The following is a 72,089-nucleotide window of genomic DNA, read 5'->3' as shown; positions in this document are numbered from 1 at the left end:
AACAACACAGTTTGTTACAAGGATTAAATGAAATCACATGTACAAAACTCATATCACTATGCTGTATACATAGCAAGGAATCCTTAAAATAAATATATTAACTATGATATAAGTAATTGCTTTCAGACAAGAAATGTTATAAATGCAATGCCTTTTTTGTTTTCTTTCATTACCATCACCCATATTCTGTTATTCCTTTAGTCAATTACTATAAATAGTCTCCTATCTAGTTTCTCTGTCTCATTCTTCCCCCAAGATACACAAAGATCTCTACAATAGCAATATCCCAATATTTTTCCTTCCCAAGATTTCTCTTTATGCTTCCACTCATTTTCTCAATATCTTCCTTGTTCCTCTATTACCCACAGATGAAGGGTAAACTTAACTTTATATTCATGACTTTTACATCTATCTTCTGCCTACATTTCCAGAGTCATCTGAAAATATTTATACTTTGCACTACTTTGAAATTAAGTTACTATTCCTCAGTGAACACAGATGATATACTGCCCTCTGTGTTTACAAAATTTCTTCATAATTATACTCTTACCAGAATTTCAACTGTGAGGATGTTTTAGTACGCTTCAAGAATTCATAAGATTTATTTCCATCTAAAGAAAAACTCATAAGGACCAACAAATCAATACAATACTGATATTTATTATTTCTTATAATTGGAAAGCTTAATAAATTCAAAGTTGCATTAATAAAAATAGTTTTTTCAGGTAATGTAACTAAGAGCCACCTGAAATTCATGGAGAATGGAAACAATGTGACAGAATTTGTTCTACTGGGACTTACAGAGAATCTAAAAATGCAGAAAATCTTATCTGTTGTGTTGCTTGTCATCTACATCACCACTGTGGTAGGAAACATAGTCATTGTGGTCACCATTATTGCCAGTCCATCGTTGGGATACCCCATGTATTTTTTCCTGGCCTCTCTCTCCTTTATAGATGCTGGCTACTCCTCTGTCAATACTCCAAAGCTGATCATAGATTCACTCCATGAAAATAAGACCATCTCATTCAATGGATGTATGACCCAAGTCTTTGGGGTACATTTCTTTGGAGGTGCTGAGGTCATCTTGCTTACTGTGATGGTCTATGACCGCTATGTGGCCATATGCAAGCCCTTGCACTATAAAACCATCATGAACCAGCAGTTGTGTGGGTTGCTTGTGGGAGTGTCATGGGTGGGAGGTTTTCTTCATGCAGCCATCCAGATCCTCTTCATATTCCAATTACCTTTCTGCAGCCCTAACATCATAGATCACTTCATGTGTGATCTGAATCCTTTGCTCAATCTTGCCTGCACTGACACCCACACTCTAGGGCTTTTTGTAGCTGCTAACAGTGGGTTCCTCTGCCTATTAAACTTCACCCTCTTGCTTGTCTCCTATGTGGTCATCCTGTGCTCCCTAAGGAACCACAGCTTGGAGGGAAGGCACAAAGCCCTGTATCTCCCACATCACAGTGGTCATCTTATACTTTGTGCCTTGCATATTTGTGTACATGAGACCTGCAGCTACTCTATCCATTGATAAAGCAGTTGCTGTATTCTATACTGTAATAACTCCCTTGTTAAATCCCTTAATTTATACCTTAAGAAATGGCCAGATGAAAAATGCTGTTAGGAAACTGTGCAGTAGGAAATCTATTTCAGGTTACAAATAAATGTATCTGGAGCTCAACAAATTTCATCTAAGGAAAGGGTCAAAAAGGTATTTGGGATTATCTCCACAAGGAATGCTTACTGAAGAAAGAAAGAAAAAAAAAACAATACTAATCACTACAGTTCATACTTTCTTCATTGAAGGAAGAAAAATCAGTGCAAGAAACTGGAGAAAACCCAGCTGAGGATCATTTTTTTTTTTGGCACTTTTGGAAAATTCTGCCAAATTGAAGCAAACCTTTATTTGCTTCTTCCATGTTTATGACTTCATAGACTCTTCTTGCAATAAAAATAAAAATTAACAAAATACATTGGTATTTGAAAAAAAATCTCTATAATAATCTGAAGAGTTAGTCGCTGTTATCATTTTGTGTGTGTGTTTGGGGGGGGGGTGCTGATTGAAAGGGGACCATACAAAACTGTTGTGTTTTCTGACTGATTTCACAGCTACTCTCTTAACAGCTATGAGACACTACCAGTCAATGATGATGGAAAGGTCAAATAATTATAATAGCAATAATATAGTAAGCCAGACACTGTGCTAAGCATATTGTATATATCATTTCATTCTCTATAGATATAAATCTAATAATTTTTCAGTAATAACTGCTTATTTTCATATAAGAAAATTCATGGTTATTTGTTGCCTGCAGCAGCATGGTATCTAAATGCAATTCAGGGCTATACAAGCGATAAGCTTTTAGTCTCTGATTTGTAGGTAATAAAAATTATCCCATGTGGGCTTCAGAAACAACTTGTATTTCTCATGTAACCTGTATTAAATTATAACCCAGAAGATACAATCTAATCAAATAATATTTGAAAATTAGGCAAAAATAGGTATTTGTTAAATATGCAGGCATACTACATAAATACTTGTCAACAAGATGTAATTATTTTGACAAAGTAGCATAATAGGTGGTACACAATAATTACTGAATGAATGTAGAAGAGTATAAGTCAGACACAAACACTGGATAAATGTAAGCCAAAATAAATAATGTTGCATGCTAGTGAATTGTTGCTTACTTTGATTCAGATTCTATGGAGAAATCCCACTAGCTCTCATGGAGGAATCACAATATTATTTACTCTTGCTTAAACTTGGGAATGAGAAATAAATTAAAACAAGGATTCACAGTGAATGAGCAAATAGTTTACTTTGGTATTCTCCTTGCTGTCAGCATGGTTTCATTATTTTATTAATGTGGGTTTTTGTATATTTTATTTCTCTGTTACTCAGTTTACTTTTTGGTAACACTGCAGATTAGACGCTGCTTTGTAAAAAATGTATGGCTCAGCCTACACAAAATTAATTTTAGGTTAATTTATTCCATTACTTCCTATTTTCCTTTATTCATTAACTAACAAATGTTTTTGAGCCCAATAAACGTACAAGGTACTGTGACAATTTCTAGGTTTCAGTGACTAATAAAAAGAGACTCAGATCTTGATATACTGCAATGTTTCAGAGAAGTTATGATCCATAACCATAAGAGGGCATAAATTACAACATGCTGGGTGCTTTGTTAAAGCACATGGGAGGAAAACCCAGCACAGGCCAGGAAAGTTTCAGGAAATGTCTCCACCATGAAAGACATAAAAATGAGTCCTGAAGGATGGAAAGGATTTCATGGGTAAATAGGCATAAGAATTGGAGTGAAAGGATTCCTAGGAGTGGGAATATATTACAAACCTCATGAGGTCAAAAAGAGTATTACATAATGAGTAAATGTGAACAAATCAGTAGAGTTGTAGCTACCAATACATGCACTCTTTCCACAACTACATTTGGACCCCCATTGTATGCAAGGCACTGTGCTGGTCACTGAGAGGGTAACAGTATAAATAGCAAGATATGAGGCTGGAGGGACATGAGCATGGAAGATCAAAAACAGTTTTATAGTCCTGTTAAGGACTGATGCTAAGGACAATGAGGGAAATGCTGAGAGGTCTTTAAACTAGTGAGTGAAACAGGGAGATGTCAGTTTTATGATGATAACTCTAGCTAACTTGTGAGAACAAGACTGGAATCAGAAGAATAGTTAAGACATTATCCTAATGATTTAGATATGAAAGAATGAAAACATGAACTCTCTTGGTGCCAGTGAGGAACAGACTGTGATGGTCACTGCTGTGTCCAGCACAAATCTCCTCCACCAGATCAGGGCACCATGCCCCAGCTGCTTTTAGCCTGGATTGCTAAATTTACATGGCCCCATTTTCTCTGCATATTTGTGCCAGATGTATTGAGAGCTGCCTCACCTTGGTGGTTATTCCCATTATTCCAGGGTCCACAAGTGCTCACTGACTGAATACCACAAAGATAAAAAAGCTAGACTACTTTGTGTAAATTTAAACCAACTCTTTTATGCAATATATATTCCTATGTTCTTCTTTTTCCCTGCTGAAACTGCCTAAAATTGTTATTTAAATTTTTGGAATCATTCTACATGCAAAACATGGATGGTTAAATTATAATAGCACAACAATATGTGAATACTATATACTTTTACATGATAAAAATATATATTACATAAAATCAGAGATTAAATTGGGTAAAAAGTGTACTAATTTTTCATCTTTAAGTTTGAGAAAGTAATAAATTATGTACAAATTTTAGAAATGAAGGAAAGGAGCATAGAGGACTGACATCAGCTTGATGGTAGAGTAAGAAGCTATGAACATTCTGTTATATCTAAAGACACATTGAAAAACAAGCAATAATTGGCAAAATGAAAATTCTCAGAACTCTTGAACTCTTGAGAATATTTAAAGGGTTACACTAACAAAGCAAATTATGAATCAAGAAAAAGACAACTTTAAATGGTAGGATAACCTCAAGGCTCCCTTACTCTCCATGCCATGTGGCACCCATCCATGCTCCCAGTATGCTCCCTTTCCTGGGTTCCTGAGGATGGAGTGACCTTTATTTACATATTGGCATGAATGCATAGCCACACCACTTCATCTCTGGGCAGTGAAGGCCTAATGTAAGACACTTGTGACTCCCTCACCTGTCCCAGAAGTTACTCTCCAAATACCAGTGGGTGACAGGGTCATTAAAAATCTATGGGATAATTATTGAAACATGGCTGCATGGGGAAAGACAGGGAAAGGTGGATCATACAAAAGAACAAAATAAAGCAAAAGAAGCCATCAATGAGGAAACCTAGACATTGTACAGACCAGACAGAGAATTTAAAATAGCAGCATTAAATGTGCTCTAAGATCTAAAGCAAATATGGGCAAAGAAACAAAGGAAAGCAGGAAAATGATATATGAAGACAGTGAGAATATCAATTTAAGTGACAGTAAGCACAAAAAGGAATCAAGCAGGAATATTGGAGTGAAAAATATAGTGACTGATATAAATAATTCCTAGAGATGTTCAAAGCAGATTTATATTGGCAGGAAAAAAAAATTAGTGATCTTAAAGATAGGACTATTGAAAGTTTCCATTCTGGAAAGCATAAAGAAAAAAATAAAGGAGAAAAGGGACAGAGATGAGGGGACCTATGGGATACATCAGTACAATAATAGTGGAAGTTTAAGAAGAGAATAGAGAAAAGGGAAGAAGGAACATTTGGAATATTAGTGGCTGAAAATTCCCAAATTGATAAAAGACATTGTATTAGTTAGAGTTCTCAAGGGAAACAGAACCAAGAGACATCTATAAGTATAAGATTTTAAAAAAGTGTCTCACACAACTGTGGGGATGCTTGAGTCCAAATTCTGTAGGGCAGGATGCACAAGTCTGAATTCATTAGGGCAGAATGCATGAGTCCAAATTCCATAGGGAAGACAACAAACTGGCAAATCTGATGAATGTGTTCCATGAATTCCTCAGGAGATGCTGGCTAGCCAAAGAAGATTTGAAAGTTCTTTCCCTTTCTCCCTTAAAAATCTTCAACTGATTGGATTAAACACAGCTGATTGAATTTGAAGACACATCTTTCATTGATGTAACCAGTCACAGGTGCAGTCAATTGACTGATGATGTAATAAACCAGTCTTCTGTTTTACTAAGCAGCACAAACGTCCTTGCAGTAATGTTTAGGCCAGTGCTTGCTTGACAAGATACCTGGACACCATCACCTGACCAAGTTGACACATGAACCTAACCATCACAGTCCACCCCTTGTCAACTTGGCAGTTATACGCTTCACCTCAAATCATACTTCAATTCTAAATACAGCACAATAACAAACATAAGTTTCACCTAAAATACTCAGCTGTCCTGTGTACAAGCAGAAATGCAGTAAACCTTTCCAGAATATGGTGCAAGTCCTTGGGTAACATTGATTCTTAAACTTGATTTCCTATAACTTAAATACTGCAAAATGAACAATACAGCTTATGTCATATGATAATGGGATAATACAAAGAAGACAAAGATATTTGCTTTACAGACAAATGCAAACATACTCATAGTAAAACAATGAGGAAATACAGTCCTTGTTTCTGTAACTGGTCATATGGTTTTGGTTCAAATTTATCACTACCTTCTTCCACTACCCATTCCATGCTCCCTTTACACTCAGCAAGCACTTCAGTTGGCCATGGTTTTTTACCTGGTGGGGTGACCCAAACCTTCATTTCTAAAGTTTCTGGGCCATTGGTGGTCCTGCCTGGATTGGGTTGTTGCAGTTTTCCATTGACTTTAATCAAAGGGCATGGTAGTATTAAGAGAAACCCTAGGGGATCTCCTGTATTCTAAGAAAACTCTTCTTTACCACCATTGTGTAGCTGCAGTGCTATTTCCCCTTGAAAGCCAGGATGACTCACTCCAGCTTGTACAATTATGCCATTCCTTGCCTATTGATTCAGAGGCATGAGAAGCTCAAAGTGGCCAGGTGGCAGTCTTAACTTCCAGTTCAATGAAATTATTGTTATGTCTTCTGGTGGAAACACTCTTTCTATTGGAACTAAGACTTGTAGACCATCAGAGCTTAAGGTTGGAGGGACAGGAAGCAAAAATTTTCATAGTGGATAACTTGGAGTGATAGTGAGTGGTGTCACTCCTGTTTTCACCCCTTGATTTCTAGACAAATGAATCCTGGCTATGGGAGAAACAGCACCATAGAGTGGATGCTGATTCAGAGCATTCACTAACTTCCTGGAGAACACTGTCCCAGCCCTGCAAGTCATTGCCACCTAGTTGACATCATAATTGAGTCTTCAAAAGGCAATTCCATGGTTCTATCAGTCCAGCTGCCTCTGGATGATGGAAAACATGGTAAGGCCAGAGAATTCCATGGGCATGTGCCCATTCTCTCACTTCATTTGCTGTGAAGTGGGTTCCTTAATCAGAAGCAATGCTGTGTAGTATAGCATGATGGTGAATAAGGCATTCTGTACATTCTCAGATGGTGGTTTTGGCAGAAGCATTGTGTGCAGGGAAGGCAAACCCATATCCAGAGTATGTGTTTATTCCAGTAAGAATAAATCACTGATCCTTTCATGATGGAAGTGGTCCAATGTAATCAGCCTGTCACCAGGTAGCAGGCTGATCACCTTGGGAAATGGTACATTATTGGGGAATGTGTGTGGGTCTCTGCTGCTGGCATACTGGGTACTAAGCAGTGGCTGAGGCCAGGTTGGGCTTGGAAACTAGATGTCCTTGTAGCTGAGCCATGCATAACCTCCATCCCTACCAACATGATCACTTTGTTCATGAGCCATTGGGCAATGACAAGGGTGGCTGGGAAAGAGGTCATCTTATCCACTTGATTATTAAAATCTTTCTCTATTGAAGTCACCCTCTGGTGAACATTCACATTGGATACAAATATCTTCATGTATTTTACCAACTTAGATAAATCCATATAACTCTTCCCCTAGATTTCTTTGTTATCAATTTTCCAATCATGCCCTTCCAAGTGCTTGACTATCCAGCCAAACCATTAGCAACAACCCTTGAACCAGTATACAGACTCAACTCTGGCCAGGTCTCCTTCCAAACAAAATGAACAACTAGCTGCACTGCTCAAAGTTCTGTCAGTGGGAGGATTTCCCATAACATCTGTCTTTTAGGGACAGGCCTGAGAGGGACTGTAATGCAGCAGCTGTCCACTTTCAGGTGGTACCTGCATTCATGCAAAATCATCTATAAACCAGGCCTGAGTTTTCTCTTCCTCAGTCAATTGATTGTAAGGAACTGCCCAAGAGGCCATAGCTATAGACTGGGAAAGAGAATGTAATGTGGCAGGAGTTGGGAAACATGGGCATTTGGGCCACTTCCTCATGTAAATTACTTGTGCCTTCAGGACCCACTCAATCCCTATCTCATATATACCATTTCCATTTTATGATGGAGTGCTGCTGTGTGCACCTAATGTTATGGCTTGGTGGGTTGGACAATACCCAGCTCATGATAGGTAACAGGTTCTCACAGTAACTTGTTGGCCCATGGTTAAGTATTCTCTCTCAACTAAGATCCAACAGTAGGTCAAAAGTCGTTTCTCAAAAGGAGATTAGTTATCTGAAGGGGATTGTAAGGCTTTACTCCAAATTCCTAAGGGTCTGCATTGTGATTCTCCTGCAGGAGCCTGAGAAAGTCTCCAAAGGGCATCTTCATTTGTCACTGACAATTACAGTACCATTGGATAAGCTGTTTAATATGGTCCAAGTGGCAGAGCAGCTTGCACAGAACCTGGACCTGTCTCTTGGTCCATTCCCCACTCAAAACTAAGAGGTTTTCTGTTTACTCAGTAAATGGGCTGGAGTAGCACACCCAAAAGAGGAATGACATTGTCTCCAAAATCCAAAGAGGCCAGCTAGGCATTGTGCCTCTTTATTGGTCATAGAAGGGGCAGATGCAATACCTTAGAAAGGATATCTTGACATGCCTCCCACCACTGGACACCTAGAAATTTTACTGAGGTGGAAGTCCCCTGTATTTTTGTTGGATTTATCTCCCATCCTCTAACACACAAATGTCTTACCAACAAATCTTAAGTAGTTGTTACTTCTTGCTCACTAGGTCCAATCAACATTATATGATCAATATAATTGACCAATGTGACATCTTGTGAGAGGGAGGAATGACAGAGTTCTTCACAGACAATACTATGACATAAGACTTGAGAGTTTATATACCCCTGAGGTAGGACAGTGAAGGTATACTTCTTGCCTTTCCAGCTGAATGCAAACTGTTTCTGGTGCTCTTTGCTAATAGCTATTGAGATAAAGCATTTGCCAGATCAATAGCTGCATACCAGGTTCCAGGGGATTTGTTGATTTGCTCAAGCAATGATGCCACATCTGGAACAACAGCTGCAATTGGAATCATTACCTGGTTAAGTTTACAATAATCCACTGTTATCCTCCAAGACCCATCCATTTTTTGCACAGGCCAAATAGGAAAGTTGAATGGGGATGTGGTGGTATTCATCACTCCTGTGTCCTTCAAGTCCTTAAGGGTGGCATTAGTCTCTACAGTCCTTCCAAGAAACTGGTGTTGCTTCTGGTTTACTACTTTGCTAGACAGGGCCAGTTCTAGTGGCTTCCACTTGGTCTTTCCTATGATAATAGCCCTCACTTCATGCCAGTTGCTGAGTATGTCTTTTCCAATTATGCATTCTGGAATTGGGGAAATAACCAGAGTGGGTCCATGGACAAACTTGGCCCTCTTTGACACAGAACTGAGCTAAAACTCCATTGGTCAACAGACCTTCATAAGCCCATAATCTGACTGGTGGACCACAGTGATATTTTGGGTCTCCTGTAGTTAATGTCACTTGTGAGTCAGTGTCTAATTATCCCCCAAATATCTGATGATTTCCTTTTCCAGAATGAAGAGTTACCCTGGTAAAAGGCCAAAGGTCCCCTTGGGGAAGGCTGGGAGGAAGATTAACAGTATACATTTTGGGCAGTTTATCAGTGTCCTTCCCCAAGTTTACCTGGCCTCCTCATTCAAAGGGCTCAGGATCTGTAAACTACCTGAAGTCTGGGAATTGATTAATGTGCTATGGCTCTCTGTTTTGTAGTTCAAGTTAGATTTTTGTTCACTTGACCTGAATTCTTCTGCCTATACACTTCAAACAAGAATTTAGTAGACTATCCATCTATTTTACTTCTAGATACTCCATGATCTACTAGCTGATATCATGAGTCAGATTACTTTGCTTCTTTGAGACTGTTTTCCACATGGTAGCCACACCCACCTTGTTTTTGGTGATTAACTGTTGCCAGGTGGCTTCTGCCAACTCAGAATCTGATTATCCCCCTTTGTGCTTAAGGATTTCAGCTCAGTGACAGCAGTTCCCACAGTAATATCTGACCTACAGAGAAGGGTGACTACAGAGTACTTTAGGGATAATAGAGGTAGTCTCACAAATTTCTTCTTCACAGTCCTGGTAAAAGGTGTGTTCTCTGGACATTCCAGGGGTGTGTGAACAGGTCTTCCATGATAAATCCACCCTAACATTCCAATCTCTCTAAGCGTTTGCATCCCCACCTCTACATTATAACAGAGCATTTCTGGCATTTTGACCTCAGGTAATGTCAGCCACTTTTTGATCCATATTTAATCCAATCACCCACACAAACTGTTAATGCCCTTTCTAACCCCTCAGGCTAAACCACTGAATGCAGAATCTCTGCTTAGTGGACCCATATCAATAAATGCAGCCTGATCCAACCTTATATTCCTTCCACTATTATCCCACACCCTTAATATCCATTCCCACACATATTCCCCTTATTTCTGTCTATATAAATTGGAAAACTCATGCAGTTCTTTTGGGGTATAACACACTTCCTTACTGGTCACACTTTGTACCTCACACTTCAGGGTCTGTTGGGACTTTAGTTATAAGTTTGGTGTTGGGGGCAGGTCATGACAAGAATTAGGAGTATCTACCAATCCAATTGCCTCAGGATATTCCATTGAAGTTTCTTCTTGTAAAATAGGATTAATCTTTCCAAACAGAAGACTGAGGGCTTCTTCTTCCAGGGTGATTCCAGGTTTAGCATGCCTTGAAGTGTTAATCTCTTTAGGTGGAGGTTGGATGGAAGGCTTCTCAGGGCATACTGGAAGTCAGGAAACCTTTTCCTTAAAGAAGGCTGGAGTTTGGGTAGCTGTCTACTCAGGGCCGACTGGAGGTGGGGTCTCTTTCCTCAGGGCAGACCACTACAGGCATATCTAGCAAAGACTAAGCTGAATCCAGGTTTCCAATGTCCTCATTGCCATTATTGTCAATCCATATGTCCCCATCACATATTTCAGGAACCCATTCTCTTCCAATCAATGCCTTGACTTTAACAGCAGACACCCTGCAAAGTTGAGATTTTAGTTTACATTTAAACCTGTCACTCACAGAATGAGAGTCTGAATCTGGTTTTCAGATATCTCAATTCTGTGGCCACAGGAAATAAGATTTGCTTTCAAGGCACACATAGAAAAGTTTACATATGTAATATGGCATTTAAGTTTCAAATTTGAAGACTTTAGCTCATCACTTTCTCTTACAACTTTATCCAGCATACCCAAGAAAAACCAGCCAACATCATTATACCTCTTAACTCCACAAAACCCTATTATGGTGTCATAAACACTGTCACCCAGAGCCTTATTTCACACAACAGTATGACTAGAAGAATCAAATGGTGATATTTTGCATCTCTCCATTGTCAACTCATGACATGGACTGTCAGTGCCATCTTAGTTATTGGAAATGGAATCATTAGTGCCTTTGAATCTAATGAGAGTAGAAAATCAAATGTAAAAACCCATTTTAAGACTCTGTTTCTCAAGAACCACTCCCAGTACCAAGTTGTATTAGGTAGTGCTCTCTAGGGAAACAGAACCAACAAGAGATATTTGTAAATACAAGATTTTATAAAAGTGTCTCTTACAACTGTGGGGATGCATCTGTCCAAATTCCACAGGGCAGACAGAGAACTTGCAACTCTGATGAATTTGTTGAACTCCTCAGGAGATGCTGGCTAGCTGAAGAAGAAGTGAATGTTCTCTCTCTTTCTCCCTTAAAAGTCTTCAACTGATTGGATTAAATCTAGCTGATTGACTTTGAAGACATGCCTTTCATTGATTTAATCAGTCATAGGTGCAGTCAATTGACTAATGATTTCATAAACCAGACTCCTGATTTATTAGCTAGCCACAAATGTCCTTGCAGTAATGGTTTGCCAGTGCTTACTTGATCAGACACCTGGACACCATCACCTGGCCAAATTGACACATGAACATAACCATCACAGATGTGAAAATATATATCCAAGATACTCAACAAATCTAAATATTTAAACTCAAAGAGACCAACTCCATGGCAACTAATAATGAAATAGTTGTCAACAAAAGATAGAAAGAGAATACTGAATGGAGCAAAAGAGAAGCAACAAGTCATGTACCAGGGATCTGTAATAAGATTGTCACTTTCTCAACATATGCAATGGAAGTAGGAAAACACTGGGTTATATATTTGAAGTGCTGAAAGAAAAATTACCAATCAATAATTGCTAAATGGATTTACTCAGAGGCAAGGGAAAGTTGATTATAGGGGAATGAAGCAGCATTAAAAAAAATCACATATAGGAAGGGCAACCATATGGGTAAATATACATACCAGTGATATTGCATTGTATTTTTGGGTATGTATATCCACTTTTTAAATTCTTGCAGGTTCTAAACTGCAAATGTATAAGAAGAAATGCTAAATATATGGATATGGACATGCTATATATATATGCCAGTTTGTATATATTATGTTCCCCAGAAATAGCCATATTCTTTAATGCAATCTTGTGGGGGCAGATATATTAATTTTTCTGATTAGGTTGTGATCTTTTGATTGAGTTTCCATGAAGATGTGATTCAATCAACTGAGGGCTACAACTTTGATTAAATTATCTCCATGCTTATATGGGCCCTGCCTATTCAGGGTGGGTCTTATTTAAATCACTGGAGTTCTATAAGAGAGGGACATTTTGATGAGCAGCTGAGAGACACATTTTGGAGAAGGCTGTTGAAAGCTGATGCTGGGAGATATGGACAGAAGGCTGTTTGGAGATGCTAAGCTAAGAGATGTTAGTCCAGAGTTTTCTCTGGCAAAATTAAGAGAGGACCCCCAGATGGTTAGATGTACAGGAGCTGAAAAGGCTAAGAGAGACAAGCCCAGAGACATTTTGGAAAAAGCCATTTTGAAATGCAACCCAGGAATATCAGATGCCAGTCACATGCCTTCTGAGCTGACAGCGGTATTCTGGATGCCATCAGCCATTCTTCAGTGAAGGTATCTTCTGGTTGATAGCTTAGTTTGGACATTTTTTGTGGCCTACAGACTGTAAATTTGTAACCAAATAAACCCCCTTCAAAAACCCTTCCATTTCTGGTATTTTGCATAATGGCAGCATTAGCAAACTGGAAAAGATTTTGGGACCATCTGTGCATCCATCACCACAATTTTTTTTTCAATTTTTAGAACAGTTGCATTACTCCAGAAAAGAAATAAAGACCAAAAAGGAAACTCAAATCCTCCGATACCCCTAACCACCCCCCCCTCCAATAGTGATTCATAGTTTTGGTGTAGTATATGTGTTACTGTTGATGAAAGAATGGTAAAATACTACTAATGGTACTATATACTTTGTAACAGGTATATTTTTTCTATATGTCCCTCTATTATTAACTTCTAGTTGTAGTGTCATATATTTGTTCTAGTTCATGAGAGAGATTTCTAATATTTGTACAATCATGGACATTGTCCACTGCAAGATTCACTATTTTATGCATTCCCATCTTTTAACCTCCAACTTTCCTTCTGGTGACATATGTGACTCTGAGCTTACCATTTCTACTACATACAAAGACCATTCAGCACTGTTCTCACAATGTTCTACCATCACCTCTGTCCATTTCCAAACATTTATTTCACTCTAGTTGAACATTCTGCTTATGATAAGCAACCATTTCCCATTCTTTAGCTTCATTCTATACCTGGTAACTTACATTTCATGTCTATGATTTTACATATTAAAATTAGTTTATATCAGTGAGACCCTGCAATATTTTTCCTTATGTGTTTGTCTTATTTCACCAATATAGTGCACTCAAGATTTCTCATCAACCCATTTATTTAAGATAGCTTTTTTTACACACCATATATTCTATCCTAAGTAAACAATTGCTGGTTCCCTGTATAGTCATGTATTTATGTATTCAGCACCATCACCACTGTCTATATAAGGGTATCTCCATTTCTTCCACAAAGAAGGAGAAAGAGACAAAGAAGGTAGAGGGACAAAAGACAAAGAAAAAAAGAAATAGAGAGAAAAAAACTCAGCTAGAAAGCAATAAAAGGAAAGATAGCATTAAATGAAAGTAGAATAAAGAGTCAGACAATATCACCAATACCAGCAGTCTCATACCCTTCCCCTCCCCCTCCCCCCACAGGTATTTAGCTTTGGTATATTGCCTTTGCTATGTTAAAGAAAACATAATACAATGTTTCTCTTAACTATAGTCTATAGTTTGCATCAATTGTATTTTCCCCCAATCCTACCCTATTTTTAACACCATGCAATGTTAACATTCATTTGTTCTACCTCATGTAAAAACATACTCATACCTTTTATCACAATTATTGAACACCCTAGGTTTCTCTGAGTTATACAGTCTCTTTATCTTTCATCTTTCATTCTGGTTTCCCACACGGTCCTAGCCTTCCTCTTTCAACCAAGCTCACAGTCATGTTTGTTCAGTGTACTTACATTTCTGTGCTACTATTTCCCAAATTTGTTTTCCAAATAACTCACTCCTGTCTTTTCCTTTCTGACTGCAGTTCCTCCTTTAGTGTTTCCTGTAGAGCAGGTATCTTGTTCACAAACTCTGTCATTGTCTGCTTGTCAGAGAATATTTTAAGTTCTCCCTCATATTTGAAGGACAATTTTGGCAGATATAGGATTCTTGGTTGGTGGTTTTTCTCTTTCAGTATCTTAAATATATCACCCCACTTCCTTCTTGCCTCCATTGTTTCTATTGAAAAATCCTCACATAGTGTTATCAGTCTTCCTGTGTATGTGATGGATAGCTTTTCTTTTGCTGTTTTCAGGATTCTCTCTGTATCCTTGACATTTGATAATCAGATTATTTAGTGTCTTGGCATAGGCCTATTTAGATCTATTCTGTTTGGGGTACATTGTGCTTCTTGGAGCTGTAATTTTATGTCTTTCATATGAGATGGGAACTTTTCATTGATTATTTCCTCTTTTATTGCTTCTGCCCTTTTTCCCTTCTCTTCTCTGTCTGGGGCACCAATGACACATACATTCCTGCATTTCATTTTTCTGTTAAGTTCCCAGAGATGTTGCTCATATTTTTCCATTCTTTTCTTTTCTGTTCTTTTGTGTGTACACTTTCAGGAGCCTTGTTCTTCAGTTCCTGAGTGCTTTCTCCTGCCTCTTTAGATCTGCTGTTGTATGTTTCCATTGTTTCTTTCATCTCTTGTGTTGTGCCTTTCATTTTCATAGATTCTGACAGTTTTTTTTTTAACTTTTGATTTCTACCTTATGTATACAGTGTTTTCATTATACATTTCACCTCTTTTGCCATATCTTCCTTAAACTTTTTATTTTATTTAGTATTAGTGTTTTAAATTCTTTATCTCAGTTGAAGTGTAAGTCTGTTCCTTTGACTTGGCCATAGCTTTGTTTTTCTTAGTGTAGGTTGTAGTTTTCTGTTGTCTAGGCATCTGGTTTCCTTCACTACCCCAATCAGGTATTCCCAGACCACAATGGGTTCAGGTCTTCAAAGGAGGGAATAGTATCCTGTTTCCCTAAGGGTGTCTTGGAAGATTGGTACATCCAATGAGGCCTAAAATCACTGTGATTTTCCACCTTGCAGTTGGTGCCTGTCAGCCTGTAGCTCCAGACTGGTGTAAGGAGGTGCAGCTAGTGGCTGTTTTCCCCCAGACTCTGGGGTCTGGTTCTGAATGGAAAGCAGGTAATAGAGCTTGGCAACACCTTCTTCCTCTTAGGGAAGATACACCGCCTAGGAAGAAGTCATTTAAATCTGAATAGTCTCTCTGCCTGTGCTATCTCCACCCTTGTCTGGGTCAGAGAGCTGGGATCTGAAAATGGCTTTTTTCCACTGAGCTGGAAAAGGTACAGAAAGCCCCTTTCAGGGCCAGCCTGTGTTCATCCTCTAGCTCAAGGTCAGTCATCAGCAAAAGCTTTTGTCTGCTTGTTGGTGATTCATGTCTTGTATTGAGCAGTCCACATTTGACAACTGAAACCCTAGTTGGAGTTCAGCTGAGCCATATTCATTCTCTTGGAGAGTGCTGCTCTCTAGCACTGTGAGGCTTTGCACTTTGGGCTGTGGTTGAAGGGGGCTTCCAGCTTGGATCTGCAGTTTTTACTTACAGGTTTCATGCTGCAATCTCAGGCATTCCTCCCAATTCAGATTGGTGTATGATGAGTGGACAGTCACATTTGTACCCCCACAGTTATTCCAGGTTATTTACTTGTTGTCTCTGGTTGTTTATTATTAGTTGTCCAGGAGGACAAACTAGCTTCCACTCTTCTCTATGCTGCCATCTTCTTCCATCAGTTGACAGATTTTTGATAAGCCCCCAAAATCCACTGAACTGGGACATAACATCCTCTACAACAAATGGTGCTGGGACAACTGGGTATCTATATACAAAATATTGAAAAAGAACCCATACCTTATACCCTATACAAAAATTAGCTCAACATGTATCAAAGATCTCAATATAAGAGACAGTGTTGTAAAACTTCTAGAAGATAATGTAGGGAAACATCTTCAAGACCTAGTATTAGGAGGCTGCTTCTTAGACCTGACACCTAAAGCACAAGCATGAAAGGAGATAAACAGGAACTACTTAGAATTAAAACTTCTGAACCTCAAAGGAATTAGTGAAAAAAGTAAAGAAGCAGCCAACTCAATGGGAGAAAATATTTGGAAACCATGTATCTGATAGGAGACTGATATATTGTATATATAAAGAAATCTTACAACTTAACAACAATAGTACCAACAGTCCAATTATAAAATAGGCAAAAGATATGAAAAGACATTTCTCCAAAGAGGAAATATAAATTGCTTAAAAAAAACACATTAAAAAATGTTCATCTTTGCTATCAGTTAGGGAGATGCAAATCAGGTATCATCTTACAACACTAACAATAGCTGCCATTAAACAAACAGGGAACTACAAATGCTGGAAAGGATGTGCAGAAACTGGAAATTTTATCACTGCTGGTGGGATTGTATAATGGTTTAGGCACTCTGGGAGACAGTTTGGCAGTTCCTCAGAAAACTAGATATTAAGTTACCCTATGAACAAGCAATTTCACTTCTTGGTATTTACTCAGAGGATCTGAAAGCAGTGAGACAACCAGATATTTGTACACCAATGTTCATAGCAGCATTGTTCATAATTGCTAAGAGAAGGAAACAACCTAAATTCCCTTTGTTAGATGAACGGTTAAAAAAATGTGATATATACACATGATGGAATACTACACAGCAGTAAGAAGGAATGAGGTCATGACAACATGGATGAATCCTGAAGACATAATGCTGAGTAAAATAAGCCAGACACAAAAGGAGAGATATTGTATGTTACCACTAATGTGAACTCTGTGGAAAATGTATAATAAGTGTCTTATATTGTAGAATATAGGGAATCTAGAGATCAACAGCAGCTAGGGAAAGGGAACAATAATCTAATAAGAATAGACAAGATATTGAGTGTTATATTAATGATATGGGAACACTCAAGTGTGATTACAGTTCATTTATTTTCTTTTGGTATGTTTGCAGTATACTGGAAGGAATGAAATTATCTCAGGATGTTGGTTTTTCCTGTCACTTTGCTTTATTTTGTTTGGAAATGATTTTTTTTAATCTGATAAAGTATTTTTTTTTTTTTGAAAAGAAAAGAAAATAGAGAAAAATATTCCTTTTGAATAAAATTACAGAAACCCTCAACAAAATACTGGGAAGCCAAGCATCATATTTAAGCATTATATACCATGACCAAGTGGGATTTATCACAAGAATGAAAGAATGGTTGAAATTTGAAAATCAGTCAGTGTAATTAGTAAACCACATTAATTGAATGTAGGAAAAGTAACTGCATGATCAGTTCAATTTATTAGGAAAAGGATTTGTCAAAATCAAAACACTTTCATGATTAAAAAGAGAAAAAATAATCCCAAGAAACTAATAAAGAGGGGAACTACAAGCTGATAAAAGGAATCTATGAAAAACTCACAGCTAGCAACATGCTTGATGGTGAAAGACTGAACACTTTACTCATAAAATCAGGAACAATATAAGATATATGTTCTCACCATTATTATTCAGCATTGTACTGGAAAGGCTAACCAAAGACATTAGAAAAAGAAAATAAAGGCACCCAAATTAGGAAAGGAAGCAATAGTATATCTCTATGCATAGAAGATATCATCATACATACATATATATATATATATATATATATAATATATTAAGAAATCTATACATGCACACAAACTATAAGAAATAATAAGCAAGTTTAGAAATGTTACAGGATATAAGACCAACATACAAATATCAGTTGTATTTCTATAATTATCAATGAGCAAACTAAAAATGAAAATAAGAAAATAATTCCATTTACAAGACCATGAAAAAAGATTAAAATTCTTAGGAATAAATGTATCCAATGAGGTGCACTGCTTGTATACTGAAATCTACAAAACATTACTGGTAAATACTAAACAGGATATAAATGAACAATAACATGTCCTGTGATCATGCATCAGAAGACAACATAATTAAAATGACAATATCCTCTAAAGTGATATGTAAATTCAATGCAATCCCTATCAAGATCCCACTGCTGTATTTGAAGAGATGGAAAAGCTGATCTTCTAATACATACGGAATTTAGGTAATTTTGAATATGCATAATAATCTTGAAAAAGAAGAACAAAGTTGGAGGAGTCATTCCACCTGATCTCAAAACTTACTACAAATCTAAGATATGAAAGTAATGTGGTGCTGGCACAAATACAGAGAAATACCTTGTCGGAATAGAAATGACATTATAGAAATAAACCCATATATGTATTGTCCTGGTATTTACATGGGTAGCAATTCAATAGGTAATAAATAATCTCCTCAACTAATACTTCTGGGACAACTGGATATCCACTACAAGAAAAACATGGAAAGCTACCTTGACCCATACAAAAAATTAATAAAATATAGGTCAACATAAATATAAGAACTAAAACCATAAGACATCTTGAAGAAAACACAGGGAAAATTTTCAGTACCTTGCATTTGGCAACAGATTATAAAATTTGACACCAAAAGCACAGGTAACAAAAGACAAAGTGGTAAGAAAAAATGAACACCAATGCTACACAAACTATTTCAGAAAATAGAGGAGGGGCATTACAGAACTCATTTTATGAGATCAGACTTACTTAAATATTAAATCCCATTGAAGAAATAGAAAGAAAGAAAAAGAAAGATCAATTATGAAAATATACACAAAGATATTCAACAAAATATTAGGTAATGAAATCCAACAACATATATATATATTTTGAAAATTCATCCTTAAAACTTTTATTCCACTTGCATCAACTTCCATATATGTGTAACAATTGTGCTTGCATTATTCATGAAAATTTCATAAGATGATAAACAAAAGTAGCCATCATCAAGCTATTCCCGTTAACTATTTTTATAACACATGTATGTTAGGTAAGTATCAAAAAAATCACAAAAGTGAAAAAAAACTAAAAAAAGTTAAAGGATTTTTTTTTTGTTGCTGTTTTACTGATGGGCCTGATATACATGAAGTAATGGATACCAAGCAACTTATTTTTACCGAATCTTTACTGTACATTTGTTCTTAGGTTGCCTCAAATATTTAAATACAAATAAAATGAGTGCAGCAAAATTAATGAAGGCAAACAGCAGATACCTTTATAAATAATGGAATGTTAACTATTTTTGTCCTTCACCAAAGTAAACTGGGTCACAGCTTTGTCTAAAAGAACATGTCTGCTGCTGTAATCAAAGGTGTGCACATTGAGATTGCATATTACATAGATACCCATGGTTCAACATGTAATATCCATGACATACCTATTTTAACCAAAGCCTTGAAAGTGCTCCAAACTTTTAAGTACCTATAATAACTACACTTGGGATTGGAAACAATTATTCCTTTTATTCCCCACCAGGACAAATCAATATGTAGACAGTTTTCTTTGCTTAGACATAGAAACAGTTTTAACATTGGCCCTTGTGAAGTCACAATGTAACAAGAATATTATGCCAAATATTTATAACTTGTATAAAAATTCAGCATCCCCATATTGTCCTCCTCAAGATGAAAACAGAAAACTCTCTAAATGCTAATTGGCTGTACTCTCTTAATATTAAACATAAAAAACAGATGGAAGTACAGAAATTTATGTAGCTCATAAAAAAATCATAAGAAACTATTTGTAAATCATAAACAAATACTATTTACCATAAATTATAAACAAAAAATCTATTTATGGGACAGCACAGATGACAGTCTACTGTGTAAATTTTAGGACGAGGAAGACCAAAGTTGGAAGGCTGGTTAATTTTTCCCTCCTTCCTCTGTTTCAGCTTCATCTCCTTGGGTATCTGATATCCACAATATCAAATTGTCTCTCAGTAAATACATGATTAGCATGCTATCTTTGTATGACTCTTGACTTAATGTATCAAGTTCAGCAATGGCTTCATCAAAAGCTGTCTTTGCAAGAGAGCAGGCTTTCTCCAGGGAGAAATAGAACACAGAAAAGTTAAAGCTAGACCCAATCTGATGGTATGCATAGGTTGAATGTCCTTTTCGATGATTTCCAACGCTTCTTAGTATATTTGTTGTGACTGATCTACAATCCTTTTCTGGGCATACCAGTAGCACCTTCCATCAAGCAACAGTTGTAGTTTCCTTTCATTTTCGAACAGAAAACTTTCCTTTCTGCTATGAGGCATTGGGGATCAAGAACTTTTCCAAAACAGATAGCATATTACTGCAGATATTTCTTAGCTCATTCTCAAATTTCTCTCTGCATCCTCAACCTGTTTTTTTTTTTCCTCAGCACCTTCTGTGTTTTGCCCAATATTTCAGATGAACTTCCAAGATGACCTACAAGCTCCTACAACATTTTATAAGCAATTGAGAGAAGACTCCTCTCTTCCTTGAATAATTCAAGTCCTTGCTCAATTACAGACTTTTTGTTTCAAAAAGGGAGAATCTTTTAATAATTTTACACAAAGTCAAATTGTATAAACTTAGTATATTTCAGAAAATATTGCTTTAAACACTTACACCATGATCAAAATTCCTTTAGTAGCTTTTAATCAAAATGAAATATGCTGTTGTGTAAAATGTATAGTAGTACTTTTCAGTTATAACAAAAGTATCTTTTTCATAGCTACCATACTAACATCACTACTGAAATTTCATTTTGCAGTTCAACCTCACTTTATATATATACACAACATGAAACCAGTTACCAACAACATCCTTTTAATCTTTTGACAAAATAACCTCTGCTTCTGTTTAAATCTCCTATAAATTTTTTGCAGTGGTATAGCACATAGAACAATTACAGTCCCTGTGCATGGCTGTAAAAACAAAATCAAACTTTATTATAGCAATAATACAAATAGTGTAATTAAAAAAAAAAAAAATCAGACCGCAGTTACCCTATTGCAAAAAACAGGGACTGCTAGACTCAATCTTAGAATGAATGGTAAATACAAATACACTAATCCCCCCAAAACCCTTAAACAGTAAATGCACAAATAACTCTGCTAAAATAAACACACTGATGGTTTACTATATTAAACACATCAGACATACAATGTCCTCTTGGCACATCTAAGAAGTTTCACTTAGAAACCTGATTTATAAAAAAATCAGCCATCAAACTTTAAAATTATTTGAAAATAAATCAAACAATAGATGCCAGTATTTGGATTGCATAATTGATTAGCCAGTTTTTAAAACTGAGTGTTTCTTCCCAATATTCACCAATTAAGTGTTCTTACTTTCAATCTATCTGTTCAACTAAGATATCTGGTATTCAGGAATACTTAAGTAATCTTGACAGCTTAAGAATGCAGCATTTAGAGTGCTTAAAATTGTGCATTCATGGTCACCTGCAAAAAAAAAAAAAAAAGCACCAAACCAAACCTTCCATGTTTGTCACAAGGACAAGACCTTATAAAGCTACTTCTTTTAACCAAGATCTTCTTGTCCAATCTCAAAATTATTTTGCACAGAGCAGCAGAAAAAATTTAAATGCCTAAAAGAACAAGAGAACTTAAGGGAAAAAAGATACATATGCCATTTGAAAATTCTCAACCCTTGTAAAATCCAAGAATCATTTCCTTTCCTTTTAAGCCAAGAGTATCTGCAGCTAGTTCAATCACAAAAAGGCTTGATACAGATGTGTTTCCTTGCTCTGAAGATACATTCTAGTGTTCTACTAAAAGAATATAGTCTGCTGACTTCATTATGCTATGTAGTGGTACTGATTCAGATTGCCTTTATCTCTCTCCATATAATCTCTGTCTATAAGAGATTCAATTCTCTTTTTTAATTCTCCAGGCTTTACTGGAAGTTTCAGCTGATTATATCATTCAGTGACTAGAAGATTATGGCCAAGAGACTTTCTCATTTTCATTGTTCTTACTAGAGCAGCATCCATCTGATATTGTCCATCCTGAAACACTTTCAGTGGTGCTAACTTGTTTGCCAACATTTTCTTTCATCTGAATTTGATGGATCTTTATTCTAAACAACTTGTGCTTGAACTCTCCATTAAAAATGAATTTATCTCCATCTTCAAACATCCTTTCCTTTTGGACTTTTAATCAGCACACGTGCTTTATCACAAGCCAGTGACTGTAATGTTCTTCCCAATTCACTATCCTTTATACCAGTAGCCATTTTTATTTCTTCAAAACTGAATTCATCTCCTTCCTTAAACATGAGAAGCATTAATGTTTGGAAAAGAGACACCTGGAACTTCTTCTTTTCTTCCTTAAACTCGGCTTTTAAAACAGCATGTCCCAAAGTAGTTTGCCACTGAAGTTTTCAACCACTGTGCTTTCTGAGATAAAATGTTTCAAATACTTCCTGAAGTTTAATCATTTCTGGAGTTAAAAATACTTCCATAGCTGTGTAGGTTGGCCAGTATCCCATTGTCAGCATATTTACTGTTAGGTCTATAAATCCTGAATAACTTTGATTCCGCATATACTGCTTAAAATGAACTATGAAGTCTTTTAAAAGTTCCATGTCTTTGAACATGTCTTCCAGTTTGCTGGTGAAAAATCACCATATTCATGTTTTAGTTTTGACAACACAGATTTTTCAGCATCTACTAAGGCACTTTTTCCAACAAGCAGTCTTTTTGCCAAGTCTTTTTAATAAAATGCTTCAAAAACATCTTTAACATGAATAAACCTTAATATTTTCATGATTTTGTCAAGGATTCTCTCTAGTTGCTCATCTGTTGCTTCTTTATTACCTGCTCTTAACTTTGAATCAACATGCATTGCAGTCAATTCTGCAGGCTTATTTTGTCTCTTGTTGATAAATGTTTCAAAGGATTCCTTCATCAAGTTGATAAGTTTTCATTTTTCTGAAAGCACACTTCTATGATGTGGCCCACTTTATCTTTAAAATCTAGTAGGTCTTGCACCATATCTTTGTCTTTTTCAGGACTGATAATGCTTGTCATTCCAAAAGTCTTGATGTATTCACTCCAGTGCTGCAGTACATCTGCTGGCCACCTTTTACTCAAATGAACAACTGGTACATCTGTGTGAGATCAGGTACACTATTCTCAAGTAAGTAATCAAGCCCTTTCTGCAGAATTGCTGTTAAATGTTCTCCTTATAGCTGTTTTTCCATGCAGGCAATCAGTAATTTCTGTGTACTGTGGTCTAAATATGTGATTACTTGGTCTCCTTCTTCAAAACATTTACTTGCATAGATAAGATATTCTGGAACCTCTCTTTCTTGCATTAATCTTTGGCTTTCTACAGCATATAAACAAGCAGTCTCTTCCAAAAATTTCAGCCCAAATGAATCTTTATATACCCAAAGACCAGGGAGCATACTCAGTGGACTTCATAATAAGCTTCTGTCCACAGCTTCACCATTTCTCTCTCCTTCAATTAATATAAGAATTCCATCAATAGTTTTACTCTGAACCATTTTATCACTAACAATATGGTTTCTAATTAGTTCTAATTCTGCATCCCATATAGAAGGAAGGATGGAATTTTGAAGTACATATGTGCAATCCAAAAACAAGAAAATACTTCTACTCATGATCTTTTGTCTGCAATGATCTTGCCAGCATGTGTTAATCTTCTTTAAAAATAAAACACTATCCAGTGAGTCTTCTCTAAACTGAAGGATTTGTGCTTGGACATGATCTTCACAAACCTGATGTAGCTGTTTGTAGAGTGTTGGGGAAACTGTGAGAATAAAGATTTTCAACAGCCTGGTAGAGCTCTTCCAGGTTGTATTTAATGGAGGTACTACTTTGTATGGTTTCACTGCCTCATGAAGCTTCTGCCATGTACCTTGAGTGTAATTATCAGGCAATTTAAGTCTGTCTCAGAAATTTTTGATCACTTATTTCTTTGAGCTGCTGCCACCTCAAGGTTTCATGGAGACTGCAGTGGCTGCTGTGAGGTCAACAGGTTTCCTGAGGCCATTTGTGTGTCCAGTGAGAGCCAAAAAGTTCCCCTTCTCTGTGGTCTCAATTACAGATGTTTTGCAGGCTGCCATGTCATCTGACCTCTCAGCCTGCCCCCAGTTTGTCCTGCATCAGTTCATTTTTATCCACGATGGATGTTCTTTGTCCAGAGTAGGTGGAAGTAGACAAACTGGGCTCAGCAGTCTCTGTGCAGAGGCAGCAACAAGACTGAGATTCTGTCCCTACAATATACTCTTAAAAATAATAATACCTCTGGGTTTATTCCAGGAATAAAAGGTTGATTTATTAATCAAACACCAGTCAATGTAATACACTAAATTAACAGAGTAAAGGAGAAGAAGCACAAGACAATTCAAGAGACACTTAGAATTTTTTAATAAAATTCACTGCAGAAATATGTTTTTTTAAAGGCTAGCAAATGAGGAATAGAAAGGAACACACTCACCTGATGACAATCATCTATTTAAAACTTAACTAAAATCACATTTAATGGTGAATACTTGCAAGATTGAAAATAGGATAAGAATGTCTATTCTCAACATTTCTATTCAGCATTGAAGCAGAGGTTCTGGCCATTATAATAAGGTAAAAAAGAGAAATAAATGACATAGCCTTTGGAAAGTAAGAACCAAAATCATAAAAGTATATTTGCAGATAGCATAATTATGTAGTTAGAAAATATTGAGTGTTTTACAAAATAGTAAGAGAATTTAGCAAGGTCACAGCATACAAGCCAAGGTATTAAAATCGGTTACATTTATACAAGCAAAAACTATTAAAAATGAAATTAGAAGCAAAATACTATGTGCAATACCATGAAAAAACATAATTGTTAGAAGTTAATTTTTAAAATATATCCAAAACCTGTATATGAAAACTAGAAAACACTTCTGAGAGAAATTAAAGTTATAAATAAATGGAGAGATAAACAAAAATAGATGGATTAGAAGATCCAGTGTTCTTACCACACCAATTTTATAGATTCAATGCAATTCCATTTAAAAATCAGTATAATTTTCAGAGAAAATCATAAGCTTATTCTGAAATTTATGCAGAAATTTAAAAGAACCTAGAATAGCAAATCACTTTCCAAACAACCACATAGAAGATTTGCTGTACCTAATTACAAGACTTTCTGTAAAGTTCCAATAATAAAGACTGTCATTGGCATAAGAATAATAATATAGTTTGATGGTATAGAATGAAAACTCCATAAATAGACTCAAATGCATCAATTGATTTTACAAATATGTCAAAATAATTCAAGAGAGAAAGAAAGGACTTTGAACAAATTTTGCTAGAATAACTGCCTATTCATATGGGAAAAAAATGAAATTTAACATTATTTCACACCATACATAAGTATTCAATCAAAGTGGGCCAATCAGAGACTTTCATGTTAAAGCTAAATCTATAAAAATTCTAGAAGAAATTGGAGTAGACCAATATTTCTTAAATATGATACAATAAGAATGAAGCTTAAGAAACAGATAAAATTTGGACATTGACAAATGTTTTTAACTTCTACTCATCAGAAGACACTTTTGGAAAATGAAAAGTCAAGCCATAGACTTATGAAAACTATATCAACATCATATGTATGACAAAGAACACTTAAAACTCAGTAAGAAGGTTAACACAACCCCTATTTTTAAAACATGCAAAGGGCTTGAACAGAAACTTCACAAATGAAGATATACAAATGACCAAAACTATGACAAAAAAAAATCAGCATCATTAGTCTGCAGAGAAGTACAAATTGAAACCACGATATTTAACCACTACGTAACCCCTAAAGTGATCAAAAGGAAAGAAGTAAAAATCTAAGTGACAAGGATGTAGAACAACTGGCACTCTAGTTTTGGGGCTCACATTCATCTCTGTATTTTTAATACTGCCTAACATTCTATAACTACCTTATGAACATCAAAGCTAACTTTAATCTGTAGCCCTCTGGGGTTTCTGTCTGCTACAAAAGCCCACTGGGAAAATGTGAAAAACCATGTAAGGAATCACATGCTTTAAAGTAGCTGCCATTGTTTTTATGCTTACACTGCTCCTTCTCTCAAGTAATCAATAGTGGGTTTCCAGAAAATCTTTAAGACTGATAAGAAAAGAGACACTCCCTCTGTTTTATATATCAACAGGAAAATGTCTTCAAAACTTCCCACTTAGGAATTACATCACCGTGATAATCAAATGAAATTCAGCTTTCTCAACAACAGAAGTTCACACAGAGAATGAAGGCTCTTACTTGGTTAACTTTGCAAAAGTAAGGAACACAATTCTCTGATTAATCAATTGGTGTTTCTCAAATTTGACTCTCCAGAACACTTGTTTCTAAGACAAAGCATTTCCATCAAAGGAGATAATTAATTCCTGAGAGAGCAAACAGCAGCTACAAGACCAGGTCCCTGATGCTTTTTGGATACCTCTTTAAATATCTATACAATGCAAGGTGAAAATGTTTTACTGTCGCTCACATCTCCAGAGCAAGATTCATCAAGGGTGGAGGGACCCATGTAAATGTGTTTCCTCCACATTTTCTGCTGCTTGCCCTGCAGGAATAGAGCCATCCATATGTAGATCAATTCTCCATATTATTTCAAGTGAGTCAATTTTAAAACAAATCCCTGGTTTTCTTGGAAAAGATTTTGAGTTGTAGACTAAGAGAAAATAGACTCTTAAGAACACTTTCTTAACAACTGTTGATTTGAATTAACTAAACAGTCTCTCTCTTAGTGTGTGGTATCTTTCTTGATAGAAGTTATCAATTCTAAGAAGTGGTCATTTTTAAGATGGGATTGTTTGTGAATAGCCTCAAACATGATTAAGATGATCTATACACCAACTAAGGTTTTCTGTTTGTTTTTCCCCAGTGGTGATGACTCTTATTAAGATTGTTACTTTCCTAACATACTAATCATTATTTTCAACACTTTTCAAATATGGTAGTAAAGTATTTCATCCTCACCCCAGTCCTTCAAAAGATAATAAATATTGTTAACCTCATTGAACAGATGAAGATGAGAATATCAGAAGTTAAGCAATTTGTAGGACTGTAACCCAGATCTCTGACATCTGGCAGCATGCTTTTATCATGAAACAATTTCCATAAATAATCCACACATCATGAGGATGAAAACAATATTTAAATGGACTTCATTCACACAAAAGACATAAATATGAATATGTAGTGACATTAAAAAATCAGTTAATTAGTACAAACACAAAATGGCAAATCCACTGTGGGAATAACTCCTAATATGATTTGGATTATGTAAGTCTGGGGTTCTTTAAAGTTAAATTTGAAGATGATTCCTTTTGAGCTTTTTTAGATGGTTAAAAGTTCCCTGTATTATTATCAGTTCTTCCTATCTCATGGGCACATAGATAGTCATAAAATGGAATATATGAAACCCTGTGTGAGTCCCAAGCACTATGCTTATGTTCATATATGTTCTCTCAATCAATTCACATAACAACCTGTGAAGTGGATTTTATTATTCTCATTATACAGGATATAAGATATCAAGGCATGTTCTCATGCAAATGAACTAGAGTTTTATTTGGTCTTTCAAATTCTAGAATAAATACACTTGATTATTGCAACATTTATTTTCAGCATTTTGTAGAATAGTCTAGGGTAACCAGAGAGAGGGATGGGGATAGGGAAGGGGAATCAGAGAATGAGAAGCCAAGATGAAGGGGTCTTTCAATGAAAACAGTATCACAATTTTTGTAATATTTAAGTAATCCAATATCCAAGATTTGTTTACCACTTAACAGTAATCAAATAATAATAATTATTATAGTAATATCAGAAGATTACTATTTCAGCATTTTTGGGTATAATATATAGGACATAGTATAAGAAATGGAGGGAAAAAATAGAATGCCTAAGACATAAACTTGGCTTTTAACATAACCCTTAGCATGTCTGTTCTTCTGATTCCTTGTGTGTAAAGAATGTGTAAACATCTTAAAAGTGCTCATCCCAAAGGTTTTTAGTGAGCATTAAATAAGCCAATGTCTGCAAAATACTTAGAACACAAAGTGAAAAATGTTTTAGCTTGTATTATCATTATTATTGCAAATACCGCCATTAATATCTGAGCCTCTTACCTTATAAGAAAATAGGTGATTAATACCAATCACACAGGTTATTATAAGGATTAAATAAAACCACAAGTGCAAAGGAGGATGAAAATATTTATATCCATCTTCTACCTGTCCTTCCCAGTTTATCTGCAAATGTGCATACTTGCCACTGCTTCTAAATTAAGATGCTAGTCATCAGCTGGCAAGAGGAGTGTCTGTCCTATGTATTTACAACATTTCTTCATATCTATGCCCTTTACAAAATTTCACTCAGGAGTCAGTTTTAGTAAGCTCCAAATATTTGTTAAATTTTATTTCCATCCCAGGAATATCTCATACTAATGGACAAATCAATAGAATTCAAATCTTTATTATTTCTTATAATGTGAAAGTTTAATAAATTCAAGGTTGCATTGATAAAAAATGTTTTCTTTTCAGGTAATGAAACTAAAAGCCAAGGGAAATTCATGGAAAATAGGAAGAATGTGACAGAATTTGTCCTATTGGAACTTACGGTGAATCCAGATATGTAGAAAATCATATTTGTTGTGTTTCTTGTCATGTACCTCATCACTGTGGTAGGAAATGGGGTCATTGTGGTTGCCGTCATTGCCAGTCCCTTGTTGGGATACCCCATGTTCTATTTCCTGGCCTATCTTGCTTTAATAAATGTCTGCTATTCCTCTGTCAACACTCCAAAACTTATCATAGATGCTCTCCATGAAAAGAAGACCATCTCATTCAATGGCTGTGTGACCCAAATTTTTTGGGAACATTTCTTTGGAGGTGCTGAAATCATCACACTTACTGTGATGGCCTATGACTGCTATGTGGCCATATGCAAGCCCTTGCACTACACAACCATCATGAACCGGCAGCTGTGTGGCTTGCTAGTAGGAGTGGCATGGGTGGGAGGTTTTCTTCATCCAACCATACAGATTCTTTTCACATTTCGATTACCCTTCTGTGGCCCTAAAATCATAGACCACTTCATGTGTGATCTGATCCCTATACTTAATCTTGCCTGCACTGATACCCACACTCTAGAGCTTTTTGTAGCTGCTAGCAGTGGGTTCATCTGCCTGTTAAATTTCATCCTTTTGCTGGTCTCCTATGTGATCATCCTGTACTCCCTAAGGAACCACAGTTTGGATGGTAGGCATAAAGCCCTGTCCACCTGTGTCTCCCACATCTCAGTGGTTGTCTTGTTTTTTGTGCCTTGCATATTTGTGTACATGAGACCTGCAGCTACTCTACCCATTGATAAAGCAGTTGCTGTATTCTACACAAACATAACTCCTATGTTAAATCTCTTAATTTATACCTTAAGAAATGATCAGATGAAAAATGCTATTAGGAAATTGTGCAGTAGGAAAGTTGTTTCAGGTTACAAATAAATTTCTCTGGAGCCCCACTATACTTCAACTAAGGAAACTGTCAAAAAAGTTATTTGGGATATCTTTGGGAAATTCTTATGGGAGAAAGAAAAATCCAAACACTATAATTCTTAGATTCTGCATTGAAGTAAGCAGAGATGGGTGCAATAAATGGGACAAAACATAACAGGACCACTTTTTGTGTACTTGGAAAATTCTGCCTATTAAGTCTTAGAGTTATTGGTTTTATCCATGTTTATTCATAGACTTTTCCTCTAATAAAAAAGAACTATAAAGTTTATTGATATTGAGCATTAATCTATAGTAATCCAAAGGGGCAGGAATTGCTGCTGACCCCATTTTACAAGTGAGGAACTGAAAGAAAGGTGAAGGTGAGAAAAAAACACAGATGCATTGAAGAATCAGGAATCCAATTTTCACTGATTTCAGTCATGCTTTTAAGAGCTATGAGACACTGCCAGGAATGATGAAACAAAATTCAAGTAATTATAATAGCAACAGTTCATGGAGCCACAGACTCTACTGAGCACATTACAGATATTATTTCATTTTTTATAGACAATTTTTATTGATAACTGTGTACTTTGATATATCACCTTTCATACTCATTCATTGCTTGCAAATTCTTGGTAACTAACCATAATTCAAGGTTATAAAAACAATGGGCATTTAATCTCTGACTGACAGGTATTAAGATTTTGCCATGTTTCCACCTTTCCTTGTGGAATTCAGCATTGATTTTTATTGTTCATTTGACACATGCTTATTACACAAAGAATAATGACTCAAAAAAAGAAACATTTGGATGTCAGGCACAAATTTCTACTTGCTAAATATTGCACTCATACTCAATACAGTACTTGTCAGGAAAATGTAATTATTTTTGAAGTAGCACAATGGATGGTACACAAATGCTGAATTTGTGAATATAAGTATAAATATACAACATAAAATAGTATGAAATACTGAGGAATTGCTTCTTAACTTTATCTTATTCAGACAATTTAAAACAAAGAAATTTAACTAGATCTCATGGGAGTATCACAATGTTATTTATTTATTTTTCAGTCTTCATTAAACTCAGAAATGAGAAAGAAACAAGGATTCCAAGCAATGAACAAATATCTTACCTTGATATTCTCCCTGCTATCAACAAGCTTTCATTATCTTATGAATGGGGTCTGTTTATGTTATGTTTCTCTGTTAATCCATTTACTTTTGGTAACATTTCCTTATTAAATGTTGTTTTCAAAAACATTTGGATCTGTCTATGCATGTGTCAATTTTAAGGTGCATATATGCCATTATTTCCTTCCTCCTTCATTAATTAAGCAATAAATATTTTTGAGCCCAAGTAATGTGGCAGTCATGGGGCTTCAGTAGAGAGTAAAAAGAGATCCAGGTCCTACCTTACTCTAGAGCTTCAGAGAACTTATTATCCATTTTTGTAGGGTAGAAATTAAACAGCACAATGGGCTATGCAAGCAGGAAAGGATCAGGAAAGGTCTCCTAGATAAAAGACAAAATAACATGAGACCTGAAGAATGAAAAGCTCTCCACATTGTCAACAGGCATGAGGTTGTGATAAGAGAATTCTTAGGAGGTGGAATATATAACAAAGCCCAAGAATTCAAATAGAGTATGATATGAGTATGAAAGAAACAATTCAGTATAGCTGTGGTTACTAATACCTGTATTCACTCAAAAGTTATTTACTGAATCCACATTTTGTGCCATACACTATGTTGGGCAATGAGGGAGTAAAGTATAAAAAGGAAGCCACTAAGCTAGAGACACATGAAAGAGGAAGATCAAGAAGAGTCTTCTAGTCATGCTAAGGTTTGATGTTAAGGACAATGGGGGAAAAACTGAACAGTGAATGAAAATAGTGAGACCAGAAATATATGGAAAATAAGTAATACACACATAAACAACAACTAGTCAAAAGAGAAGTCATAGGGAAAATTATGAAATATCATGGGGCAAATTAAAATGAAAATACAGCATAGCAAAACTTATGAAATGCAGGAAAGGCATTACTGAGATGGAAATACACATCTGAAATGCTATCATTAAGGAAGAAGAAAGATCTCAAATCATAGACCTAAACCTTACATCATGAAGATGTAGAAAAGAACAGATAACTAAACCTGAAGTGAGCAGAAAGAAGGAAATAAAAAAAAAAAATTAAAGTACAGAAAATTAAAAAGAGAACAAAAAGCAATAGAGGGAAACAATCAAATCACAAGTTGTTTCTTTGGAAAGATCAGTAATATTGACAAAAGTTTAGCTAAAATGGCAAAGAAAATAAGAGAGAAAACCAAAATACTAAAATTTAAAAAATGGGGTACATTACTATTGGCCCCTCAGAAATAAAAAGTAAATTAAGAGGATACTATGGACAAATGTATGTCAATAAATTAGGTAACCTAAATGAAATGAACATATTCCTGAAGCACAAAAGCTACATATAATGATTCAAGAAAACAGAAGATATCAACAGCCTAATGAAAAGTAAAGAGGTTGAATCAGTAAACAAAGAAAAGCACAGGACTAGGTGGCTTCATTCAAAATCTTCTGTAATTAGAGGAGGAAATACTTCCTATCTCATTCTATGAGACCAACACCACCCTAATATCAAACTAGATAAAGATAACATAAGGAAAATTACACACTGATAACCTCTTATGCATACAGATGCAAAAAAATACTAAAAAAATATCAAACCAAATTCATGCTCACATGAGAATAGACACCATGATCAATAGGAATTTATCCCAGTTATGCAAGTGTGGATCAACTTAAGAAAATAAATTAATGTGATACTCTATATTAATAAAATGAAGGTAAAAAACACACATTAATTAATGTTGAAAAAAGGCATTGGACAAAATCCAGTGTACCATTTTGATGAAAACACTTATAAAACTAGGAACAGAATGAAAAATCATCAACACACAAAGGGCTGGTGTTAAAAACCTAAAGCTAACATCCTACTGAAATGTGAAAAATGGAATGTTTCCGTCTAATATCAGGAAAATCACAAGGATATCCACTGCCACCAGTTACTTAATATTTTACTGAAAGTTTGAACTACTGCACTTCAGCAAGGAGAAGAAATAAAATACATCCAAATTAGCAAAGAAGAGCAAAGGTTCAGTATTTTCAAGTGACATGATATTTTACTCAGAAAGCTCTGAAAAACCTTCAACAAACTACTTGAGCTACTAAAAATATCAGATAATCAGAGGGGTACAAGTTCAACAGTCAAAAATCAATAGTATTTATGCACTAGTAATGAACATTCTGAAGAGGAAATAAATACAAAAATTCCACTTACAATAGTAAGGAAAACAATCAAATGTATAGGAATACATTAAACCAAGTATGTAAAGGAGTTATACATGGAAAACCACAAACTATTTATAGAAGAAATCAAAAAGACCTAATTGAATGGATGGGCTTTGTGTTCATGATTGGAAGACTAAATATTAAAACATAAATTCTATCCAAAGTGATATACACATTCAACACATTCCCATCAAACTCCAATGACATTCTTTGCAGAAATGGAAAAGTCAATCATTAAATTTATGTGGGAGGGTAAGGGACCCTGAGTCACTGAAATGATCTTGAAAAAGAATGAAGGTGGAAGACTCACATTTGCTGATTTTAAAATTTATTTCAAAGCTACAATAATCAAAATAGCATGGCAATAGCACAAGGACAGACATATGCACTTAAATGGTGAGTTCAGATATAATCTCTAACATCTATGAAAAATTGATTTTTGGAAACAGTATCAAGTCCATTCAATGGAGAATGATTAGTCTCCTCAATAAATAATATTGTGAAAACTGGATATCTATGGGGAAAAAAAATGAAGGCAGACCCTGACCTCACAACATATACCAAATAAATCTCAAAATACATAATTGCCTAAATATAAGGACCAAAATTATAAATTTCCTAGAGGAAAGCATAGGGAAGCATATTCAAGACATTTGTTAGACCTCACACCAAAAGCATGAGTTGCAAAAAGAAGAAAAAAAACTAACTAGAGAAATAAACTTCACCAAAATTAATACTCTGTGAATCAAAGGATTTCATAAGATAAGTAAAAACACAATGAAAAAGTGGGAGTAAATATTTGGAAACCACATAGCTGATAAGGGTCTAATTTCAACATTATATAAAGAAATCCTACATGTCAACAAGGAAAAGACAAAAAATCCTTTTTGAATATGGGTAAAAGACATAGATATTTCTCCTAAAGATGTACAAATGGTCAAAACATACATGAAAAGTTGTTCAACATCAATAGCCATTTGGGAAATGCAAATCAAAACCATAATAAAATACCATTTCATACCCACTAGAATGCCAATTGATGAAATAAATAAATAAATACATAAATAAATTTAAAAGAAGTAAAAATTAAAAAAAAAAAACACAGAAATCCATTATTGTGGTGAACAGGACATGGAGAAAATATAAAATAGTGCTATCACTGTGGGAAACAGTCTGGCAGTTCCTCAGAAAATTATAAATAGAATTACCATACAACCAGAGCAATCCCACCTCTAGTATATACCCAAAAGAAGTTAAAGAAGGAACTCAAACAGGTATTTAAACAACACTTTTTGATAGCATTATTCACAAATGCCAGAATATGAAGCCACCTAAGTACCCATCAACAAATGAAAAGAAATAATGTGGTACATACATGCAATGGATTATTATTTATCCATAAAAAAGGATACATACAACCACATGGATGAAATGAACCTTGAAGACATATTGTGTTAAATAAGCCAAACACAAAAAGGCAAACATGTGTCAACTCATTGATATGGAATTATTAGAATTAACAAATTCATAGAGTCAGAATCTAGAGAACAGTTTACCAGGGGCAGGGTGGGAGATGGGAGTGGTAAATTAGTGCTTCCTAAGTATATAATTTTGGTTTGGGGTGATGGAAATGCTTTGTTAATGGATGGAGTTGATGATAGAAATGCACTGTGAATGTAATTATCATCACTGAAGTATATATTTGAATGTGTTTAAAAGGGGAAATATTGGATTTTATATATGTTACTAGAATAAAAACTTCAATAAAATGCATAGGACTGTACAAAGCAGTGAATTCTAATGTAAACTATGACAATAACAGTACAATTACGAAAATATTATTTCAATTTTAACAAAGATCTCACACTAGTACAGAGTGCTATTAAAAAGGGGGTACTTTGGGACTCTATGTTTTTGAATGAATTTTCTGTAAACCTTCTTTAATAAAAAAAAATTTAAAAAGTAATATACAACACTAGGGCTATATTTTATGAAGAATGAACCTGTGAAATTTAGTAAGAGACTTGTGGCATGTTAACTTGTCCAAAAATTGTTCCCTACTCCCATCTCAGCAACAGCCATGTGGATTGGTGGCCCCTGTTCCAGGTATATGGGGACAATTTAGACCTTGACCTCAACAAATTGTGGCTATGTACTTTGACCTGTCTAATGGCTTCCTGAGGAAATGACTCTGGTGGTTTTCTAAGTAACTCAAGCCTTGGAAGTTTCTTGAGGCTGGAGGAACCTTCTGGTTAGCATTTAATAAAATACCAAATGAAAATGTAGTGATTGAACCACCTAAGCAATGAATGACAGAAAGGGGAAAGCAGCAGAGAGACTGAACAATGTGGGAAGGAAGAAGTTATGGAAGGATACACATGAGGAAATAAAGTCTTTGGAAAGCTCCTATGTATAACAGGTAATATAGAAGTCCACATGCATGTTCAGAGATAGATACATGCTCAGAAAAGTCCTGAGAAGTCCTTAAGCTTTTATTTATGCCTGATGTCTAGGCTTTGCATAATCAGTAAGAGAGGTAGAAGCTGAGTTGTAAAGAGTCTGACTAAGTGATCAAGGAGTGTCCCAACACAGAACAAGGAATGGAACAGTATGTTTTTTTTTTTCTTTTGGCTGCAATATTTTAATCAAATTAATGTCAAATCACAACGAACCAAAAAACTAATGGAATAAAGACTTGAGTAAATGCATACAAAAAAGGAAACAGTCATTACAAAAAGAGTAACTTCTAAAAATGACACAAATACACTGAAAACAAACAGCAACAACAAACACTGAGGAGAGGAGAAAATCTAATTTCCAGAGACACTACACTATATTCTTACAAATGTGCAGTATTCAATTAAAAATCATAGTCATGAAAAATGCAAATAGTGTATGCAATTTTTGGGAAATAAAGAAACATTTAGAAATTATTCATGAGGTAGTCTACTTGATTATGTATCTAGCAAAAAGCTTTAAAACAACTGTCATATATTTTCAAAGAATAAAAAGAAACCATGGACCAAGGACTAAGGGATACCATGAAAATGATGTCTCAAAAATAGGGAATAATAATAAAGATATAGAAATTATAAAGGAACTTCATACAAATTCTGGAGGAAATAGTACAATACTGACAAAAATTTCACAAGAAAGATTCAACAGAAGATTTCAGCAAGCAGATGAAAGAAGCAATAAACTTCAAAATTGGTCAACTGAGATTACATAATCTGAGCAGCTGAAAGAAAAAGAAATATAGAAAAGTCAACAAAGTCTAAGAGAATATGTGATACCTTCATGTGCCCTAACATATGTATAATGGGAGTCACAGACAGGAGAGAGTGAAGGGAACAAAAAGCACATTTGAAGAAAAAATGATGAAAAGTTTCCCAAATCAGACAAATTAAAACAAGAGACAAATACCATTTGGATGTAGATGCAAAAATCCTCATCAAAACACAGAATTAAATTAAAATAATTGTGCAATATGACTAAGTGAAATTTATCACAGTAATGAAAGGGTGGTTCAAATTTAAACATCAATCAGTGCAATACACCATATTAATTGAATGAAAGAAAAGAAGCCACATTATCAACTCGGTTTCTCTGAAAAAACATTTGACAAAATTCAGTCCCTTTTCATTATTAAAAAAAAAAAAGAAAACTTAACAAATTGGGAAAAAAGAAAGTACTTCAATATGATAAAGGGAATCTATGAATAACTCAAAACTATTAGCATACTTAGTTGTGAAAGACTGAACACTTTACTCATAAAATCAGAAACAGTATAAGATGTCTCTTTTCACCACTATTATTTAACATTTTCCTGTAAGTGCTAAACAGGGACATTAGATGAGAAAACGGAAAAGCATACACATATGAAAGGAAGAAATAAAATCATCTCTATGCACAGATGACATGATCTCATATATAGAAAATCCTATATAATCCACACTTCATCTCACAAATACACCCACACACACACAAACACATATGCACACACAATTGCAAGAGATAAGTAACATCACCAATGTTACAGGATATAAGATTGCCATACAAATATCAACTTTATTTCTATACATGTACAATGAACAACTTGAAAACGAAATTAAGAAAATTATCATTTACAATAGTGTCAAATGAGTAAAAAACTTCATTTAAACAAAGAAGGACAGGGCTTTTACACTGATAACTACAAAAATTATTATTGACAAAAATTAAAGGATAACTATGAATAGTAATATATCCTTTGTTAATGGATTGTAGACAATATAATTATGATGGCACTACTCCCCAGAGTGATCTAAACTCAATGCAATCCATATCAAAATACTCCCCAGAGTGATCTAAACTCAATGCAATCCATATCAAAATACTCCCCAGAGTGATCTAAACTCAATGCAATCCATATCAAAACCCCAACTCCCATTTTTGAAGAATGGAAAAGCTGAACCTAAACTCACAGGGAATTTCATATAATCTTGAATAGCCACAATAATATTGAAAAAGAAGATAATATAGGACAGAAAACTCATGACATCAAAACTTACTACAAAAGCTACAGTAATGAATAGAATGTGGTTCTGGCCTAAGTATAAACATAAAGATTGATGGAATAAAATTGAGATTCCAGAAATAAATTTATCTATGTATAGTCAATTGAATTTACCTGGATGCCACTACTGTTCAATGGGTATTTATGGAGCAACTGCATGTTCAGAACCCTACCTTGAACCACATATAAAATTTAACTCAAAATGGATTAAAGACATAATATAAAAGAAAAACCATAGAACTCCTTGGAAAAAAACACAGGAAAATTCTCAGGACATTGCATTTGACACTGGATTCAAAGATATGACAGCAAAATCTCAAGTAACAAGGAAAAGGTAGTAAAGAAAAAAATAATACCATTACTACAGAAACTATTTCAGAAAATAGAGAAGAGGTACTTGACACATCATTGTATGAAGTCAGAATTGCCTAAATACCAAATCACATTAAAAGAATGACAAATATCCCTTATGATCATAATCACAAAGTTATTTAAAAAATATTAGGAAATCAAATCCAGCAATGTATTTTCAAAAAGTAATAATCTACCATGACCATCTGGAGTTTATCTTAGGAAAAAAAACTTGGTTTATCATTAAAAAAACACTCAACACAATTCACTAAATTAACAGAATAAAAGACTCACATGACCATTTCAATAAATACTTGGAATTGTTTTATAAATTTCAACCCAGAAATATGATTTATAAAAAAAGTTAGCAAATGAGGACTAGAAATGAACCTGCTCAACCTAATGAAGAACATCTATTTAAAACTTACAGCTAGTATCACCCTTAATGTTGAATATTTTCCAACTAAGATTGATATCAGGATAAGAATGTCTGCTCTCAACATTTCTATTCAGCATTGTACCAGAGGGTTTGACCATTATAATAATGCAAGGGAAAGAAATAAATGAACATACTTTGGAAAGGAAGATACAAATTGTAAAATATATTTGTTTGCAGACAGCATGATTGTGTTGGGAGAAAATATTCAGTGCTTTACAAAACAGTAAGAAACATAGTCAGTGAATTTAGTTAGGTCACAGGATTCCAAAGCCAATGTAGTAAAATCAATTGTATTACTACAAGCAAAAAAGCAATTAAAAATGAAATTAGAAGGAAAATGCTATGTACAATACTGTTAGACAACATGAAATGCTAGGAATAAATTTAAAAATATATTCAGGTACTCTGTATGAAAACTGTAAAACACTCAGAGAAAGCCTATGTGTGCCCCCTACCCTGTGCTGGATATGTTCACAAAATTCTCTCTCAGCCATTCATAGAACAGCCTATGAGGTGGATATTATAACTCTGATTATACAGGATGTAAGATTTCAAGGAATGTATCCTAGATAAAAGTAGTTGCAAGTGGAAGAACCAGGATTTTAGATGGTTTTTCTGATTCTAAAGCCAATACACTTAACAACTTGATAGCTATTTTCAGCATTTTGCAGAAGTCTCTTTGGGAGACCACAGAGAGAGAGAGGGAAGGGGAGATCATAAATTAAGGGCCCCAATCAATGAAAGCTGTGCCACATTTTGAAAAATATTTAATACATCTAAGAAGCATATTTTATATGTGTGTGTGTGTATGTATGTATATTTATATATGTATGTGTGTGTGTGTTTATATGTACATACACAAACATTGATGGACATACCTCCAAAAGAGTGTCAAAATAATAACTATAATGGTAATATGAAAAAAAAGATTACCATTTTGGTATTCTTTGTTATAACAATATAGATTATAAATGAAGACAAAAAATGATGAATGCTTTACAGCAGATTTTTTTATCCTTTCTTTCATTAGTATGACCCTGTTATTCCTTATGTCAACTGCTACAAATAGTTTCCCAACTAGTTTTTCTGTCTCTGACTTCTATCTTCTTTCTGAATCTTAGCTCATTCTGACTCAAAGACAACTAAAGATCTTCACAATACCCCAATAATCCAATATTCCTCTTTTCACAGATTCCTCTATGTTCTTCCACTCATATTGCACTTATCTTCCATGGTTTTCCATTTTTTACAGGATGGAAGGTAAATTCCTTAGCTCTACACCCATGGACTTTATATGCATCACTGTATCTACATTTCCAGGGTTATATGCAAATATATATACTTGCCACTGCTTCCAAATTAGGCCATTAATCATCAATGAGCACAGATGATCTTCTACCATATGTGTTTACAAAGTTTCTTCACATGTAGACAAAAACTCTTAACCTTTTTTCTCCCATGTCAAAAAATTAAGAAATGAGAAACAAATAGAATACTGATATTATTTCTGATAATAAGGAAATTTAATAAATTCAAGGATGTAGTAATAAAAACTTTCTTTTCAGGTAAATTTATTAAATGCCCCATGAAATTCATAGAGAATAGAAACAAGGTGACAGAGTTTTACTACTGGGACTTACAGAGAATCCAAAAATGCAGAAAATTTTATTTGTTGTTTCCCTTGTCACCTACATCACTGCTGTGGTAGGAAATGTTGTCATTGTGGTCACCATCACTGCCAGTCCACTCTTGAGATACCCCATGTACTACTTCCTGACTTATCTATCCTTTATAGATGCCAGTTATTCTTCAGTCAATACTCCAGAACCAATTGTGGATTCACTCCATGAAAAGAAAACCATACCATTCAATGGATGTATGACCCAAGTCTTCAGAGAATATTTCATTGGAGGTGCTGGGGTCATCCTGCTTACTGTGATGGCCTATGACTGCTATGTGGCCATATGCAAGCCCTTGCACTATGCAACCATCATGAACCAGCATTTATGTAACCTGTTAGTGGGAGTGTCATGGGTGGGAGGTTTTCTTCATGCAACTATACAGATCCTCTTCATGTTCCAGTTGCCCTTCTATGGCCCTAGCATCATAGATCACTTCATATGTGATCTGAACCCTTTGCTCAATCTTGCCTGCACTGACACCTACACTCTAGGACTTTCTGTAGCTGCTAACAATGGATTCCTCTGCATGTTAAACTTCCTCCTCTTGCTGGTCTCCTATATTGTCATCCTGTTCTCCTTAAGGAACCACAGCTTGGAGGGGAGGCGCAAAGCCCTGTCCACCTGTGTCTCGCACACTACAGTGGTTGTCTTATGTTGTGTGCCTTGCATTTTTGTGTACATGAGACCTGCTACTGTTCTACCCATTGATAAAGTAGCTGCTGTATTCTATGCTAACATAACTTCCATGTTAAATCCCTTAATTTATACCTTAAGAAATGACCAGATGAAAAATGCTATGAGGAAATTGTTCAGTTAGGAAATCTAGTCTGGATAACTTTTAAATGTCTCTGGATCCCAACAAAATTTCAACTGAGGAAAGGGTCAAAATTATATCTGGTGGTGAATGCACAACTTTGTGATAATACTGAGGGCCAGTGATTGTGCACTTTAGATGGATTGTGTGGTGAGTGAATAAAACTGCTAAAAAAAAAAGAAAAGAAAAAGGAAAAAGGAAAAAAGAATATTTTGGCTTATCTCAACAACAAATACCTATGGGAGAATGAAAAACTAATTACCATGATGCATCAAAGGAAGCAGAAATGAGTGCAAGGAATGGGAGAGAACCTAACTGAGGACCACATTTTTTTTGCATATTTCAAAAATTCTGCTAAATTGGGACTTAGCTTTATGGACTTCATCCACATGTAGGGATTCTTAAACTTTCACTCATAAAAATGAAAGGATTAATAAAATATATTAGCATTAATAAAATATATTAGCATTAATAAAAAATATAACAATCCAAAAAATAAACACTGTTACAATCTCCATTTTACATATGAGGAAACTGACAGAAATGGGAACATAATAATAATATAGATGCAGTTTTTGACAGATTTCACAGCCATGCTCTACCTGCTATGAGAGATATCCAGGCAATGATGAGAGAAATGTCAAATAAGTAAAATAGCAGCAATTTATTGAGCCAGAGTCTCTGCTGGGCACATTGTGTAAGTTTCTTCATTATATTGAGGTAAAAATCCACTGATTTCTCCTAATAACTGCTTATTTTTATGTATCACAAATCATTGTCTTTATTTGCTTGCAACATCACTGTAACAAACTGCAATTTAGGGCTCTAAAAGCAAAAAACATTTAATCTCTGAGTGATAGTAATGAAATTATGCTGTTTCCAAATTTCTTGTGGGACTTAGAACAAATTTGTATTGCTCATTTAACTCATTGTATGCTTATATCCCCAAATAAAGAAAAATGATTCAAACAAAATAACACTTGAATGTCAGGCAGAAATTTCTATTTGTTAAATATGCAATTATACTCAATTTAGTGCTTGCCAGGAAGAAGCAATTATTTTTTCAGTGTAGCACAACAGGTGGTACACAATAAGAACTAAAAGAATATACAAAAGTATAAATCATATGAATACATTGGATAAAATATTGAGCATAAAAATAGGATGGAAGGTGCTCACTTCAGCAGCACATACACTAAATTTGGAATAATACAGAGAAGATCAGCATGGCCCCTGTGCAAGAACGGCTTGCACATTTGTGAAGTGTTCTATATTTTTTGGAATTATAGAAATGTTTTGGTAATGGATGGTGGTGATGGCAGCACAATATTATGAACATAGTTAACAGCACTGACATATATATCTGAATGTCATTAAAAGGGGAAAGGTTAGATTGCACATATGGTAACAATATTGTTTTTTTTAAATCCATGGAACAACACTACATAAACAGTGAACTGTAAATTAAACTATGGATTATGGTTAATAGTACAATTATAAAAATGTGCTATCATAAATTGTAAATCAATGTCCCACAGCAATTTAAGGTGCTAATAATAGAATGGTATATGAGAAGCCTGTATTTTGTGTATGAGAATTCTGTAAATCCTCAGCTACTCTAATAAAGACAAAAAAATCATGGAAGTCTTGGGAATTGTTTCCTAAATTTATCTGCTCCAAATTCTAAGGAGAATTTCAGCTAGATATTACAGGGTTGGGATCAAACTTTTTTATCTGTTCTTGCTTAAACCGGTGGTGATGATGAAATTGAAACAAAGATTCCCAGTATAAGAGCAAACAGTTTAACTTCTTATACTACCTGCTGTCAGCAAGGTTTCATTATCTTGTGAATATGAGCTATTTATTTATATTTCTCTATCAGTTTATATCTTGGAAATGCTTCATTATCAAATTCTGTTTTGAAAAAAAGTGTGGCTATGTCTGCACATAAATCAATTTTAAGGTGACAATTTTGCAATTATTCCTTCCTTCCTTCATTAAGCAACAAATATTTTTGTGCCCAAGCAGTATATCAGGTAATGTGACAATGCTGGGCTCAGTGGTGAATATAAAAGAGGCACCAGTGCTGCCATACTGCATGTCTTCAGAGCTTATGATGACTTGGGAGACTCCCAGAAGAGAGCAGAAATTACAATAACATGAGGTGCTATGAAAGCACATGGGCGCAATAACCAGCAAAGTCAAGAAAGGGTAAGGAAAGGCCTCCTAGATAAAAGATATGAAGCATGGGAACTGAAAGATGAAAAGAAGTCCACATGGCTGATAGGCATGAAGCTGTGAGAGCATTCTTAGGAGAGAGAATATGTAAAAAATTATTTATTGAATACCTATTGTGTGCCTGGCACTCTACTGAGCACTGAGAGGGTAAATAGAAGACATGAACTTGGAGAGACCTGAATGGGGAAGATCAAGAAGTGCCTTATAGTCATGTTAAGACTCAATGTTAAGAACAATGTGAAAAACATAGTAAGGTCTTTTTAATTAGTAAGTGATACAGTGAATCTTGAGCTTTAGAATGATAACTCTAGCTATAATGTGGATAAAAGACTTGAAGTGGGAGAACAACTAGGAGGTTATCCAATGATTTAGGTGTTAAAGTATGGAAAACTGAATTGTATTGGTACCAGTGGGGAATAAGACTATGGGGGACACTGTATTTTCCAGCACTAGATCAGTGCCCCATGTCCCAGCTGCTTTGATTCTGGGCTGTTAAGAGCTCATACATTATCCTTCTCTGAACATTTGTACTGAGCTGCCTCAATTGGAGAATTATTCCCACTGTCCCAGGGCTCACCAGTGCCCAATGACTAATTGGAAGAGAGTTACAGAACACTGGACACCTTGACTCACATGGAAACCCACTCTGCATTGGAATCTGTTTTCCAGAATTCTGCTGACTCTATCCCATGCTGAAGCCAGACACCAGTTGAGACCACAACCTTTCTTCTCTCTTTTATAATCTATTTAGTTCAAGACTGTCTTCTGTAAATCCCTTTTGTAAAAATCTCTAGTTCAGACTTTGCATCTAGGAATGCAAGCTATCATGGAGTGAAAGAAAAGGATTCAAGAAACAATTAGGATTTATAAACAAATGTACATGAAGTAAGATGAAGATTAGAGAGAGAGAAGAGATGTGGTTTAAATCCAGATTCTGGCTTAGATCACTGAATGGAATAGGAAACTCAAGATGGAACACAGAGAAGATGAATGTTGTTTGTAATACATTTGCTGAAATGCCATGGGAGACATTCAAATAACAATGTTTAGTAGTCAGTCAAATAAATGGCTCTGTTCTTCAGAAAAAAGACTGGGCTGGAAATAATGTAGGATTCTTTAGCACACAGGTGATAATTAAAGACATAAAAGCATGAATCATCACCTAGGAGAGTGTGTAATCTGAGAAAGTAGAGGGAACAAACTTTGTCAATGTGATTCAGTGATACTGGTACTCAATGGGTGTACTCAGTGGCTTATCAAATGATCCATGGGAATTTTCATATTTTTAGAAGAAAACAAAATAAATTTATGCCAACCTAAATCTATTTTATAAACACCAACTTGTATATTATTAGAGATTCAATAGGATATCAAATCCAAAAATAAAAACAGTTTTCCTCATTGGATAATGGGGCATTATCCAATGATAATGAGGTAATATAAATTTTTACATAGAAAGAAAAAAAAAGTTTGACTAAAGGAATAAAACACATTCTGGCATCAGAACTTTCATCCAAAACACTAGAAATTGGCAGTGTGTGGAACAAGGTCTTTGATGATTTCAGAGGGGAAAAACTCTAACCTTTAATTCTAAATCTTCTAATCTACATTCAAGTGTGAAAATTCAATAAGTTTTCAGTAAAGTCGGTACTCACAATTTTTTTCTGATCAAGCACCATGAATAAGAGACCTATCTAATAAGGTATTTCAACAAAACAAAAATTACAATAAAGGATATAATGAGAAATAGAAGAAACTGAGAGGAATGCTTTTAGTATGAAAAATGAGATTTAAACCAAGGATTTAATAATACTGATTACATTTTTTTTCTCTATGGAAAGAACCAGCCTGCTTTGTTCTGCAGTGAAAAATAATTTTCATACAATCAATATGTTATAATTGCATAATTCTTAACTTCACAGAACTCTGTTAAGGTGTCTAAAATACTGTCACCCAGAGCCTTGCTTCATAGAAGAGTATAATTAGGAGAATCAAATGGTGATATTTTGCATATCTCCATTGCCAACTCATTCCATGGACTGTCAGTGCCATCTTGATTATCAGAAATAAAGTCATTAGTGCCTTTGGATCTAATCAGATTAGAAAACCAATTATAAAAGCCTATTTAACATTCTGTTCCTCAAGAAGCACTCCTAGTACCAAACACTATTAGTCCTGGTTCTTTAGGGAAACACAATCAACAGAAGATATCTGTAAATATGAGATTTTATAAAAGTGTCTCACACAACTGTGAGGAGGCATGAGTCCAAATTCTGTAGGGCAGGATGGCACAAGACCAAATTCTATAGGGTAGGCAGTCAGCTGGTGACTCTGATGAAGATTTTCGATGAACTCCCCAGGAGAGTCTGGCTGGCTGAAGAAGAAGTGAAATTTCTCTCTTTTCTCCCTTAAAAGTCTTCAACTGATTGGATTAAACCCATCTGATTGATTTCACTCATTGTAGAAGACACTCCCTTCTTGATGTGCTTAGAGAGATTGGAATGTTAGAGTGGATTTATCATGGGAGACCTGCCCACATACCCCAGGAATGCCCAGAGGACACACCTTTAGTGAGGACTGTGAAGAACAAATTTATGAGACTAGCTCCATCATCCCTGAAAAGCTCTTAGTCATATTTCTCTATAGGTTAGATATTACTGTGATAACTGCTGTCACTGAGCTGGAATCCTTAAACACAAGGGGGATAATTGGATCCTGAGTTGGCAGCAGTTAATCATCAAAGACAACATGGATATGGCTACCATAATGGACAGCAGGCTCAAAGCAGCAGTCAAAATAATCTGACTCACAGAAACACATGACATTGATTAGTAGATCATGGGGCACCTAGAAGTAAAATAGGTGGACAGCCTACTAAATTCTTGTTTGATCCATATAAGCAGAAGAATTCTAGGTCAAGTCAACAAAATTCTAAGTTGAATTATAAAAACAGGGAGTCATGACCCATTAATCAACAACCAAACTTGAGGCAATTTACAGATCCAAAGCCCCTTGAATGAGGGAAGGCCAAGTACCTATGAGGAAGGGCTCTGTTACATGGCCAAAAATTTATAATGTTTATCTTCCTCCCAGCCATCCCCAAGAAGACATATGGCTTTTTACCAGGGTAACTGTGCATTGGGGAAAAGGAAATGATCAGATATTTTGGGATTATTAGATGCTGACTCAGAAGCATAAGAGAAACAAAACATCACTCTCATTCAGTAGTCAGAGTATGGGCTTATGGAGATCAAGTTATCAATGGAATTTTAGCTCAGGTCTATCTCTCTGTGGATCCAGTGGGTCCCTAGACACATTGTTGTGGTTATTTTCCCAGTTCCAGAAAGCGTAATTGGAAAAGACATACTCAGCAACTGGCAGAACCACATTGTTTCCCTGACTCATGGAGTGAGAGTTATTTTAGTAGGAAAGGCCAAGTGGAAGCCACTAGAACTGCTCCTGCCTAGCAAAATATTAAATCAAAAGCAATACAGGATTCCCAGAGGAACTGCAGGAATTAATGCCACTCTTAAAGACTTGAAGGATGCTGGGGCAGTGATTCCCACCCCATCCCCATACATCACTCTTATTTGGCCTGTGCAGAAAAGAGATGGGTCTTGGAAGATCAGAGTGGATTATCATAATCTTAACCAGGGGTGACTCCAATTGTAGCTGCTGTTCCAGATGTAATATTACTGCTTGAACAAATTAACACATCCCCCAGTACCTGGTATGAAGCTACTGATCTGGCAAATGATTTTTTTCTCAATAGCTGTTAGTAGGGACCACCAGAAATGGTTTTCTTTCAGCTGGCAAGGCCAGCAGTATGCCTTTACTGTCCTATCTCAGGGGATATCAGTTTTCCAGCCTTATGTCATAATATTGTCCACAAGGACCTTGATCATAAATCCCTCCCACAAGACATCACATTGATCCATTACATTCATGATATCATATTGATTGGTCCTAGAAGTAATAACTACCCTAGATTTATTGGTAAAGCATTTGCAGGTGAGAGGATGGGAGATAAATGCCCCCTCCAAAACAACAACAATAAAACAGGGAGCTTTTACCTCGGTAAAATGCATAGGTGTCCAGTGGTGTGGGGTATATAAAGATATCCTTTCAAAGGTGAAGGATAAGCTATTGCATCTGGCTCCTCTGACAACCAATAAAGAAGCAAAATGCCTAGTTGGCCTCTTAGGATTTTGGAGACAATATATTCCTCATTTGGGTGTGCTACTGTGGCACATTTACTGAGTTACTTGTTTTTGTGAACTTCTAGTTTTTGTGGGGACCTGAACAAGAGGAGGCTCTGTGACAGGTCCAGGCTACTGTGCAGGCAGCTCTCCACTTGGATCATATAATCCATCTGATCCAATGATACTGGAAGTGTCAGGAGCAAATAGAGATGCTGTTTTGAGACTTTGGCTGGCTTCTATAGGAGAATCACAATGCAGGTACTTGAGATTTTGGAGTACATGCATACCATCCTCTAAAGATAATTATTCTTTTCAGAAACAGCTTTTGGCCTGCTTTGGGCCTTAATGAAGACAGAACACTTAACCATGTGTCACCAAGTTACCATGAGACCTGAGTTGCCTATTATGAGCTGGGTGTTGTCTGAACCACCAAGTCATAAATTTGGGAATGCACAACAGCACTCTATCATAAAATGGAAATGGTATATATGAGATAGGGCTTGAGTGGGTCCTGAAGGCACAAGTTGCATGAGGAAGTGGCCCAAATGCCCATGGCCCCAATCCTGTCACATTACCTTCTCTTTCCCAACCCACAGCTATGGCATCTTGGGGAGTTCCTTACAATCAGTTGACTGAGGAACAGAAAACTCAGGCTTGGTTTACAGATGGTTCTGCATGATATGCAGGCACCACCCAAAAGTGGACAGCTGCAGCACTGCATCCCCTTTCGGGGATGTCCCTGAAGAACAGTAGTGAGGCAAAATTTTCCCAGTGGGTAGAACTTTGAGCAATACTCCTGGTTGTTCACTTTGCTTGGAAGGAGAACTGGCCAGAGGTGCATTTGTATACTGATTCCTGGGCTGTCGCCAATGGTTTGGCTGGATGGTCAGGGACTTGAAAGGAATATGATTGAAAGATTGGTGACAAAGAAGTCTGGGGAAGGGGTATGTGGATAGACCTTTCTGAGTGGGCAAAAAACATGAAAACATTTGTGTCCCATGTGAATGCTCATCAGAGGGTGAATTCAGCAAAAGAAGATTTTAATAACCAAGTGGATAAAATGACCCATTTGGTGGATACCAATCAGCCTCTTTCCCCAGTAACTCCTTTTATTGCCCAATGGGCTCATGAACAAAGTGGTCATGGTGGTAGGGATGCAGGTTATGCATGTGCTCAGCATCATGGACTTCCACTCACCAAGGCCAAACTGGCCACAGCCACTAAGTGCTCAATCTGCCAGGATCAGACACCCATACTCAGTCCCCAATATGGCATCATTCCCTGAGGTGATCAGCCTGCCACCTGGTGGCAGGTTGATTATACATTGGACAACTTCTATCATGGAAGGGGCAGCAATTTGTTCTAACTGGAATAGACACATACTCTGGATATGGGTTTGCCTTCCCTGAACACAATGCTTCTGCCAAAATTATCATCCTTTGTCTTATGGAATGCCTTATCCACCATCATGGTATTACATTCAGCATTGTTTCTGATCAAGAAACCCACTTCACAGAATATGAAGTGTGGGAATGGGCTCAGACCAAAGGAATTCTCTAGTCTTAACATGTTACCCATCATCCAGAGGCACCTGGGTTGATAGAACTGTGGAATGGCCTCTTGAAGACATAATTTTGGTGCCAACTAGGTGGCAATACCATGAAGAGCTGGGACAGTGTTCTCCAGGAGGCTGTGTATGCTCTGAATCAGCATCAACTCTATGGTGCCATTTCTCAAATAGCCAGGATTCATGGGTCCAGGAATCCAGGAGTGGAAATTGGAGTGGCACCACTCACTATTACAACTAGTGATCCATTAGGAATATTTTTGCTTCTTGTTCCTGCAAGCTTAAGCTCTGCTCATCTACAAATCTTAGTTACAAAAGGAGGTGAGTTGCCACAAGGAGACATAGCAGCAATTCCATTGAACTGAAAGTTAAGACTGCCACCTGGCCACTTTGGGCTTCTTGAGCCTCTGAATCAACAGACAAGAAAGGAGGTTATTGTACTGGCTTGGGTGAGTGATCCTGACTATCAAGGGGAAACAGCACTGCTACTACATAATGGGCATAAAGGAGAATTCTCCTGGAAAACAGGAGCCCCCTAGGGTGTCTGTTAGTACTACCATCATGCCCTGTGATTAAAGTCAATAGAAAACTGCAGGAACCCAATATAGGGAGGACTACCAATGGCCCAGAAACTTCAGAAATGAAGGTTTGGTCATGACAGCAGGCAAAGAATCACAGTAAGATGAAGTGATGAGGGTAAAGTGAACATGGAATGGGTAGTAGGAGAAGGTAGTGAAAAATATGTGCTATGAATACATGACAAGTTACAGAAATGAAGACTCTGAAAGCATGAATTTTTCCTCCCTGTTTTATTATGAGTATAATTGTATTTGTACATAAAGCAAATATTTTTGTTTTCTTCTCTGTCTTATCCTCTTACCACATGGGATAAGTTGTACTGTTCATTTTGTACTATTTAAGCTATAGGATGTCAAGTTTAAGAGTAAATGTTACCCAAGGACTTGCATCCTATTCACAAGAGATTTGGTGCATTTCCAGTTGTACACAGGATAGCTGAGTATTGTCAGGAGAGGCATATATCTGTTATTTTGTTCTATTTAGAGACCAAGTATGGTTTAAAGTGATGTGCAGCACTGCCAAGTTGACAAAGGGGTGGACTGTGATGGTTAGGTTCATGTGTCAACTTGGCCAGGTGATAGTACCCAGGAATCTGGTAAAGCAAGCACTGGCCTGATCATTACTGCAAGGACATTTGTGGCTGGGTAATAAACCAGAATGCTGGTTTATTAAATCATCAATCAATTGATTGCATCTGTGTCTGATTACATTAAGGAAGGGAATGTCTCCTGCAATGAGAGAATTCAATCAGCTGAATTTAATCCCATATGTAGAAGACTTTTAAGGGAGAACACAGAGACCTTTCACTTCTTCTTCAGCTAGCCAGTTTCTCCTTGGGAGTTCATCATAGTTGCCAGCTTACTGCCTGCCCACAAAACTTTGGACTTGTGTGTCCTGCCCTATGAAATTTGGACTTATGCACCACCACAGTTGCATGAGACACTTTTATAAACTCTCATATTTACAGATATCTCCTCTTTATTCTGTTTCCTTAGAGAACCCTGACACATCAAGTGTACCAATATTCACATTATGGGAGTTCCAGAAGGAGAAGACAGAAAAGAGATGAAGAACGTTTGAAGTAATAGTGGCTGAAAGCTTCCCAGATTTGACAGACAACATGAAGACACACATCCAAAAATCTCAATGAACTCCAAATAGGTTAAACTCAAAGATAACCATCAAAGATACTTGAAACTAAAATTGTTGAATGTCAATAACAATGATTGAAAGAATTGTGAAAGAAGCAAAAAGAGAAGCAGCACATCATGAACCACAGATCTTCAATAAGATTAAGTGCCAATTTCTCACAAGAAACCAAGGAGGCTAGAAAACAGTGGATGGCATATTTAAAGTACTGAAAGAAAATAAATGCCAACCAAGGGTTTTGTATCAGTACAACTAATTTTAAAAATGTGAGAGATTAAGACTTTCCACACAAACAAAAGGTAAAGGAGTTCATCACCACTGGATCTGCACTAAATGAAATACTAAAAAGTTCTCCTCAGATTTAAAATAAAGGAAATTAGAGCATAGACTAAACTGTAGAAAAGGAAGAAATAAAGATCTTAGGCAAAAGATACTACACCAGAAAATATAAGTGCCAGATTATGGCATTATGCATTTTAACATGACTTTTTTTTTTATTTTTTACATAATCAAAAATAAAATACATAAAAAGTCATTAAAATATATGTACTGGGACACAGTGAAAAAATTGTAGTGAGAAACAAGAGCAACATAAAGGAAAGGGATGGAGGAGAATAAATAATAGATTGAATGTGCTATAAGTAGTTAATGAATCAAATATGATTGTTACAGATTTAAGATGCTAAAAATATTTCACAAAAGGAAATGAGAAAGTAATTCTAAATGTTTCACTCAGAAAGATCAACTAAGCATGACCGTAAAGAGTAATGGAATAAATGAGGAACAAAAAATTATAAAAATAGAGCAACCATTGCAAAATGTCAGAATTAAGTCCTACATTATCAGTATTACTTTAAATGTAAATGAATTCAAACCTCCAATCAAAAGAAGACATTGAAGACTAGAGAAGAAAGTGTGTTACACCTATGTATTGTTTATGAGTCTCCCCTTAAATACAATTACACAAATTAGTTGAAAGTAAAAGGATGGAAAAATATCCCATGCAAATAGCAAGCAAAAGAGTGGTGGGTTGTATATATCAATATCAGGTAAAATAGATTTTTAGTCAAAAACTGTTACAAAGAATGAAAAATGAGACCATATATTGAACAAGGTGTTGACTTATCAAAATGATTTAGAAATTATAAATTTATTTGCAACTAACAACAGAACCCCCAAATATTTGAAGCAAATATTCATAAAATTTGAGGGAGAAATGGTTTTCTACTAACAGCAGCAGTCTTTAATACATCACATTCTGTTGAATTTACCAAGCATTTTGTGGAGAATTACACACACACACATGCACACACACACACACACACACACACACAAAGAAAACAAAATAAGAAAATTCCAGACATATCTTATGAATATAAATAAAAATGCTCCAGAAATAATAGGAAACCAATTCCAAGAGCAGATTAAAAGAATTATACACTCACATCTATAGCCAATTTATTTTTGACAAGGTTGCAAAGTCCATTCAATTGGGAAAGAATAGTCTCTTCACCAATGGTGTTGGAAAAATGGGATATATATTTATGCAAAAGAATGAAGGAGGACCCCTACCTCACACCATATTAAAAGAATGGATCAAAGACCTAAATAAAAGAAGCAGGATTATAAAACTCTTAGAAGAAAATGTAGGGAAGCAACTTTATGATCTTGTGTTATGCAGTGATTTCTTGGACTTTACACACAAAACACAAGAAAAAAAGAAAAAAAAATAGATCAATGGGACTTCATCAAAATTATAAACTTTTGCATCAAAGGTCTTTATCATGGTAATGAAAAGAAACTTACTCAATGGGAGAAAATATTTGGAAGTCACATATCTAATAATCATTTCTATCCAGAATATAAAAGAACTCCTACAACTCAACAATAAAAAGTCCAACAACCCAATTAAAAATTGGCAAAATATCTGTAAAGACATTTCCCCAAAGGGTATATACAAATAGCTAAAAAGCAAATGAAAAGATGTTCAACATCAATAACTATCAGGGAAATGCAAATCAAAACCACAATGAGATACCATTTCACACTCACTAGAATTGCTATTAAAAAAAAAATCATAGAATTACAAGTGTTGGAGAGGATGTTGAGAAATAAGAACACACATTCACTGCAGATAGGAATGTAAAATGGTGCAGCTGCTGTGGAAAACAGTTTGGCAGTTCCTCAGAAAGCAAAGTATAGAATTACCATATATGTCCCAGCAATCCCTCTACTTGGTGTATACCCCAAAGTATTTAAAGCAGCAACCAGAACAGATATTTTCACACTGATGTTTTTAGCAGCATTATTCCCAATTGCCAAAAGATGGAAGTAACCCAAGAGTACATCAACCAATGAATGCATAAATAAAATGTGGTATAAACACAAAGTGGAATATTATTCAGCATTAAAAAGGAGTGAAGTGCTGGTTCATGGAAGAACTTTAAAGACATTATGTTGAGGGAAATAAGCCAGACACAAAAGGACAAGCATTGTATAATCTCACTTACATGAAATAATTAGAATATTCAAATTCATAGAGATAGAATCTAGAATATAGGTTACCAGGGGCTACATTGGCATAGAGAATGGTAATTTACTGTTAATGTGCACAGAATTTTTGTTTAGGTTGATCGTAAGGCTTTGAAAATGGATGGTTGTCATGGTAGCACAATATTGTGAGAGTAATTAATAGCACTGAATTATATATGTGAATGTGGTTAATAGGGTAATTTTAGGTCATACATATGTCACTAGAATAAAATTTAAAATATGAAACAAAGGACTATGCAACACAGTGAACCCTATTTTAAACAATGGACTATAGTTAATAGTACAATTATAAAAATATTCTTTCATGAATTATAACAAATGTACCACACTAATGCAAGATGTTAATAATATGGTGATATAGTGGAAAAAATACACCCTAATGTAAACTATGGACTATACAGTTAATAGTACAATTATAATATTCTTTCATCAGTTGTAACAAAGGTACTACACTATTGCAAAGTGTTAATAATAGGGGGTGGGTAAATGGGAACTCTACATTTGACATGTTTTTTCTGTAAACACAACTTCTTTAATTAAAAAAATAAATTAAAAAAATGAGCATAATACTACCTACTACAGAAGTTATGGTGCAGTTTATATGAAATAAAATTGCACAAATAGAGTGTCTGGGAGGGTGCAGCAAAAAGGCTTAAATTGATACTTCTCAAAAGAAGACATACAAAATGCCAATATGCATGTGGAAATATGCTGAATTTCATAAGTCATTAGGGAAATGCAAATCTAAACCACAATGAGGTACCATTCCACACTCACTAGAATGGATACTACTTACAAAACAGAAAATAAAAAGTATTGGAAGGCTGTAGAGAAACTGAAACAATCATCTATTGTTGCTGGAATATAAAATGATGCAGTGGTGTGGACAACAGTTTGAGACTTTCTCAGAAAATTAAGTATAGAATTACCTTAGGACCCCCAATCCCACTTTTAGGTATACACCCAAAAGAATTAAAAGCAGTGATTCAAACAGATACTAGCACACTGATATTAATAGCAGTATTATTCACAATTTCCAAAAAAGGAAACAACTCAGGTGTCTATCAGGAGATGAATGGATAAACAAAGTGTGGTACATGCATACAATGGGATATTATTCAGCCATAAAAGTTTGAATTCCTGATACCTGAGATAACATGGATGACCCTTAAGACATCAAACTGATTTAAATAAAGCAGGAACAAAAGGACAAGTATTGGATGATATCAGTGATATGAAATAAGTAGAATAAGCAAATTCATAGTTAGAAACTGGAATACAGGGGACAGGGTGGGGTTAGGGAATTGGGCATTAATTCTTATTTGGTACAGAGTTTCTGTTTAGTATGATGCAAAAGTTTTGGCAATGGATGGAAGTGATACAAGAAAATCAATTCAATATGACTAATTAATAGAATTAAGTATTGATGATCTCAACTGATGCACAAAAAAGGTATTGACAAAATCCAGCACACATTCTTGATAAAATACTCATAAAGAAGGGAATTTCCAGAAGATGATAAAGGAAATATATGAAAACATTCAGTTATCATCATACTCATTTGTGAAAGAACTGAAAGCTTTGGACCGAAAATCAATAATACATAAACATACCTGCTTTAATCACTGTTATTCAATATTGTAGTAGAATTTTTAGCCAGAGCAAAGACATCCAAACTTGTAAGGAAGAAATAAAATCACCTCTATGTGAAGATGGCATGATCCTATGTAGAGAAAATGCCAAAGAATCCACTAAAAATCTACTAGAGCTAATATACCAACTCAAATATGTGGCAGGGTGAAGCATATGCACACAAACAGTTTGTTTCTGTATGCTAGCAATAAGCAATCCCTTGCCCATGTAACAAATGATGTCATGGGATGAGGTTTGAATCCAGGGCCAAGTCTTATCTAATTCTGGATTCTGCATCCCTCATAGGTCTAGTCTTATACCATAAGACAGTACTGACATGAGATACCAATTAGTTTTACCTGTAGTTAATGGCCACCATCTCCCAAGAATTAAAATTCTAATAAAGTTTAATAGGTTTCCATTTCCAACTAACTGCTATTGGGTACTTCAGATTTTAGTCTATGTGTAAGGCATTGAAAGTTAGTGAGCACCTAAGCAAATTGCACATTCTCCTGGGCTATGGGGACTAAAAGTTTCCCTTGAATTCATTCCTGTGCTTCTGCTGCCGAGATCCCAGCCATTGACTTTGAGGTACCTACTTATGCATTCACTGTGAGAAGCATATATCACTGCTCCTCTTGCATCAGAGTCCATGGTTTTGCACATTTTTTTTTTTTTCTGGCATGCTTTATAACTATTTTTTTATTTTGTTTTATTGATTTTTCTACAACAGTCATACCTGTCCAGGTTCCTTGCCACCCTTTCACATTCTCCTGAAAAAAAAAAATCCCTTCTTTGTAGTCAATAAAAGCCAATTAAGTCAATTTCCTCATTGTGTCTTTCTCCAGCAAAGTCAATTTCTGCTTGGACTCCTGGATGTCTGCCAACCACACTGGGTTTCTTTTAGAATGTTCTTGCCAATGTTAATTTATCCACCAAATATATTGTTGCTATACACGTAATGTTTGAGTAAATTTCAAGTATATGTTTTGGATCCAAAAATGTTGAACTCCCTAAGAAATATCATATGAGTATTAGTCCCCCTAAAATATACTTTGGTTTCAATATACCAAAGAGCTTTCCACAGGCACCACAAATAGATATTGACACTAAGGACAGCCCATGTAGTCAATCCTAAAACCAACCATATTGGTTTCTGTTTTCATGTATTCTTTACTTTGATTGTTGTCATCAATCTGAAAAATTAAGATTCAAAAGCAGTAGAGCAGACAAGGTGAGCATGAAGCAGGTAGATTTTATCCAGCACATCCAGGTTCCTTTCTCAACAGACCATCATTTAGATTAAGAATTGCATGGTCATGTGTAGATCAATTTTTGACTACACTCCTTTGTGTGCATCCAGGATCCAACTCTTTCACATGTTATCTCCCATAGAGGTTTTTTTTGTTTTGTTTTTTTAAATAATGGATGCAACCTGTAAAATGAGAAACAGAAGAAAAATCAACATAATTTTTCCAAGTCTTCACCCACATGGTGTTAGAGTCAATGAGATGCATCACCTAGATGACTCCAGATATAATGCTTCTTAAATCCCCTGGTAACCCATACTGGACCTTTAGCTTCCAAAGAATGTGTGTGTTTCTGCAAACAAATACCCTCACCATAATGGCTACTTATAAATATAGCTAAATGATACAAAAATAATGTTGTTTTTCCTTTCCTGCATTATTCATTTTGGTTCCATTTTTATCTGCAATTACTTCTCCTTAAAATTTGAATTAGCTATCAACCAGATCTTTTCATTTATATAAACCAAGGATCTTTTGTCTTTTGGTCAAATCAGGGCCATTTTCTGAACCATATTGCCAGTCCATAGGGTATTTTCATTCCATTGGTTCACTGCCCCAATATAAGTAGTATCTATACTACATCACTATTGTTATCATCTTGTTTTGATGCCACAAGGAACACTGCTCATAATTCTGCCCATTTATCTGTTCACTCTTCAATCAGCCAGTCTCTCTGCTGCCACTTTCCAGATTGAGAGCCTGCCAAGTCTAAAGCTACCATCTATATCCCATGCTACTTGTTAGAAATCCTCCAATAAATAATAATTTGGAGAGGTTCATTCATCTATCCAGTTAGGTAATTCCTCAAGGAGATCCAAAGAGGGTTCCAAAGCACAAAAGCAGTCTGTTGATAAAATGATCTTTCCCTTTCACATGTTCTTGGATTTACATTTATATGTAATAATGTTTATTTGGTAAAATTTAGGATATAAATATTCATTATCTGATAAAATCCAGACATAAGGGTATTTTAGGTCTCAAAACAATATTATGTTATTTAATAATTAAAGCAATTTTGACTAACATCCAGTAAAAAGCTAGCAATCATCTTTCAAATGGTGTGTGCTTTTAGGCTGGGGTCAGGTAACTTCCCAGTGCAAAGGCCCAAGTGGTCACTGTTGGATGGCAATTCCAGCATCCCTCCTTGAGGGCATTGTTCAGAAAATGCAAATTTTTAGGCACAAAGATGAACTCCAACAATTTTCTCTCTTGTCTCACTGGCTAGAATTGTGTCACATGCCTAACCTAAAATAGTAACTGGAAAGGGGAATAGAATTACCATAATTGGTTTAGACTAATCCAGATTCACACCTATGGATTGATGGTAGACTCCACTCCTCCCTCAAATACATGGACACCTGACATCAGAAATAAAAGGAATTATGAAAGAAAGAGGACCTGTGAACAACTTAGTGTTTGCCACACTCAACATACATCTATTGGGTACTTTATTTCTCTCATATATTTTTAATATCTCTCACTACATCCCTATATCCCACCCTCCCTTCTTCTGGCCCCTCCTCCCCCTCCCTTTCTACTAGCATCTTCCCACTGACATCTAAACATGATCAAGTTTCTCCCATATGAAAAGAATAATTGGATCCTTATAACAACTTTATTTTTTGCAACTTTCAATTTTGCAGAAGAAATTGAGGAACAGAGAGGTTGAGAATTTTGCCCAATATCTTGTGCAGAAGATGGCAACAGAAAATATTGAGTCTTTATCTCAGGAACTATTCTAATTATGTGGCATGCATTACCTCATGTGACCCTGATGGTCTTATGTGATAGCTATCATTATCATCCCTTTTTAACAGATGTGGAAACTGAGACAAAAAGAGGCTGAGAAACTTGCTCAAGGTCACATAGTAAGTAGAACTGCTAGCCCTGGGAGGTGCAGTTTATTGTCATACAAAGCATTTACACTTAAGCATGTCAGATTTTTAATATTAGAGAGCAGTTTCTCTGGCCTACATGTGTCTTGGGCCATCAATAGTAGAATAGCAGTTATTCACTGACCTAGATACTTTCACACATTAAGTTGTTCAATCCTCCCAATAACTCTGTGAGATGGGTATTATTAGGGTTGAATGACTTATGCAACTGTACTCCCTTTACTAGAATATTCTACATCTTATGTCCTAGACTCCAAGTTCACTTCCAAACTATATCCATAGAACAGTTGATAGCCCAGCACAATGAGCTCTGTGCCTCCCAGCCTTCCTTCTTTGTGGAAACCACAATGACAAGGGAGAACAAGATGGATGGTTTCCTGCCATCTTGGATGAACCTAATAATTCTAATCCTCTGAGCCCTGAAAGTTGGGTGCATCTCTAACTCCTTGAGTTTGAGTAATATCCATTCAAAATTTCCCTAAAATCATACATAAAAATATTAGTAAGTACAGACTCCAGAGATTCCCAAGCCTTGAAGACCACATCAGCAAAACCAGCCACAGATTACAGAAGTTTGTTTTTAAGTTTCCAACCCATTTGGATTCAGAGTTGAAGGGACCAAAGGTGCTATCTCTGGACAAGCACAGACTTTTTAAGAAGATCTTGTAGATACTTTATTTGAAGTTGAAGTTGGAATGGAGAAGGAAGTTTGCCACCATATAAACCGTATTATTCCCAAAGATGAAGAAGGAGTCCTAACAGATTTGTGTGAGGTCTTAGTGTATTTATTGCTACATCTTGCAGATGTCCAGAACAAGATCATGCAAAATTTTGTCAGGGAAGTCCTTGCACAAGGAATTCTTCTTCTATTAACAAACTGGCAGAGTGTTCCTAATTATATTGATAAGTATTTCTAATGAATGAGCTGTGATTCCATTTGCAACCACTAGGCTTTTATGAATATTATTCAATTGAGTGACACTATTAGAGAACTATAAGCAGTCAGAGATAAGGAAGCAGAATTGAAGTATCTTAGATCTCTAGATACAGCTGGTAATGATAGCAACACTATTAAAAAAATAAACAGATTATTACTTACAAAGGAAGTATGCAACTCAAGAATATGGCAGTTCCAGTAAGACAAGGATACAAATACTGTGGAACAGATAGCCAACACTGAAAAACTTTGAACAGACCTCTGGACAGTATTTTTTGCATCAATTCAGAAGATCATATGATTTCAAATCTTTAGCCTTTTTCTGTGGCAAATTACACTGGGTATTTTAAAATTGAATTGTACTTGCATTCCCAGGATAATTTCCACCTAATCATGATGTATAATTTTGATTTATTTGTATATTTTGAGGATTTTTGCACCTGTTTTCATATTCATAAAAAATATGAGACTGTACTTTTGTTGTAATCTCTTTGTTTGATTTTGGAATGAAGGGAATACTAGTTTCATAACATAAATAGATTTGAGAATTATTTTTTAAAATTCAATTTTATTGAGATATATTCACATACCATACAATCATCCAAAGTGTACAATCAATTGTTCACAGTACCATCATATAGTTGTGCAATCATCACCCCAATGTATTTTTTTTGAATATTTTCCTTTTACCAAAAAAAGTGAAAATAATAAAAAATAAAAGTAAAAAAGAACAACCAAATCATCCCCCCATCCCACCCTATTTTTCATTTAGTTTTTGTCCCCATTTTTCTACTCATCCATCTATACATTGGATAAAGGGAGTGTGATCCACAAGGCTTTCCCAATCACACTATCACCGCTTGTAAGCTACATTGCTATACAATTGTCTTCAAGAGTCAAGACCACTGGACTGCAGTTTGATAGTTTCAGGTATTTACTTCTAGCTATTCTAATGCATTGAAACCTAAAAAGTCTTATCTCTACAGTGCATAAGAATGCCCACCAGAGTGACCTCTCAACTCCTTTTGGAATCTCTCAGTCACTGAAACTTTATTTCATTTCATTTCACATCCCCCTTTTGGTCAAGAAGATGTTCAATTTGAGAAGTATTTTATCCTGCTGATGTTCATAGTTATTGTCAAAATGTCTTCTATGTGCTCCTGCCAACAGTCTTAGTTATATGATTTTAAGTATTACAATGAAATAAGCATCTAATGACAGAATTACAAACAAAACTAAAGCTGACCAAGAAATTAATGTAGATAAATTTATATTATATTATTATTTACTCCCTACTATATATGCACTAATAAACAAGCTATTATAGAGTTTTGATTCTAGCAGAGAAACTGTTATTAATAACCCAGTCATATACGAGATTCTGTAATTATAATTATGATAAGTGCTTTGAAGGACAGGGAAGTCTTCATCAGATATAACATGTCTTCTGGGTTATTTGGACACATGCCCTAAAGAGAAATAATACATTTTTTTTTAATCTCCAGGCCTTAACTCTCTTCTAATTTTCAAAATTATCTATGCAGCTACCTAAGGAATATTACTGACTGGATTTCAAAGTAGTATTCATAAAACTAAAGGTTTAATAACACATTCCAAATCTATTTCTCATTTCATTAAATGCTGCTGCCTTCCCCATGTTCAGACCAAATAACTCACAGTAACTTTCATCCCTTTTTTCTCCTCAAATTATGTGTTGATACCTATAACAAATCATATTGTCTCTACTTTCAAACCATGCCAATTTTAAACATTCTTACTACCTCCTGGTGCCTCCTTGTCCTAATGCAATAGCCTCCTGCTGGTCTCTTAGCTTTCATTCTTGTATCCAACAATCTGCGCCCCCATGGAAACAAATGTTCATGTTGAAATTGGATTCAGATATGTCACTCCTTTGCTCAAAACCCTCACAGTGGGTTCTTGTCACACACCCAATAAAATCCAATCTTCTGACCCTGGACTAAAACATCTAAGATGACCTGGTTCCAATTTACCTCCCAAATTCATCCTTGCAATTCTCAAATGTATTCAGACTTTATGCTTTATCTCAAACATACAAAATGCTTTACATCTCCTCAGTTCTACTATTCTTTTATAAATGTTAAATTCAGAGATTGGAAAACAGTTTATCTATAAAATAATTATAAATACTGGTAAAAAATGTAAGCTTACAATTTTGTTTATTCATTCAATTGACACATGTCTATAGAACACCAATATTGTGTTAAGTTCTTCAAAAAAGGCAGGGCCAGCCATCACGGAGTGTCCACTAACTTGTTTAATTAAGTCCAGGGTCTATTCTAATTACTATATTATCAGAGGAAAGAAATGGTGTTTGTGATGGACTATTCACCTTTTTGCCATTAGTCTACAGCTTTTCCATATAGAGGTATTTCTCTTGACATTAAGAAAAGGCTGATTATTTCATTTAAGAATTTCTTTATTCATTGCAAGTGTTATATAAGCCTGACCAGTATTTTTCTAGTCTACTGTATAATATATAAGATAATTTTTATAGCATGTAATATATAGGCTCACATTTAATATATCACATACAATCCTTACAATAACAAGTTTTGTTATCCCCATTTTATGGTTGAAGAAACTGAGCACAGAATAATCATTTACTTTTCAAAGGTTTCATGTTTTTAAGTAACAAAACAGAAATTGAAATCTAAGTTTGATTTTCTTCAAAACTTCAAAGTTTTTTTTCAACTTTTCAATTTTTATAAGCTCAATTGACATAAATTCTAACATTATAAGGAAATTAAAAAAATAAAAAAGCTTTGTTTCTACCATTAATGCTTAAAATCTTACTTTTCCAAGACTTGTTCAGAATCTGAAGGAAGAGTTTTATAAACATCTGTTTGATTTTTAACTCAAGAAGTTGTAGCTTAACAGAAAAATCATGCAGAAAATACAGAGTTCCCATATTCCTGCCCTCACACACAGTTTTCCCTATTACTAAGATTTGGCATTATAATGGTATCTTTGTTACAATTGATGAAACAATTTTATTACACCAATATGAATAGTTATAGTCCACTGTTTACATTAGGGTTCATGGTTTGCATTGTACAGTCATGTTATTTTTAAAATTTTTATTCTTGTTATATGTGTGTGTGTGTGTGTGTGTGTGTGTGTGTATCCTAAAATTTCCCCTTTTAGCTGCATATATAATTCAGTGGTATAAATTACATCTACAATTATTTGCTACATCACAACCAAACATTACCAAAACTTTTCTGTCACTCCAAACAGAAACTCTGTACCAATTAAGCATTAACTCTCCATTGTTTACCCCCAACCAAGCCCATGGTAACCTGTATCTTAGTTTCTGCCTCTATCAATTAGTTTCTTCTAATTATTTCATATCAGTGAGTTCATACAATACATTTGCCTTTTGTGGCTGGCTTATTTCACTCAATATCATATATTCAATTTTCATCCATGTTTTAACATATGTCAGAACTTTGCTCCATTTTACTAATAAATAATACTACAAGGTTTATCCATTGATATGCTGATGGACACTTGGATTGCTTCCCTATTTTGGCAATTGTGAGCAATGCCTATATGAATATCAGTGTCCAAATATCTGCTCCTGTCCCTGCTTTCAATCCTTTTGTGTGTATACCTAGAAGTGGGATTGTGAGGTCATATGGTAATTACATACTTAATTTCTGAGCAACTGCCAAGCTGTCTTCCACAGTAGCTGCACCATTTTACATTCTTACCAACACCAAATGAGTGTTCCTATTTCTCTAAATCCTCTCCAGCATTTGAAATGTTCTGTTTTGATTTTTTAATGGAAGGCATTCTAGTAGGTGTGAAATGGTATATCATTTCATTTTGATTTTCATTTCCCTAATTGGTAATGATGTTGAGCACCTTTTCATCTGAGTTTTGTCCATTTGTATATACTATATATCCTTTAGAATAATGTGTATTCAAGTCTTTTGCCCATTTTTAAATTGGTTGCCTTTTCATTGTTCAGTTTCAGGATTTAATATGTTTTCAATATTAAAACCTTTTGGATGTATGGTTTCCAAATATTCTCTCACATTGAAAATGCTGTTTTTTAACTTTCATGATAAAATCCTTTGATGCACAACAGTTTTTAATTTTGATGAAGTCCCATTTAGCTGTAGTTTCTTTGTTGCTAGGTCCTCTGGTGTAAAGTCTATGAAACCTAACACAGGTACTAAAGATGCCTCCCTGTGTTTTCTTACAGTAGTTTTATAATTCTGGTCCTTTTATTTGGATCTCTGATCCATTTTGGATTGATTTTTGTGTATGATGTGAGATGGGGACCCACATTCATTCTTTTGCATATGGAAATCCACTTTTCCCAGCACCATTTTTTGAAAAGACTATTCTTTCCAAATTGAGTGGAAATAGGGGGGTAGCCCTCTTGTCAAAAATATTTTGGCCGTAAAAGTATGAGTTCATTTTGAACTCTTACATAATTTGCATTGATCAATATGACTGTCCTTGTACCAGTACAATGCTGTTTTGTTTACTGTGGATTTGTAATAAGTTTCATGACAGGGAGTGTCAGTCCTCCAACTCCATTCTTTTTTTTCCAAGATGCCTTTGGGTATTCGAGGCCCTTTCCCTTTCCATATAAATTTGATGATATGTTCTTTCATTTCTGCATGGTAGGATGATGAAATTTTGAGTGGAGTTGCATTGAATCTGTAAATCACTTTGGGTAGAATTGACTTCTTAACAAGTGTTTAGTCTTCCAATCCATTGATTTAGGACTTCTTGGATTTCTTTTTAGAAATGTTTTATAGTTTTCTGTGTACAAATTCTTTATGTCCTTGGTTTGATTTATTCCTATATATTTGACTCTTTTAGTTGCTATTGTAAATGGATTTTTTTTCTTGATTTCTTCTTCCATTTGTTCATTATAGAAGCTCTACTGATTTTTGTGTGTGTTGATCTTGTACTGTCCTTTGCTGAATTCATTTATTCTAGTAGTTTTGTGTGGTAGGGATTTTCTGTAGATAGGATCATGCCATTTGCAAATAGGGAAAGTTTTACCTCAAGAAGGAAGATTTTACCCCATTCAGAAGGACACAGTAATCCCCCTTCCACTCCAGTATGTCCAAAGATGGCAAAAAGCTGCATTCTGTCTTTGGGATTTGATTTCATATGGATAGGTCAGTCCATTTTATACAGGCTATTCTAAATATTTGATAATAATATCACTGACACCATAGATATATTTAAAAGAAATTTCATGGTGCAAACAGAAAAACAAAAATTGTCCTTTCTTTTCATAACTTATTAAAAATTCAAATTTTATACCTTTATAATAACTATCAGTTTTCATGGGAAATATTTTTACCAGTGACTTATTTTCCAGTATTTTGAAAAAGAAAAATTTCTAATAAGGTTTTTGCACTTCTCATTCTATTGAGTTGTTTTGACAAAAATAAAACGGTTTTTATGTAACATTTGTGTGTATTATTGTGCCTATTTTACATTATGCTTTAAGCTTAGCAAAGGATCTCCTGAAATAGTTAATGCAGTTTTGGAAAACATAGTGTCTTCTCCATGATTTGAACAAAGAAAAATGGACATTTTACCCTTTCACAGCACAATATTTAATACTGAGCACCACAATTGGAGAGTGCATATACATTTCTTGCTTATTAGGATTACTGAGAGTTTCCACACAGATTTGAAGAACATCTACATGTAAAGAAGCTGCCAGACCAATTGTATAATTAGTGTTATATGAATGCAACAGATAGCTTTAGAACCATTAGAGGTTTATTTGTTAATAAGAATAAAATATCAGCCAATTCTTCTTGTATGAGAAGAATTTATCACTTATTTCCTCACTTTTCCAAAGCAAGTATTCCTTCCCTTTAATGCTCAATTTTTTCTAGCTTAAAGTATGGTCAGATATGTTAAAATTGTATTTCCAATTTATATATAATAACTAATTGTTTATCCAATTACTGATTACTTTTTAATTTTTATTGAGAGCCTATTTGTGCCAGGTGCTATATTATGAACTTGGGATGTAATAGTTAATAAAAGAGGAAAAAGAATAAGGAATATTCTTGCATTCCTCTTATATTCCCTTATATAAATAAGGGAATGACTTAAAATTCTAATCATAATCTGTGATAAGTTCTATAAAGACAATAAACAGAGCACTATGACAGAAGATACAAGGAAGAATTCTACAGTGGATAAGGTAGACAGAAAAGGCTGATTTTGTAGATTGTATTAAACTGAAATGCAAAATATGAGAAATTTTTACCATAGCAAGTGTCACTACATGTGGAAAGACCAACTATGAAAAGAATTGGCAAATTTAAGACTCCGAAATGTTGGTGTTTCTAGATGGTAAACAGGAAAGGAGACAATAAAACAAATGAGGTTGAAAAGATGAAGGGGGAAAAAAATCAGGGTAGCATAAAATTTGGCAAGTAACTTCTATTTTATTCACTACATTTTTAGAGTTAGAATAAATGAAGTCAGAGAAGTAAAATTTTTAATTGAAGATGCTTCCATCAAACCAAAAATCTCAAAATTGCTTTGAAGATCTTGATGACAATTGCTACCAAATCATATACTATATTATGTTAGTGCTACAATACTATATTATGTTAGTTAAGTACTATCTCATTCATTCATCTTTCTACTTCCACCCTAAGCACAATGCTTTGCATGCAGGTATTCAGTAAAATTGAGATGAATGTACAAAAATCACTGTCTATAGGATCAACTGAGATAATTTTTCTGCCCTCTAACTATCTTGGAGCCCTTTATGCCTATTTTTTCCCTATGTGTAGGGCAAACAAAGACAAGAACACCTTATATTTTGTAGAAGTTAAAAAAAGAAAAACTATTTTTAGGACAAAATAAAATCAATTATAAGAGCTCCAGGACTCAACTGTATTGAACATTGGTGGTATGTGGCTAGAAAAAGGCATCCTGCACATTTATTTGTTTCCCAAAGTGTGAATTCACTTTCCCAACAGAAAATACAAACAATTACATTTTCCAATCCTCCTTCCCACTAGAGTGCAGACTTGTGATTTGGATTCTGCCATTCAGGTTCATCTGTGCAAGTCTTGAGTTGAAATTGATTATATCAGGCTGGGTACTAGTAAGGGCTCAGCAGAATAGAGAGTGTTTCTGAAGTCAGGGGAAGTGGTAGTAGTTTCCCCACTTGGACAGAAGCAGTAACCATCAGTAGTTCCCTTAGCAAGCTGTCTCATTCTAGTGTGCTACTGCAAGTATTTCCACTCTATAAATACAGCCCTTCCAAAGATTCATTAATCTATAATAAATCCCTTCAACTTAAACTAGCAAGAGATGATTACATGTCTTCAACTGAGAACAGTGGCTGATATACCAAACTAACAAAATTTCACCATTTCAGTTTTTCAGGAGAATTACACTGTCATCAATTTAAGAAGAATTCCAGTTAACAAGGGTCTTTTTGCAAATGCAATTGCTCTTCAGTGGGTTAAGTGGAGATGATGGCCATTTATTCAGAAATGTTAATTAAGCCTTTATTCCCTATCAAGCTTTGTTTTATTTGCTGCAAATGCAGTAGCTAATGAAAGTCAATTGGGATGGAAGATTATGGCAGCATAGAGAAGAGTGGAAGCCAGTTTGTCCCCCTGGAAAAATTAATAAACAGTCAGAAGCAACAAATAAATAATCTAGAGTAATTGCAGGGGGAACAAACGTGACTGTCCACTCATCATACACCAACCTGAATTGGGAGGAATGCCCAAGATTGCAGCATAAAATCTGTAAATAAAAACTAAAGATCCAAGCTGGGACCCCCTTCCCCATGGCCAGAACTGCAAAACCTCACAGTGCTAGAAAGCAGCACTCTCCCAGCAAGTGACTATAGCTTAGCTGAGCTCCAACTGGGGTTTTAATTAACAAGCATGGACTGCTCAATACAAGCTATGAATCCCCAAAAAGCAGACAGGGGCTTTTGGTGACAATTGAACTTGAAGAGCCAGAGGGTGGCTGTGAACTGACCCTGAAAGGGGCTTTCTGTCCCTTTTTAGGCTCTGTGGAGAAAGCCTTAGCCATTTTCAGTTCCCAGCACTCTGACCCAGACAAGGGTGAAGATAGCAGAAGCAGAGTCTACTCAAATGCTAATGACCTCTCCCTAGGGTGGGCATCTTCCCTAAGAGGAAAGACTTGGGGCCCACCTCTACTACCTGCCCTACATTCAGAAATGGACCCCAGAGCCTGAGGGAAAACAGCCATGAGCCACACCTCCTTACCCCAGTCTGGAGCTACAGGCTGACAGATGCCACTTGCTGGGCAGAAAAGCACAGTGACTTGAGGCCTTACAGGAACATCAATCATCTAAGACCCTCCCCCAGGGAGATGTGATACTATTGCCTTCTTCTAAGACCTGAGATCACGCTGGTCTGGGAAAACCTGATTGGGGGTAACCAAGGAAATCAGATGCCTAGACAACAGAAAACTAGAACCTACAAAAAGAAAAATGAAGTTATGGCCCAGAAAAAGGAACAAACTTGCACTTCAACTGAGATACAGGAATTTAAACAACTAATGCTAAATCAATCCAAAAAGTTTAGGGAAGATATGGCAGAAGAGATGAAGTGTATAATGCAAACACTGGGTGTACATAAGGTAGAAATCAAAAGTTTAAATTAAAAACTGGCAGAATCTATGGAAATGAGAGGCACAACACAAGAGTTGAAGGACACAATGGAAACATACAACAGCAGATCTCAAGAGGCAGAAGAAAACACTCAGGAACTTGAGAATAAGGCACCTGAAAGCCTACACACAAAAGAAAAGATGGAAAAAAGAATGGAAGAATATGAGCAACATCTCTGGGAACTTAAGGACAAGACAAAACACAAGAATGTACACATCATTGGTGTCCCAGAAGGAGAAGAGAAGAGAAAAGGGGCAGAAACAATAACAGAGGAAATAATCAATGAGAATTTCCCATCTCTTATGAAAGACATAAAATTATGGATTTAACAAGTGCAATGTACCCCAAACAGAATACATCTGAATAGGCCTACTCCAAGATACTTAATAATCAGATTATCAAGCATCAAAGATAAAGAGAGAATCCTGAAATCAGCAAGAGAAAAATGATCCATCACATACAAAGGAAGCTTGATAAGACTATGCACAGGTTTCTCAATAGAAACCATGGAGGCAGGAAGGAAGTGGCATGATATACTGAAAGAGAAAAACCACCAAACAAGAATCCTATATCTGGCAAAACTGTTCTTCAAATAAGAGGGAGAGCTTAAAATATTCTGTGGAAAACACAATAACAGAGTTTGTGAAAAAGATATCTGCTTTACAGGAAACATTAAAGGAAGCACTGCAGACAGAAAGGAAAACATAGGAGTGAGCGATTTAAAAAACAATTTGGAGATAGCAAACAATGTGGGCACACTGAACAAAGATGACTGTGACCATGGTTGAAAGAGGAAGGTTAGGACCATGTGGGACACCAGAATGAAAGAGGAAAGATAAAGACTGGCACTAATAACTCAGTGAAATGTAGGGTGCTCAATGATTTTAATAAAAGGTACAAATATGTTTTTACATGAGTTAGAACAAATAAATGTCAACATTGCCAGGTGTCAAAAATAGGGTGGGATTGGAGGGAAAATACAATCAATGCAAACTAGAGACCATAATTAACAGAAACATTGTATTATGCTTCCTTGAATATAACAAGTGCAGTATACCAAAGCTAAATGCATATGAGGGGGCATAGGGGAAAGTTATGGGACTCCTGGCATTGGTGATGTCATCTGTCTTTACTTTTGTTGCTTTTTAGCTGTCATGTTTGTTTTTTTCCTCTCTCTCTTTTTTCTTTTTCTTTTTCTTTTGTCCCTCTAACTTCTTTGACTCTTCTTCCTTCTTTGTGAAAGAAATGGAGATGTCCTTATATAGATAGTGGTGATGGTGCTGAATACATAAATACATGACTATACAGGGAACCAATGATTGTTTACTTAGGACAGGATGTATTGTGTGTGAACAAAACCATCTTTAAAAAAATGGGTTGATGAAGAAAACTTGAGGGCTCTATACTGAGTGAAATAAGACAGACACTTAAGGAGAAATATTGCAGAGTCTCACTGATATGAACTAATTGTAATATGTAAACTCATAGACATGAAATATAAGTTACCAGGATATATAATGAGGCTAAAGAATGGGGAGCAGTTCCTATTATGAGTAGAATGTTCAACTAGGGTGAACTTAAATGTTTGGAAATAGACAGAGGTGATGTTAACATGTTGTGAGAATAACTAACAGTGCTGTATGGTGAGCGAAGGTGGTGGAAAGGGTAAGCTCAGAGTCACATATGTCACCAGAAGGAAAGTTGGAGGTTAAAAGATGGGAATGTACAAAACAATGATTCTTGTGGTGGACAATGTCCATGATTAACTGTACAAATATTAGAAATCTCTCTCATGAACTAGAACAAATATATAACACTATAACTAGAAGTTAATAATAGAGGGGCATATAGGAAAATATATATACTTATTGCAGACTATATAGTACCATTAGTAGTATTTTAACATTCTTTCATCAACAGTAATAAATGTACTGTACCAAAACCATGAATCACTAATGGGGGGTGGGGTGGTTAGGAGTATGGGAGGATTTGAGTTTCCTTTTTTTGTCTTTATTTCTTTTCTGGAATAATGAAAATGTTCTAAAAATTGAAAAAAAAACTAATTGTGGTGATGGATGCACAGCTTTATGAAGGTTCCATGGGCAATTGACTGTATACTTTGGATCTTCAGATAATTGTATGGTTTGTTAAGCATCTCATAAAAAAATCTGAAAAAAAATGTCAATGGTTCCTCACTTGGACTGGTATTGATGTTGTCACAAACATTGGGGCTGGTGGTTTGATGTGCCAAGCCCTCTATCATGGGACTTGCCCTTGTGGGGTTCATTACTGCAAAGGAGAGGCTAAACTTGCATATAATTGTGCCTAAGAGTCTATCCCTGAGTACCTCTTTGTTGCTCAGATGTGGCCCTCTCTCTCTCTAACTGAGCCGTCTCAGCAGGTGAACTCACCGCCCTCCCCCCTACATGGGACCCGACTCCCAGGGGTGTAAATCTCCCTGGCAGTGCAGGATATGACTCCCAGGGATGAATCTGGAACCAGCATCATGTGATTGAGAACATCTTCTTGACCAAAAGGGGTATGCAAAATGAGATGAAATACTTTCAGTGGCTGAGAGATTTCAAATGGAGTCGAGAGGTCACTCTGGTGGACATTCTTATGCACTATATAGATAACACCTCTTAGGATTTAATGTATTGGAATAGCTAGAAGTAAATACCTGGAACTACCAACTCCAACCCAGTAGTCTGGACTTCTGAAGACAATTGTATAGTAATGCAGATTACAAGGGGTGATAGTGTGACTGTGAAGGCCTTGTGGATCAGACTCCCTTTGTCTAGTGTGTGGATGGATGGGTAACAAGTAGGGACAAAAACTAAATGAAAAATAGGGTGGGATGGGGGGATGGTTTGGGTGTTCTTTTTTTACTTTTATTTTTTATTCTGATTCTGATTCTTTCTGATGTAAGGAAAATGTTCAGAAATGGATTGTGTTGATGAACGCATAACTATATGATTGTACTGTGAACAGTTGATTGTATACCATGGATGATTGTATGGTATGTGAATATATTTCAATAAAACTGAATTTTAAAAAAATCAAATGTTTATCCAGATTCTGCCTGACTTTGGTTTGAATCAGAATACATTTCAACCCTGTTTCAAAAATAAAAAAAAAAAAGAACGAGTCATAGTGATTGAAGAACACGGGGAACTGGGACAATACGAGTGCAGAGAAACAAGCATTTGAATGTGGAAAAATTGTGCAAGACCTTGCAAGCCATGAAAATATCAATTAGAATTGAGAATAAATTTGGTTAAACGGAACTTTCTTTTCACTAATCCTCTTAGCTCAGCTTTTCTAAGTGAATACAGGGATTTTTCATAGGGGAAATATGCCTACATTAAAAGAAAAGGAGGACATAAAAGAGATAAAAAAGAGATAAATGCTGTGAACTGCACCTAAGAGGCCACTAAAGAAAGAGACTGCCAGAAAGGACACACAAAGTTACTGGGCAACGATGATTGCTAGAGGAAACCTGTTTCATTTATCTTCACCCTGATTTGAATTTGGAGCTGAATTAATAATACAGTATGGTTGTTGGTGGTTTCCTAGTCCAAATAGGAGACAAATATATAGCAATAATCATAAGGTCAAATAAAATTCCCTCACTCATCCAATAAACACCCCTCAAATGGTTTTACTCATGTTGTCAGCTTGTTACCACTCATCTCTGGATATAGGCAAATGCAGTCAAGTCCTGTTCTTGGCTCTTTTGACACCCAATCTAAAGTGGCCCCTTGCTGCCCTAATTCACTCTCTATCACTTCACTTACTTCTTTCTCTTTAACACTTTTCACACTGAATTTGTTTATTTTTAAGTTATGTTTATTTGTTTAATGACTGTATCCATTAGAAAGTATTTAAATGTGTAGGTTTTAAGTGTTTAAAGTTTAAGTTTTTTAAATGTGAGCCAAACCACATGGGTTCAAATTCCACCTCAAATATTTACCAGCTTGTTAATTTAGGTAAAATTTAAATTATCTAAGCTTCAATTATCTCATTGAGATAACAAGAATAACAGATATCTACTCCATAAGGCTCTTATGATAACTAAAGAAGATTGTGCCTTCTTACTCCCTACCACATTGTAGTAAACAAACAACGGCTTTCATTGCATTTGTTGGCTGGATAATTTTAGTAGCCTGTGAAAGATGCTCAGCAA

General features: G+C 35.4%; 1 non-coding gene and 5 pseudogenes across 1 annotated transcript; 4 read left to right on the top strand and 2 right to left on the bottom strand.

The window, feature by feature from the left end:
- Positions 1-751: 751 nt before the first annotated feature.
- On the top strand, positions 752-1,676 carry LOC119536252 (annotated as a pseudogene).
- Positions 1,677-20,294: 18,618 nt separating this feature from the next.
- On the bottom strand, positions 20,295-27,023 carry LOC119536841 (annotated as a pseudogene).
- Positions 22,225-24,386, bottom strand: LOC119535833 (annotated as a pseudogene).
- A 1,992-nt stretch (positions 27,024-29,015) lies between the features above and the next one.
- LOC119537626 lies at positions 29,016-29,945 on the top strand (annotated as a pseudogene).
- A 10,281-nt stretch (positions 29,946-40,226) lies between these two features.
- LOC119536840 lies at positions 40,227-41,140 on the top strand (annotated as a pseudogene).
- A 1,168-nt stretch (positions 41,141-42,308) lies between these two features.
- On the top strand, positions 42,309-42,415 carry LOC119538978. The gene has a single exon (XR_005217754.1). It is a non-coding gene; the product is annotated as a U6 spliceosomal RNA (small nuclear RNA).
- The last annotated feature ends 29,674 nt before the right edge of the window (positions 42,416-72,089 follow it).

Source organism: Choloepus didactylus, chromosome 6 (genome assembly GCF_015220235.1).
Source record: "Choloepus didactylus isolate mChoDid1 chromosome 6, mChoDid1.pri, whole genome shotgun sequence".
In the NCBI taxonomy this organism is placed as follows: Eukaryota; Metazoa; Chordata; class Mammalia; order Pilosa; family Megalonychidae; genus Choloepus; species Choloepus didactylus.
This window is presented reverse-complemented; position numbering and strand designations above follow the sequence as displayed.